The 72,089-nt window shown below is 34.2% G+C and overlaps 4 protein-coding genes and 2 long non-coding RNA genes across 23 annotated transcripts; 1 reads left to right on the forward strand and 5 right to left on the reverse strand.

Annotated features, from left to right (window-relative positions):
• Positions 1-18,417: 18,417 nt before the first annotated feature.
• LOC147394104 (uncharacterized) lies at positions 18,418-20,587 on the reverse strand. 5 transcript variants are annotated; one of them, XR_015181880.1, is made up of 5 exons: positions 20,485-20,506; positions 20,269-20,387; positions 20,053-20,172; positions 18,870-19,930; positions 18,418-18,736 (listed from the first exon to the last, which is right to left on the reverse strand). It is a non-coding gene; the product is annotated as an uncharacterized LOC147394104 (long non-coding RNA). The 5 variants fall into 5 exon arrangements; XR_015181881.1 differs by having other exon boundaries at positions 18,420-18,736; positions 20,338-20,387; positions 20,485-20,499; XR_015181879.1 differs by having other exon boundaries at positions 20,053-20,387; positions 20,485-20,502.
• Positions 20,588-21,654: 1,067 nt separating this feature from the next.
• Positions 21,655-24,885, reverse strand: LOC147394105 (uncharacterized). Of its 4 annotated transcripts, XR_015181470.1 has the most exons (5): positions 24,102-24,885; positions 23,910-24,028; positions 23,637-23,745; positions 22,059-22,153; positions 21,655-21,876 (listed from the first exon to the last, which is right to left on the reverse strand). It is a non-coding gene; the product is annotated as an uncharacterized LOC147394105 (long non-coding RNA). The 4 variants fall into 4 exon arrangements; XR_015181471.1 differs by lacking the exons at positions 23,637-23,745; positions 23,910-24,028 and having other exon boundaries at positions 24,102-24,235; positions 24,661-24,885; XR_015181472.1 differs by lacking the exon at positions 23,910-24,028.
• Positions 24,886-26,188: 1,303 nt separating this feature from the next.
• LOC147394106 (dolichol-phosphate mannosyltransferase subunit 1-like) lies at positions 26,189-31,249 on the forward strand. 9 transcript variants are annotated; one of them, XR_015181690.1, is made up of 7 exons: positions 26,189-26,537; positions 27,511-27,653; positions 27,744-27,777; positions 27,863-27,942; positions 29,123-29,245; positions 29,358-29,755; positions 30,975-31,249. XR_015181690.1 is itself a non-coding variant. In XM_086454571.1 (6 exons), exons 2-6 carry the CDS (start codon positions 27,534-27,536, stop codon positions 31,004-31,006), a joined length of 336 nt encoding a protein of 111 aa, XP_086310697.1. In that variant the 5' UTR covers positions 26,211-26,537; positions 27,511-27,533; the 3' UTR covers positions 31,007-31,249. The 9 variants fall into 9 exon arrangements, 1 of the variants encoding a protein (XP_086310697.1); XR_015181683.1 differs by having other exon boundaries at positions 26,214-26,537; positions 29,358-29,685; XR_015181687.1 differs by having other exon boundaries at positions 26,214-26,537; positions 29,567-29,755.
• Positions 31,250-34,143: 2,894 nt separating this feature from the next.
• Positions 34,144-36,904, reverse strand: LOC147394107 (protein C2-DOMAIN ABA-RELATED 4-like). The gene is made up of 3 exons (XM_086453874.1): positions 36,687-36,904; positions 35,316-35,411; positions 34,144-34,655 (listed from the first exon to the last, which is right to left on the reverse strand). The coding sequence occupies exons 1-3, from the start codon at positions 36,795-36,797 to the stop codon at positions 34,362-34,364; spliced, it is 501 nt and encodes a 166-aa protein (XP_086310000.1). The 5' UTR covers positions 36,798-36,904; the 3' UTR covers positions 34,144-34,361.
• Positions 36,905-50,238: 13,334 nt separating this feature from the next.
• LOC147394108 (protein C2-DOMAIN ABA-RELATED 4-like) lies at positions 50,239-52,436 on the reverse strand. Of its 3 annotated transcripts, none has more exons than XM_086454097.1 (3): positions 52,300-52,436; positions 51,284-51,383; positions 50,239-50,601 (listed from the first exon to the last, which is right to left on the reverse strand). In XM_086454097.1, exons 1-3 carry the CDS (start codon positions 52,404-52,406, stop codon positions 50,311-50,313), a joined length of 498 nt encoding a protein of 165 aa, XP_086310223.1. In that variant the 5' UTR covers positions 52,407-52,436; the 3' UTR covers positions 50,239-50,310. The 3 variants fall into 3 exon arrangements, with proteins under 3 accessions (XP_086310223.1, XP_086310222.1, XP_086310221.1); XM_086454096.1 differs by having other exon boundaries at positions 50,239-50,597; positions 51,280-51,383; positions 52,300-52,406; XM_086454095.1 differs by having other exon boundaries at positions 51,284-51,396; positions 52,283-52,406.
• Positions 52,437-54,887: 2,451 nt separating this feature from the next.
• Positions 54,888-57,450, reverse strand: LOC147394109 (protein C2-DOMAIN ABA-RELATED 4-like). Its single transcript, XM_086454203.1, has 3 exons — positions 57,273-57,450; positions 55,993-56,088; positions 54,888-55,182 (listed from the first exon to the last, which is right to left on the reverse strand). Exons 1-3 carry the CDS (start codon positions 57,381-57,383, stop codon positions 54,904-54,906), a joined length of 486 nt encoding a protein of 161 aa, XP_086310329.1. The 5' UTR covers positions 57,384-57,450; the 3' UTR covers positions 54,888-54,903.
• Positions 57,451-72,089: the final 14,639 nt, after the last annotated feature.

Here is a 72,089-nt window from a genome sequence, read left to right on the forward strand (position 1 = left end):
CGTATTGTGAACGAGTAAATATTACGAATGATTCAAATTGACTATTTCATGACCCCGCCGCCGCGTCTAGGATTGGGATAACACAATGGCCGTGCTCCAGGAGTTTGATAACCTTATTGAACTCCTGATTTTCTATTGGGTTCTGAAATTGTCCATCTCATTAAGACGAGTAGGATGCCTATGACATTAATTGGTCCAAGATCCAAGATGACTTGCTCAATACCAAGTCAACAGGTTTGTTGGTTTTTGATGTAAGATAATTAATTTTTAATATAATCTTGTCTAGATTTGTCTAAGGTCAATTTTTTTAAATTTTTTTTAATACGTGAAATGTGAGCAATATGAAGTAAGATTTTGTGATTAATAGAAAAATAAGAATTATTTACACCGTGGGATCATGTATGTTTTCATGAAGTGAGATTGGTGAGGGCCTGCTGTAAATCTATTGGCAATGATATGATTAAACAACATGGCAGAATTTCAAGGATGGGTAGCGCTATAGACACTCCAATTATTACCAAGGGCAACACATACCATAGTCAAATTGTTTTGTCTTATATCAGTTAAAATTTTGATTTTTATTGAGGATGATCTATTTGGTGAAGAGATTATCCACACAAATATGCACCTCATTCCAAAACTCTTAACACCATCAAAACAAGTTGAAGAACCATAAATTATTCACTGTTTTTAAAATCACTTTTGATGGGATTATAAATTTCGGAATATGTTGATTTTTTTGTGAGGATTATCTCCTCACCATAGAGACCATTCTCGATAAAACTCTACCATTCCAAAATTTTAATCCATGTAACACAGAACAATTGGCTAGGGTTTGGGAGTGCCTTTGGTAATAATTAGGGTGTCTATAACCCTACCCTTCAAGGATATATTATTGAAAGGCCTAACCTTAATTCCTTTTGGAGATTAAAAACTTTTTGAGTGACAAAACTTAACATTAGTAGTGGAAGTTATTATAAACAATACATGGCCAAAACTCTGAAGAATAAAGAAAAATAGGCAAGAAAAAATTAGCAATTACACGAGACAAAAAATTTTGTGGTTCAATAAGATTGCCTATATCCATGGGATAGAACAGTGATGCTTTCTTCCACACTAAGACAGGAAAATGCAATGCGGGTGTTTATAATATACCCCACACTCAATCTCTTACCAGCTTCCCAAAATTTGGTTACCCAAGAATTGACTTAATACAGAGTATAAACCCAATACCCAAATATATAAGGGGAAGACTCAAGATCAACTAGGATTCATATTAGATGTGTAGTGAAGTTCTAAACCCAATAAGATAGTGGTTGGTTACCACTATCCTAATAAAACAAGAAAATTACTTCCACAAAAAAAATCCAATCCCAATTATAATAAGAGTTGTGGACACCTAAATTTGACCAGGCCCTCGAGACAAAATGCCCCAAAAATTGGAACAATTGTAAAGGGCCCACGACTTCTCACGTGACTCACGGACCAAAAACCCACATTTCCACTCCTCAATTCATCTTAAACCAAACCTAAACCCACTCAACTCAACCCTAAACCCATTCTCAGTCTACCAATTACCCAAGTCCATTCAACTCAACCCAAATCCATTCCTATTTAACCCACAACCTAAGCCCAACCCAACACTCTACCCAAACCAAAATCATTCAACCCACAATCCAACTCAATTCAACCCAACATCACAACTAATCACCACAATCATCAAGGTGGGACATATGTCACCACCTCAACTCACCTCCCTCATCCCCAACCTATCCCATCACCTTTTTTTTAAATATCTACCCACACCTCTAACCTACACCTCCCTCTTAACCTACCCTATCCATTCTTTCAAATTAAACACTTACAACCTATACCCCTCTAACCTACCCTATCCATTCTCTCAAATCAAACCTTTACAACCTACACCTCCCCTTAATCTACCTTCATCATTACCTACAAAACCCACATCTACAATATAAACCCACACCCCTCATTTCAAATCAAACACTCATCATCTCCCATCAACTCATCTCAACCCTTCATTTCCACTCATTTTAACATATGACATCATCTCCCATACCCTCCCAACATATCATCAACCACCCTCTTACGCCCCACATTTTCTTAAATCAAAACACCACTCCCCAAACACTCAACCCATCCATCACGCTCTTATACCCCATCTTCATCATTTATTATCCTTCACCTAATACTCAACCCAAATGGGTTGAAAGATCCAACCCATTTGGATTGTAAAACAGCCCATTTAACCTTCTTACACAAATACCCTCCAATCCCTTCTAATTTACCCCTACCTTTCTCTTAAATCTCTTACCATTTTACTATTTCTCCTAATTTCACCCAACTTTACCCTTAAAAACAACTCTCAAATCCTATAAAAGCCCCCTCATTCTCCACTCACAACCCCTAATGAAAAATCTAAGGTTTAAACCCTCAAGAGATTAAAATCACTCTCTCAAACCACCACTCAACACCCTACTCTCAACTCACCCTACTACCTTCACCCTTCTCCTCTCAACTCACCTTCATTTCCTTCAACTCTTAACTATCAACTTCTTCTCACACAAATTCAAGAAGGTCAAAGGGACTTATCAAAAAAAGTCAAAAAAAGTCAACAAAGAACAAGGTGGGTTTGGACTAAAGAACACCCCCTCCAACTCTCATTTTCTACTCATCCTTCTCTCTACACTTTTGCACACACCACAATGGTTTAAATCATCAAAGGACCCCCATTTTTCAATAAGGGTACCCTCAATGGTTTGAACCAATATTAAAGTCCCTCATGCTCGAAGGCATATATCAGATTTTTTGATTTTTTTTTTCATTTCATTTTATTTTATTTTACTTTCAAGAAGTGACTGAATCCGAGGTTACCACCAAACAGTGGATGGAATAGAGTGCCTAACACCTTCCCTACTCCATAAAATGGACTCCCTTACCTAGAGTCAAAGGTTGGACCATGTACCTTATCCATACAAGAGTCATCAAATGTCAAAACGACATATTTTTTGAAAAATGCAACCTGGGTGACCATTCACACCCTTTTATCAAAATTGAATGTTGGCGACAACAAAACTCCTCAAAGTGGATGATATATTCAAAAAATGAATAAATCACATGTCCATAGGAGTAATATAATTCTCATTATCACTGTACAACATTCTCCCACTTGAAGACTAGTTTCTTCTTTGTGAGAAAAACACTCCCATTGAATAGTGTTGCCCACTATCCCCAATGATCAAGTAACAATAAGCTTGAGAGAATTTTTAGACCATACAAATTTTTCCCCTAGAATATGCATAGTCAACATATCTACTATATTATCGCCGGTGTAAATTTTCTGCAAAATGATTCTTCCATCTTCGACTACATCATGAACAAAATGATATTGAACTTCGATGTGCTTAGTTCGTGCATGGTAAACAAGATTTCTTACTAAATACAATGCACTTTGATTGTCATAATGGATGACTATTTACTTTCGCTTGAAATCCAAGTTTTCTCGCAATCCCTTCAACCATATACATTCTTTAAATGCATATGTAACTAATATGTATTATGCTTCTGTAGTAGACAAGGCTGCCACAAATTATAATTTTGATTGCCAACTTACTACACCACCAGCTCAAGGGAAAACATAACCCTTGGTCGATCTCCTTTTATGTGGCGCCCCGCCGAACGCTAACACAAATCCCAATGCCAAATCTCAAGGTAGTAGGTGGCACCTTGAAATTTCAGCATGGCCTCCTCTGTATATGTTAGAATTCAACGGAACACAACACCTGATAAACAAAGTTATAACAAAACTTGTATATAAAGATGTAAATACAGGAATAACAGCGGAATACTAAATTACATCTAACATGTAAATAGATCAGAGTGCGGAAGTTTAGCGACATACATGCTTACCAAAAATTTAACCTCACTCTAACACAACCCTAACACTCAACTTCAAAATATGTATACATCTGGATGAAACTGACTACACAAAAAGGGTATGGCCCTAGTGCTCATTGGGTAACAAATTCTGACCATCGATCTGATCGACCAGGTACTCCTCACTTACCGACTCTGCGTCTACCTCCGTAGCTGCAAGTGCTGAAGTTAAAAAAAATAGGAAAGAAAGGGTGAGTAACAATGGTTACCCAGTAGGTCTACGAGTAATTCCTACTAATAATCCTCCCTAAACATGATCGAATAAAGCATACTGAACATTTTAACACATACAAGATTTTACAGAATAAAATACGATCAACTGGTACATATAACCAGGGATGAGCAACTAAACAGTTTTAAAGTTTCACATAGCATCAATCATCCATACTCATTATACATTTTCCATTTTATGCAAATACAATTGTTGACAACATTGAAATAATAGACATGCTTTTCAGTTTATAATTCGAAATATAATAATAGATACATCATACAAGTGGTGGAGTATTAGAATTAAAGAGTTGGAATTCACGACTGGATCGCTCCCAGTCGGGACATGATATTCCTCAATAACATTGTAGTTCCTAATTTTGTGGCTGGTCGTGTCTACCACGCTTGCGGGATAATTTATCCGGCTCAAGCTGGCCGTTTGACATGACCCTAAGCAATGGGTCTCTTTTCGATGTGTCAGAACGTTCGACTACTACTAGATTGTTAGTGATCACTGACCAATCATCTTCGTCTATGCCTATCAGGCGTGCATGTGATTTCCAAAATGACACTGCACTCGTATACGACCACTTTTACAATACATTTTCATTAGTAAAGATAAGAAAGAAATGAACCCGGATTCCAGTTGTGACTCCACTCTCATACGCGTCCCATACCACGTATGAATTTGGTAGTCCCTACCGTACATCCCAGGATAATGCACCCCTCTAGATGATGTGACGCACTATCCCTTCAAGCATTCACAAACACTTTAACAGTTTACACAATAGCTACATATATATATATATATATATATATATATATATATATATGATTTTTCGTTTAAACAAAAGAGAAATTAACAAAACAGGGTTGAGAATGGATATCCAGTTCCTACCATGCAACCGTGACCTTTCGACCTAAAAATAAATAACAGTACTCAGCGCACGCGCTAACATAATCGTAAATAAACATGCAACCCTTTCATTAATAACCTGGATATCCTTTCACCAACCTACTGTAGACACCCCATTTTTGCATCCGCCTGATTAATCAACTCGTCAACTTGATCGCAAGGATTCCCAATGATGGATGTGTATTCCATTGCTTTACTTTGTTACCAGATTTGTTTCAGAAATCCAGATGAGGTATCTCGAATTGATAAAACCTTAGAAACCACGCTACGCTAGGAAAATACGACCCCAGAAACATAGAAATTATCATCTTGCTGACCAAAAAGAAACTTCACGATAAAAATCACTAAAAATGACCAAATTACCAAAATACCCCTAACCTCAAAACAATCCTAGAGCCTACGTTATGATTAGGAAAATCCATTCAAACACATAAAATAACAAATCGGAACCAAATAAATCATTTCACCAATTTTAACAGAATTTGACAAAATTACGAAAATGCCCCTCATAAAGTTCACAATCATTTCACACAAAAAATTTCATAAATGACACAAACCAACATTCTCATTAAATTTCTTACGAAAAACGGATTCTAAAACATCCTGGAACATTAAAAACCGACTTAAAACGTGAAAAGTCCTCTCCGGGGGCAAAACGGTAATTTCACAATTTTCATAATTAAAAAATTCGAAATTAATAAATAAAATATTAAATAATTAAATTTAAACATTAATGAAATTAATTTAAAATTTTGAACCTAAAAAATCGATTAATCGGACTCTCAGGCAAAATTGTTGAGGGTTCGTGGGATATTTCTTTAAGGACCCCTCCATTTGGGGGTCCAAAGAATTAAAGATATAATAGAAGGGGGTTCTCCAAAAATCAAAGTAAATCAAGCAAGACTAAAGTCAAGATATTAAAAGTCAATCAAGTGAGACTGAAGTCAAAATTAAAGTCAATTAAGCAAGACTGAAGTCAAGATATTAAAAGTCAATCAATTAAGACTAAAGTCAAAACATTAAAAGTCAATCAAATAAGACCAAAAGTCATAATAGAGATCTAATTAAATAATAACTCTATCTAATAGAGTTCTAACTTAAAAACAATTTGAATTAAAACACAATTCTACCTAAAAAACAATTCTAATTAAAACACAATTCTACCTAAAACAAGTCAAATTAAAACACAACTCTAATTAAAAGATCTCTAATTAAACACTAACTCTATCCAAATCAACCCCTAAAAACATCTATAAATAGAGGTGCTCACACCCTATTTCGTATCAAATCATAAACCCTAAGAGAAGTAGGTCTAGAAGCTCCCCTAGCCCCCATAAACCCTAGTTTTGGAGTCCCAACTCCTTACCTAACATCCCCCCTTCAATTTTAATCTAGAAAACACCCAAAAGCCTTCTAAAAACACCCCCAAATCCGCAACGAACTTGAAGAGTTCAGATTCAAAAAAATAAGGAGATACCTTGCCTCGGAGATCCGAAGCCAAATTCGAAAACAGAACGAAGCAAGGGAGCACGGTACAAGGAGTTCTTTTTGTCAGATCTGAGGGAACCAAGTCCTTGCCATCGGAAAGGGAAACCTTTTATTTTTATTTATTTATTTTTTATCTAGGTTTTAGCAATGTAATTTACTTGGGAATTTAGTAGAGACCGGCTTTGGCCGGGCGGGGTTGGTGCCTGACACCTTCCAACCCCGTAACTTGATCCCCGAATTCAGTTTTTTTGGTTTTAGATTAGTTTTTATCCGTTTAGAGTCATTGATCGGTTCCTAGACCGTAATAACTAGGTGGCGACTCCCAAACCTCAAGGGTCAAAAGCGGATCCGCGCACCCCGCGGATAGAGGGCGTTTTCACCTACATACAACATACAATGTAAAATGTAGACATCACCCCTCGGGTGATTCTGACATTTTACCGTTCATTCCCTTTTCCCATTCTCTCGATATTCTCACTTTTCATTTTTTCAACTCAACCATCAATTTCTAATCTTTCAAAGTCATTCTTTTGGTCTTTTCATTGAAAACCATAAACGTTTATTAAAAAATAAGATCCCGGCGATGCACGAGACCAAAGCTATTAAAATTAAGAAAAATTGGTGAAAATTTGGCTAAGTGTCAGAAACTCAATTTTTCAAAGTTCTCGAAATTGAAAATGGATTTTTTGAAATGAAAGTCTCGATCATAAGATTCAATACCATATAATTTTTGAAATCTAATTCAAAGTAATACGAAAGTTATTACATTTTGAAAACTTGCCAAAAATGTCGAAATCTACGTTTTATTCTTGAAACCAAAATTTGGATTTTGATCCTTTGAGATTCGGATCTCGAAACCATTCCCATTGTTCCGAAATGGGGGGTAAAACCTTAATTTCATTAAAGAACTTAAAGTAAATGGACATTTACTTAATTGTTTTTAATGAAATAAAGGGTGAGAAATAGTGTATAGGCAATGGGGAAGTCAAGCCAAGAGTCAGAACACAATTCTGAAGAGAACTATTTCTATCGGTGGCTGAACCATAGTTCTGTCGGTGGAACCGACTAAACACTCATCGACAGGTGTCGGTGGGACCGATGGCATCCACTGACAAAATAAAATTTTCTCATGGTTCTAGGTTTCATCGGTGGTAGAAACCTCGTTCTGTCGGTGGGACCAACAGAATGCTTTCGGTAGGTGCTGGTGGCACCGACCCTTCCCGCCTACAGCCTAAACCTCACTCGCGATTTTTGGATTTTGTGATCTTTCTTTGGATCTTTGTTCCGTTCTTCAAACCCCTCAACCCACCCACGAATTCAACATTTAAAACATAAATAAAACACATCAAATTCTTATTTTCTAGCATGAATTTCAATTCAAACAAAAATTTCTACGATTTAAAACAAACATTAAGTTTTGTTAAATCAACCTAAATGCACATTTTCAAAAATCTAAAGTTACCAATAGGAATTGAAAGTCCCCTACCGTTGTGAACGCCAAGGGTATACGCTAGCACTACAAATCAAAGTTGGATTGCTCGAGAGTTGAGGTTGGGTTGACTTGGATGTAAGATGAACGAGGGTTTGCAAGGTATCCAACAACGACGTTCTCCATCTCCTCTATAACGAAAGGTAGACCTCACTCCTAACTCGATGAAGCCCTCGGATGGAATGTGTTGAGGTTTACTCGAACTACCCGACTGGTTTTGATGGAGGATGGGAAAAACGAACGAGAATGGACAACCAAAGATGGTGAAGTTGTAGCTCTCATCGTGGTCGACAACTTTGCCTTCTTCGTCGAGGTTCAACTCGGCTTCGTTTGAATTAGAACTTGACGAAAATGGGTCGAAACCCTTGGGTTGAAAGTGGCTGTCATTTTGGTTCTTTAGAGAAGATGAGTAATGAATGAAATAAAAGAAATCAGATTTCTTTCATAATAAATCTGAGGGCATACTTGTAATTTTCCCATCATTTCTAGTTTCGATCGTAACTTAACTATTCGGACTCGGAAATTGACAAGTGAGTATACCATTTCGAATAATTTTTCGTTATGGACCTAGCGGTGTCATCAAATCTTTTCGATTCTCTCTCTAATGAAATTTCACTATTTTGAATCCCACTTAATGTGAAATTCGAGGATTTTATAATTTTTTCATCCGAACTCGAATTCGAACTTGCTTACAGACTAATGTATATATTCCAATCTTTTTGAATCTAATGACGAAGTCGATTTTCTTTGAAATTGATCATAACAATATTCAAGTATTTTGCTTTAAATCTCTCCTTCGATATTTTCCTCCAAATCTCACCATTAAATTTTCTCGAGATATGAGTTGAAAATCCGGGGTGTTACATTTTATCTCGGTTGCCAACATTATCTAAATCGACAAAACTAACCAAGTTGAATTTTTTTACTTTCACCATAGGAAATCGAGGTTTCAACTATACCCTTCAAGTAAAGAAAGATCAATTTCATAGCATTCCAATGCTCTCTTCCCAGATTGACCATATAGCCACTAACAACTCCCATTACTTATGCAACATCGGGTCTAGTCATGGGTAGACCAAGATACTTTCACTTGTATGAGGATGAAATTGGAAAATTACAAATAATGAGAGGATTTTAGAAGATCAATTTCTATAAAAAAAATAAGAGGATTTAAAAGAATAATCTTTTGAAAAAAGAAGAAAGAATGATTCATTGGCTCCTTGCAACTCAAAACCCTCAGAGTGAAGAAGTAGATAAGATAAATTAAATACAAACCTTAACAATTAATCTCATTCCATTTCAATAAAAATAAAATTTAATTTGAAAAAACCCTCGAATTTTTTGAGTAAAGCCATCTTGACTTGATAAGTTTTAAAATTAAGATTTGTTGAAGCTCACAACAAAATAGTTAAAGAATGAAATTATTTTTCTTTTCCAATATTTTATATGTAAAAGATTAAGTATAGCCTTACTAATTAATTTAGTAAGATTTCAACTTGTAACATCCTAAAATATGATCTGATGCCACTATAGGACAAAATTTCATGAGCTTTAAAAAAACTTAAAAAAATGTTATTTTTTTCCATTAAATTTTAATTTTAAATTTGGGAGTTAAGTAGTCGTCAATTTTTAAAATCTTGAATCAAACCCCTTAATAAATATATATATATATATATATTTTTTTTTTTTTTTTTTTTTAATTGAGTTTTTTTTTTGGATCGATGCCATCCCTTTAGAGGGAGGACTTTTGAGATGGAACTCAAAGGTTGTGAATAAACCCATGAGTTCTTCAAGTGTCATTGTTTCTACATCTCGGTATTCCTCGATTGAGATGACTTTAGATGTGAACTTCTTGCATAGGGATCTAAGAATTTTAGTATAAATTCTACCCTGTGGGACAAACTCTCCTACACAAAACCGTGCATAAAATTCTTGGACAATTTCACTTTCCTACATCTTAATGTTTTCAAATTGAATTATGAGGAGTTGGAGTTTTGACTTTTTAACAATACTAATTCCTTCGTATGCGACCTCTAAGATTTTTCAAACTTGTTTGTCCGACATATACGTGGATATCCTTTGATATTTATCATCGAAGGTAACATTAGTTATAACATTAAGTGCTTTGAAGTTATAGCTACGATCAATCTTATCTTGTTCGGACCAATTCTATGATGGTTTAGGAACAATAATGGAGATACCATTAACTTATATGGTGTCAATAAGAGGTTCCCAACCTTCTTCTATCATGTTCCACACGTTTCTACTTAAGAAGTTGATTTATATCATCATTTAATTTTTTTAGAAGGCGTATTTAACACCATCGAACATGAGAGGTCAAGTAGAGTTCCATTTATCAGATTTAGATATGATTCAAAGTCAATAGGATCAACTCAAGGTTGTTAGACCTTTTTAGAGTAACCTATTTTGATACCAATTGAAATTACGGGCTTTGTACCGTGTCCAAACCTAAAAGGGGTTGAATGAGTAAAATAAAATTTATGTTTTAAACCACCCTAGGAAGTTAAATAAGGTTTCGATTATGCTACAAAGATGGAGATGCACAAGAGTAATTTAATTGGTGTTATAGCATAGCATACAACACATATTCATAAAGTAGACAATTTATCTAATGCTTGATGTGTATGCCATGGTATTCATGTAAAATCAGGCATAATGTATAATCGTAAAGAATACACGAGATTTATAATGGTTTGACAACTTGCCTACATCTACTATCAAGTACCCTACTCTTGGGTCTTAGGTTCCACTATCAAATAGAAGTTTATGATTCACCTTGAAATCTTACACGAAATTTTTTATACCTAGGACAAATTCTAAACCTTAAGTTCGAGATAACGACATTCTCTCACAATGAAAATTTTCTGTTGGTTGAATCTCTAATCCATTTTGTTCAAATAAGGTAGCACCTCATTCAAACTCTAAATTTTATTATTTAGAAAACTTAAAATCTTGTTCTCTTGGGTAGGGCCCTTAACTCTTCTCAAAAGCTTGATTTTAGGATAGAAGTAAGAACCTCTATCTTTTAAAGAAGGACAAATTAACAAAACAAATACTCACAAGGACTAGACTCAATAAATCAATTTATCAAAAATAGCGCTTGAGTTCACATCTTGAAGGAGTTATCTTCATCTCGATATGTTCCTTGCTTCAAATGGATGCTCTAAGCTTATTGGGATTCACCAATGTGTGCATAAGCAATGATGTTGGATGAAGTGGTTCAACATTGAAAAGGCTTGGGTTGAATGACTTTCAACTAAATGTAAAGTCTATTCAAATTAGAGAAAACATAGAGGGAATGGAAGAAGAGTGGGTTTTCTCTAAAGATGGAATCTCATCAGAAATGAGTCAAAGAACTCATTTTAAAGGTCATTTTTGAGTTCTCAACGGCTATATCAGTGAACCTGATTTTTAAAACCTTACTACCGGTTCTATTTGGTAGTTTCTGCCGGTGTTACCGATTTTAGTGAACAGTGCCACTGGATTAATTACAAAAATGCCATTGGGGGGTATTTTGGTTATAATTTTCAAATAGTGGCTTCGTTTTACATGCTATTTGGGGAATTGATAGATCTTACTATGTAGAGTATCTCCAAACTTTTGTCAAGGGGTGGTCCATGATAAAAATGGGTGAAATAACCAAAATACCCTTTTTTCCTTTTTTGGTCAAATCGAGTTTTTAGGACGTTCAATGTCAAAACGGTTCAAAAGTGTGCTAGATTTTATCCATATAATATCACCAAAAAATCACCCAAGGACAGAAGATGGTCTTAGGGTAGTCAAATCTCTAATGTCCTCTCTATAACCATTTTCAATTTCCTAAAAATTCGATGAGAAAATGGGTCAAGGAAAAAGTTTTCTTAATCACTACGGGTCGACCTATCAATCATCTAAGTATTGGAAAATGATCTTAAGTGGTCTTATTACCTTTTAGGCTTTGTGTACACACATTAAAGCTTTTTGTTAAAACACGTACGGTTGAGCAGTTTTACTGGAGTCTTCATATGTTTTCAATGGTAAATTGATCCGGTACTCAATATATGTCTCGGGATTGAGAAAATATGGAATTAGGATGTGGCATTAGAATGCCAATTTAGTAATCCATTTGTATTGACTTAGCTTTAGTAAGATTTGAAATGTTATTAAGTTAGGAAAATATGTTTCTCTATAAAAATATAAGAAGTTTATAGAGTAGACTTCTCTATTGTATTTATAAAAAAAAAACTTGCCACTTTATTAAATTTATTACACATCAAACCTTAAGAGTGGGACCCACATAATGGTAAATGTTTAAGTGCCTATATTACCCTAAGTTTAATGTATTCTCTATAAAAACATGATCGGGATATAATAGTATTTAATAAAAAAAATTAAGGGTATTATAATAGCGTCATCCTAAAACCCAATCAAAACGTCAAGTATAGTAATATTTATTAGGTAGTTATTACATTCAAATCAAATAAACTATTCTAAATTTGAATCCAAAGACATTAAACAACCAAATAATAACTAAACAAAATTATGCCTTCTGAATATTCTATATATCTAGTGTCTGTAAAATCCCGAATTTTCAATTTGTATCTCGAAGAAAAATATATAGTGGGATTTTGAGAAAATCTTGAAAGTAGGACTTAGGGGCAAAACTTTAGAATGTTTCTGATCATTTTTAATGAAATCCAACCTTATTATTGGATTCAAAATGAACAAAAAATATATTTTAACTTGTAAGCACGCTCAAATGCGAGTCCAAACATAAAAGTTACAAAATCTTCGATTATCGAGTTGGACCAGACTAAAATAGTGATTTTTTACTAGAGCAAGAATTATTAAGATTTGATTATACCATTGGATTCGTAATGAAAAATTATTGAACATGGACTAGTTATTTATTATTATTGGAGCACAAGAAGTTTAATTATCATCAAAAATGAAAATGACGTCAATTTTAGGGGTCACTTCAAGCTAAAAATGTAAAATTTTGTTAGAAATAGAATTTGTAGAAATTGATTACACCATTAGATCCAGAATGAAAAATTAGACGAAATAAAATATTCATTTATCACTTTTGGAATCAGGATGGTTAAGCTATCGTCGATCAAAATAATATACAAAATACCAATTTCATCCCAAGATATATATATAAATAATTTTTTTTAATTTTTTCACTATTCACCTTTGTTTTAAACAACCCAAAATTAGCCAACCCATTTTTTTTTTTTTAAATTAAATTTTTTCTTCGATTTTCAACCTCAAATTCGTTTAAAACCGCCAGTCGTTGACGACCGACGCAGAAGGGAAAAATGTCTATAGCCTCGACATTTATAAACCTACCCAAGATCTCGTCGTTTCATCTTCTCTTTTGTCCTGTATCATCAAAAATCAATCGTATTCATATACGGGGATTTCGAAACTTCGACCTCGGATTTCATCTGTTTCGGGGTCAAACCGTCTTCCGTCGTAAAAGTGAGAAAGGACGACGGAGTTGAAATCTTTAAAAACATCGAACAAGAAAATTAGTCACCTCGAATTTTGATCTGTCTCGATTTTCACTCCAACTGCCTTGATTTTCATGCACGTGTTTCAATTTCGTCGTCTATAGATTGTAAAGAACTCTCAATTTCTATTAGTAATCGTAGATTATGAAAATTGCATTTATGATTTTATTAAAATTTTGTGGTGAGTTTTCAAAAATATAGAATTCAATTGATTATTTCAAATTTACGCCAGAACTTGTATATTTGATATGTTTAATTGTATTTTATAACAAATTATACGTGGATAGGATATTTCAAAGGATTATTTCCTTCAGTTGGATCTTGTGCACCGCTCAGACCCCGTTTTGATATAAGTTTTGTACTTTTTCAATGTTATTGATAAAAATGAATTTCATAATTAGAAAAATGTGTAATAATCAATTAACTCAAATTGAGTTGATGAATATCAGAAAGTAGATATTTTGTTTGAAAGATTGAACATGGTAAAAATTGAAAAAAATGGAAAAATGGTATGAAACGGTAAAATATCAGAGTCACACCCGAGGGTGATGCATGCATTTTACATTGTTGTGTTATGTATAAGTTTGTAAACGGATATCGAGGGATAATGTTACTGGTTGCATGTTTATTTACTTTCTGTTAACGCGATGCACTGTTTACTTTTCCATTCTGTTATTTATTTTAGACTGGGTGACCACACTTGCATAGTAGGAAATTGGATATCCATTCTCAATCTTGTATTGTTAATTTCACTTTTATTTTTTAAATGAAAATAATATATATATATATAGGGAAATGTTCAGCAACAAACATTTTGACAAACATTTTGGCAAAACATTTTTCAAAACATGAGTTAGAGGTTTTGGAATGGGCTGATTTTTGGTGAGGATGATCTATACAGTAAGGAGATCATCATCTCCAAAAATCAGCTCATTCCAAAACTTCTAACCTCATCAAAAATGATTTACAAAAAATGGACGGTCAACGATTTTTCAACTTGTAAACTGGGGCTAGAAGTTTTGGAATGGGCTGATTTTTGGTGAGGATGATCTCCTCACCGTAGAGATCATCCTCACCAAAAATTAGCCCATTCCAACACCTCTAACCCCATGTTTAGAAAAAAGTTTTGCCAAAATGTTTGTCAAAATGTTTGTTGCTGAACGGGACCCATATATATATATATATATTGTGAGTTGTTAAAGAGTTAATGAATGCTTATATATATATATTATGAGTTGTTAAAGAGTTAATGAATGCCTGAAGGGATAGTGCGTCATATCATCTAGAGTGGTGTACTATCTTGGGATGTATGGTAGGAACCACCAAGCTCATACGTGGTATGGGACACGTATGAGAGTGGAGTTACAACTGGAATTCGGATTTATTCCTCTCTATATTTACTAGTAAACTTGTAATGTAAAGGTTGTCGTATACAAATGGTTTGTATATTTGGAAATCATATGTATACCTGATAAGCATAAACGAAGATGATTAGTTTGTGATCACTAACAATCTATAATAGTCGAATATTCTGACACATCGAAAAGTGACTCATTGCTTACGGTCATGTCAAACGGTCAGCCTAAGCAGGATAAATGATTCCACAAGTGTGGTAAACAACGACCAGCCACAAAATCAGGAACTACTACTTTATTATGAAACATCATGTCCTGATTGGGAGCGATCTAGTCGTGAATCCCAACACTCTAATTCTAATACTCCATCATTCTGTATTATGTATCTGTTGTCTTATTTTGATATATAAAATGAAATGCATGTTTAATGTTTTCATTTGATCAATTAGATTTGTATAAAAAGATAATGTTATAGTGAGTAATGATGATTGATGTAATGTAAGTTTTAAAATGTTTAGTTGCTCATCCCTGGCTATATGTACTAGTTAATCGTAGTTTCTTCTGTAAAACTTTGATATTTTAAAATAATTCAGTATGTTTATTCCAAAATGCGGAACCTTCTTCAAAGGTTTTCGAGTCTTTCACCCAAGACTTTAAGTCTTGAGTTGTTTAATTTATCATTTCAAAATATGTTCACGATTATACAGTTTCACATTTATCTTCTAAAAAAACATTCCATTCAGTTTCAACATAAATATTATAATGACAATTAAAGATTTATCACTAAAATTTATCAGGCATGTATATATTACATTATTCATCAATAGACACATAAGAAATATATAATCATGTTATATACTTAATTTTTATTTACTGTGTATATATAAATAAAAATGTCGTGAGAACCTACCTTAATTAATGTTGAAATCCATAAATGAAATCCAATTTCTTCTTCGTTTTATGTAACTTCTCAATTTTCTACGCCAAATAATTATATAGATACAAATTACATGACTACTAATGTCTCTCATCTCAAAGAACTTATTTTCTTTAAAAAAAAATACAAACATAAAACAATGCAACATTCAAGAACAAGAAAAAAAAAACTAACATGAGAGTGTTGCATTGCAAACTAACTTCATTGAATGCTAAATTTCACTTAAATTTTTTGATATTTTTCATGTAAAAGGAACTTCCATATCTTTTAAACGATATATTAATTTTCTCAAACGGACAATTAACGAAGCTTCAAAAAAATTTACAAGTCAGCAATATTATGTTGTCTCGAAAAATGAAAATATGCGAAATAGACATGCATTGCAATACTATTTCTCTACATTAAAATATTTTATTATATTTTTTTGATACTTTTACTATAAATATGACTTCTTAATCTTTCAAATGATATGTAGGTCATAAAAAATGGATAAGTAAAGAGTCTTTGATAGATTTTACAAATTAACTTCACAAATCTACCTTGAGTGATGAGAACATAGATTCTTCAAAATGATGGTTTTTTATCTTTTTTTTTACAATAAAAGAATAGATTTTTGGTTTAAAACTCAAATGCATAAAAATCTACGACTATTAAGAAGATCTAGATGCAAAGAAAACTATGACTAGAAAGGTCTAAAAGTTTCCTACCTCAGATCGAAGGCTAAAAACTCCACAAAGAATGCGAGAGGTCGAGTTGGGTCGAAGGTATTGTATCGTATGTTGTCAAAAATCTTAACCTTTTTTTCTCCTCGAAGGTTCCAATTTTTTTATCATTTTTCTCTTCTATGCTGATGTCTAGCGGATACTCAAAATAAATTAAACTTATGTTGAAGATGAATGAAAGTTTGGATTTTTCTAGGGTTTTGTTTTAGAAGAATAGAATGTGGGGAGTAGAGCATTAATTCTGAAATTTTGGTGGATTTTAGCATTTATAGTATTAAAAAGACATAATGGTTATTATTTAATTTAATTTATTTTAATTAAAAAGTCTATGTCCCGAACTCCAATTTTTGCGATCTTATAGTTTATTTCAATTAATTGTTGTATGGATCTAATGGTTTAATCGGTTTCAACTTAAAAAAAAAAAAAAAAAATTCTATTTGTTGACCTACTAATTTTCTCGAGATATGTGTTTAAAAATCTAGGGTGTTACACGTAGAACAACTCCCACGCATCTTCCAAATACTACAGTAAAATAGGGCTATAGCGACGGCCGTGACCGTCGCTATAGGGGAAAATACCGTCGCAAAACACATGTAGCGACGGCCAGGGAGGCCGTCGTTAGTCGTCGCTAATAGTCCCATCGCTATATGTTATATCGATGGCCAACTATTCACAAACGTCGTTATATACATGACTTATACCGACAGCCGCTATTGGCCGTCGCTATAGGGTATCGTTTTTAAAAAAAAATTTACTCTTTAGCTGCACTTTTGGCCGTCGCTGTAGAGGTTTCTGAAGAAAAATTTTTTTTAATTACACCAGCCCCCTCGTGTATTGTAGAATATTGGAGATAGCCTTACGTTTTGAAATTCATGACCATGACCCCAATTATCAATATGAAAAGACCCAAATGCGCACTCTACTAGAGCTCATTGTGTTATTATTACACAGATTATGATACAAGCTGAGCTACTAATTTTACTTTTATATTATAAAAATGAATGGACATGGAGTAATTATAACTAATTAGTTGCCTTTGCTGAGGTCTTGATAGGATATGAAGCATCCGTGGCTATACCACATATTCCCTCTTCATCGACTATGCCGCGCTGCATTCTTATGTAACCGTCCCCATGAGTTCTTCACTATCCAATACTTGATCGTCACCCCATGATCTAGTTCTTTGCCACAATCTCCCATGAATACGCCATGTGATCATAGTCTAGTCAATTCATGCATATAAATTAAATTCAAAAGATTGAGGCCATACCCTCTTGAGCTAAATTTTTAGGCTGTTTAGATAAATGGGCCAAGATTGGTCTTTAGAATTAACAACAAAAAGGTCAGACTCTGACCCTTATTGGATGGGCTAGAGTGGCCTTACATCTAGTCCAAACCTTGGCCCATTAACACCCTTAGATAGGCTAAAATGATACAAATCAAACCAATATACCAAGACATTAATGCTATAATGGTGTAGAAATTACACCACTGTGATAATTTTATAGATAGTTAAAGAGAGCTTCTATTGCCACACAACTTTTGCTAACACCACCCTAAATATGTGTTAGTCATTGGTGATTTACACATGAATGATTATTTGTGACGTTAAAACGCCTTAAGCCATTTGAGTTGGCTGAGTTTCTAATGGGTCTGACCTGTTAATCACTTCCTGTTGATTCCTAAGGAAATTCACATCGGCTAGAGTCAATGGACTCAAAGGGATATTCACACGCTTCAACCACCAATTGATGTCCCAATGATCACAAACATGAAAAAAAAAATGCAAATACTGACAAAACCATAACTATAGAACTACAAAAACCCTTGAAGAAGTTTTCAAATTTTAAAACCCACTCCCCTTCCTTGGTTTGAAGATACATGTAAGTGTAATAAAGATGATTAAATCTAGGTATGGCAAAACAAAACAATAATAAAAGAAAAACATAGAGAATAGATCTCATCACACTATCAAACAAATAAATAATTAATAATTAAAAAAATTCTCTCTTATCAGTACGTACTATCAGACAGTAATACCTTATAATCATATTTCGAAAATGACTGATGAGGCCATAACTGCAAATGTATGTTGTATGTAATGGTATGGGAACCATTATAGGGGTTGAACACACATGCTTAACACCTGCACACACACAAAGCTTTGGATCATGTTCATATTTATTAAGCATGTTAGTCATACCAGTGAAATTCTAAGTTTGCTTCTATTATTCCACGTAAATAAATGAATACGAAAAAGGTTTGGCCAGAATAACAACCTCAATGACACAATGAACAATTGGAATGGGACGTCCCTGAAACAAAATAAGTTGAAGAAAAGATATGTTAGCAATTTTTCACATTTTCAACTTGTTAGATACCGTAGACAAGGATCTTCCCTACTTCATACTTGTTATCATTACTAGCACAGCCATCCACATACATCTACCTCAAATACAATTTTTCAAATGTATTACGCATGCACATGTATTGGAAGGGATATGTAATTGAAAGATTCAAGAGAGAGAAACAAAAGGAAGTGAGAAGTGTTTTTAGCAACATGTGGCAACAAAGCTGTGAAACACGACATGAACCTGCGGTGGCATATATTGGTAGTTCACCCAGCCAACTGGAGGCCAAAACTGCAATTACACCACATTAGTTTAAGTATGTCTACTATTTAGTTATTTTTTATCTGATTTTTTTTTGTTGACAAATTGCATTAATTTCTTTTCAATATAAGACATATATTGGCAGTCTTATTAAACTTTATTCCCAACTAAATGACCTTTCTACATGACCAAAGTTTATTGATATTAAGAAGCACGACTTGCAACTAAAAGAGTATAATATGTATAAAACAGTCCTATTTCCTCCATAATAACACATAAAATTATTATTATTATAGGTAGCAAGGAACTTCAAGTACTTTACCTCTACAGGCAGACTGGCTGGGAATAGATTAATGGGACGTAACATATATAAGCAACTAATTGAATACAGATCTTCGATTTTAATACAGAAGTAAAAGTTGTGTGATGAGTTCAAAATAAGTAGAAATGTCTTTATTGTTTCAGAGTATGGCAAAAATGGCCAAGCAATAAATGAAACACTAGAATGGTTTTTGGCACCAAAGGAGTTAGATACAGAATGCCAATGCTTGTATGCTTATTCTTGGGTTTGAAACTTGTTGATTGGAAAACATAAAAAATTTGTAGCGTAAGGAGCCATAAGAGGCGGAACAATACCTGCGAGACAGTACCAGCTGTCACACATATGGATTGAAGAACTCCTCAGGATGATTTTCTTGCTCATATGTGAACCGTAATTGAGTAAACATCTGCTCGGATTCAATATTTCCAAAATACAAGTTAAAGGCACGTTATTTTTCATGAAAATAATTTTTCCCAAAAAATAATTGAACTACAATTTCTAATGCCAAATAGACCAATAACATTTTACCTTCATCCTTTCACCTCGCCAAGATCGGCGATTGATGATTATGATTTGGAGGACTTCCTCCACAGACCATTCAACATCCATTATCTAGGCATCCATGCGGCTATTGAAAAAATCTAATACCTAAAAAGAAGGAAGGTCATAAAACTATGTTCCCCTCGAGAACATGGTAGAACAGAGACATCAAGCACTTGTACTCAGCTTAGGAAAACTATTAACCTGTAGTTTCTTTCTATGGAAGGTAATAACAATTCAAAAGGCAAAGAAAACTAAGCACTCGAAGCGTACATTGTAGATTTTCCTTACGATCTAGCAAATGGGGACCCCACCTTTCTTCCCTTTCAGTGAAAATAGGGCATAAATTAAAAAAAAAAAAAAAAAAAAAAAAAAAAAAAAAGAAAAAAAGAAGATGAAAGTTTTGGGCAGAAGATTTACCTATAAATATAATTTACCATGATACCTCTGCTTTGACGAAGGCCTTTTTTTGATTTATCAGCCATCCAATTTAATCTCTCAATCATCTATTTCATGATCAGAAAAAAGTAAGTGTTAGAAGATGAGTTCAACTTGACAAGTTTAATTCAAGAAAAGCACAAAAGATCTTCCGACGTCCTAAATGCAACAGCTTGGGAAACGAAAAAGACCTAGTACATTATTGACCTCATCATATAGAAGAAGAATCACATATATGTGTTAATTGGAATTTAATGGTTTTCAAGAAAGAACATGAGAATTGCTCAAATGTAAAGGTTTCAAATCAATAACTAGTAATAACTATTACCACACATGGTTTTTGACAAAAGATTGGCCATAATAATTTTTTACCTCGCATGTTCTGCATAAAAATGCGAATACAACTGGAAAACATGCAGGAATAAATATTCTTTCAAATGAGAAAAAATAAATATTATAACATTTTTTTATAAGACAGAGTATACATTTTGAATTTTCAAACGTTAAATAGATTCATATTTTCAAATATTAGACAAATCACATTAAGAATAGGGATACTTGAGCAAAAGAAGCTGAAAAACTTGTTGTCAAGTACATATGCTATGGGGACAATTCCTAGAAAGGTGAGGAAAGCCAAGATTCTATGAATCCATCAGATTTAAAGAACTGAATGCAGATCATCTGTGGCTTGTTGACACAATATATGAGCTAGGGTCCAAAGCATGTGAGGCTAGATGTGTTCTCAAGTGACTACATTTCTATAGCGGTGGAGAAACAGAAAACGAAAGAGCGCCAAACTCTTATGATTTTGAACATAATGCGAGAATTATGAGTTCATTGAATGAATAAACACCCCAGATAATTCCCCAAGCCATGGACCATACATATTGTGTTTCTACACAAAGACCTTGAATGATCATGATTAATTATCATGTAAAAGATAAAAATAAAAACTTAGACAAATAACACTAAAGTACTGAACGATTAACAATTAATCCCAAATCTACCATGTGACCTTCACCAGCAACAACACAACACTATGATCATAGAATATTAGTGACAATATGTAACTGACCTTAACATAATGTCTCAATCAGCCTTAAAACAAACAATAGGACCACTTAATGGTAAAAGAACATAAAATATTATTAACCATGCTAAGTGGTTTTGTTACTAGAAAGCTAAGTGCAAAGTGAAATAGATTTAAAGGAAACTCAATTCATTTCCTTCGATAGCTGGAACTAATATTATAGGAACTTCTTAGATCAAATATACAAGGACAATTAGAATAGAAAGAGTCATCAAATAGACATACCTTTGAAGGATCAAATCCAAATCAACTCATTTGCATCATCTGTTGTGTATTATCAGTGGCTGCATTAGCAAATGCATATGAGAATCTATAACATCCAAAGATTGTGATAAAAAAAATTTAATATAAAAAAAGATAAATGCAAAGATACTATATAACATAGTTGCAAAGCCCAGTTCACACATCTATGCTCATGTCTTATAGTTTGTGAAAAAATAACATTATAATAATTTCCAATACTCACGATGGCGTATACATGGGTTTTCCAGCCTCAAGACGTACCATAACACAATTCTCCATAGAAGTGAGAAGCGGCATACTCTTTATTTCAGAATAGCCCTGCACAACCCACAGTAAGTTTGGTAACCCAATCCATTATGAGATTAAATAAATTGCAAACTTGCACATAGCAAAGCATTAAAGGGACTTACAGCTGCCTTAGTAAGAAAAATATTCCAATGACAAAAATAGAAAAGCATAGTGGGGGCACTTGCCCCCACAAGAATTTTCAAAGTATATCGATTAGTGAACCATTGCAACAGATTTTAGCGGGGGTTAAAAAAACTTGCCACTATTGCCCCCACAAATTTTTTTTCCACTCTTAGTTGCCCCCACAACTATTTTTTTTCACTCTTAGTTGTCCCCCATAAAAAAATTTTACCCTTGGTTGCTCGCACATGAGCAAAATCCTGGCTCTGCCCCTGATAAGGTGCATTTACCTTGAATTCAATAGTATTGGGAAGTTGAATAACCTTAGCAGCCAATTTTTTTGTTCTAAAGGACACAAATGCATAGACTTTGTTCTCTCTTAAGTCTTTTCCTTTCATTATCTTGACCTATAATTTGAAACATATGAACAGAATCCCTTTTTACATAGGAGACACAAACAACGTATTATCAGAAAGTCATATAACTTAACTCGGTCTCAATAGTTGCAAGGGATTACCAATCACAATAGTTTCAAGACATCAATCTAGCAATGACCTTAAGATGGCATCCATATTGAGTTCCAAAAATAGAGTGTATAAATACAATTGTTATTCTACTATAAAAAAAATTAAATTAGTGTCATCTATTTAAGAGCTTGTAGACCTTGATGTGCTCACAATGATAGATGAGAAATTCTATTAGAAATGATGCAATTTTTTAACAGAATAGAATTAGCTCCCAAACCATCAGAGTTTCCTAGATTAAGGTTCAACTAAACTGAAAATTTCCCTAGATTATATGGGCATAAAAGGAAGCTAAACATGAAGCAGTTAAGAAAAATAACATCATAGCTACCTTAACCTTTTCAAGTTGACAATGGATCTTGAGAATATTGAAAGACAAAACACTACAAATGAATGCTTAGAGTTAAACTGATTTAAACACAAAAAGGTGAATGCATCATGAATAAAGTGCCTTTTTCTCTTACTACTACTGAGTCTATCATTGGGTCCACATCAGAAATTGAATCCCAATCTCATATGTAACAAAATAACCAGGCATTTCTCTAGAAGGAATAAATGTCAACATTTAGTGGCAGTTAAATTGTTATAGATGCGTAGGGGTTTTTTTTTCTTGTTGAATACATGTTGGCAATATGCTAGTAAGTGTCAAAACATAGCTCAATTGGTTGACATATTGCCAATAAACAAATTTTGATTCCTATTGAGTTGTTGTTGCTAGTTTCTAGTTGCTACTATCCCCACCCACCATAGTTGCTGCTGCTGCAACTATCTTGAAAAGCCTAGTGCCTACCCATGTCACTTGCATATATAATTTTAGGTCCCACCCATTGATCAAAGAATGGAAAAATGAGCAAATCAAATGGATATACCTTTGATTCATCATTCAAGTTCTGAGCTTAGGTTGTGCTACTTCTATTCTAGCCCATTACAGAAGGGATAATCAAAACCATATTGACTTTAATTGGAGGGGAAATTGAACTGTCAAAACAGACAGATTAACATTTATTAAATAGCATTAACAAATGGTACAAATCAAAACCATATTCAAAAAATGGATAAGAAAATGATCATAATGGTACCAAAGCTCACTGTTTATCTCTCGATCAGCGATTTCAAAGGTAATTTTTTTTTTTTTTACTTACTTGGTTAATCCAATTGGAGATTTTCACAGAAGACTCAATCAAGAGAGAGAGAGAGAGAGAGGCAAGCAAGAGTCCAGACCGATTGAAATAAATGATTATACCGAAATCAAGGTTTAATTCTTAAAAAAAAAAAAAATCAAAGTGAATCCATAAATCTAAGTATTTTAAACTGAAATTAAACCATAAACTCACCTGAAATCTGATTTCGCCCAAAATGTGATTGAGACCAGAGTTGAAGTACCAAAATATCAAGCAATAAAAGCTTTAAAAACTTGATTGTCGATGCGGAAACTCAACTGAGTTGATCTCCTCTTGATATTAAAAACCTAGAAAATGAAATCTAGGGTTTAGGGATCGATTGCTACACCGTAATCAAAAGTACCAGTTTCTTTGATTAAAATCTTAGCTATAAAACAAGAAATTAGGGTTTTGGTTTGAAAATGAACTAAAAATAGAATCAAAACTATAGAAATTAGGATTTTGGTTTGGAATCGAACCAAAAATTGAACCAACACTAAAGAAATAAGGATTTTGATCTGAAATTGAACCAAAACTAGACCATCGAACCTGATTAAAGTTTCGATATCAGATTGAAAACTTATTACCAAAGCCACTGAAGATTATACAGAAAGATAAAATTTGAGAGCTCAAACTCACAGATCTGAAGAAATTAAGAAAAAAATCAAAATTACTGAGTGAGACCGATAGCTCAAACCCTAGAATAGTTCAAGAGTGGAAAAACAAAACAAACCTAACGAACGACGCTATGGATCCAGCATGAACATGTTGAGTCGAGAGAGAGAAAGAGAGAGCTTGTTTATTTAATGAAAGATGAATACAAAGGGAATTCGAGAAACATAACAGATCGAAGAGAGAGAGAGAGAGGACTAGAAGAGGGTTTGCTGACCCGTGAGGAGAGTGAGGCTGAGAGAGAGAGAGAGAGAGAGAGAGAGAGAGAGAGAGAGAGAGAGAGAGAGAGAGCTATTGGGAGTGGGAGTGGGAGTGACAGGGTATTTCAATAACGACTTAAGTTTTGGGTGCAAGTAAATGGTTTATAGCCACAGATTCTAATTAACCGTCGTTACAAGTCGTTGCTATAGATCATTTTTCCTGTAGTGAAAATCTCTTCAATTTCCTTCAATTATTGTTTTGGAGTGCAGAATCCACTAAAGGGGTCTCCAACGTAATCTTCCAAAGCTTCTTCCATCTTGAAATTTCAAGTTTTCAAACACCAGAATGGAAGATATGTACAACTACTCCGTTTTTTGGCTCCAATTTTTTTCAAACTGTTGGGTAGGATTTTCAACCTTTGAATTTTATCATGGATCATGCTTAAAAGAGATTTTTTTTATATTATACTTTTCTGAATCTGAGTTTATACAGAAATTTAGAAGCATGTGGTATTGGATTTGCAAATATGATAATCCATGTGGGCCAACAAACTTAATAAGATTAGAAATCTTACTAAGTCAGGCTAGTAAGTTTTATAAGTTAAGGTTGGTTAAATAACAAACTTGAGAAATTGCAACAGATAGGTCTATTCGATAATCTCTCTAAAAATGTTTTTGGGGGGCCACACATGTCTACATATAGCTCAGCCTACAAGTGTGTTGAAGAGTTTTTTATCCAATTATTTTGTATATAAAATATTTTTGTGGGGGCTACACACCACCTACACCTAATTAAGTCGCTTTAGCCTTTGTTTGTCAAATGGTGTTAAGTATATAGAAAATATTTTTTGAAAATTTTGGGAGGGCCATGGTCCCACCTTGTCTCCATGTATTTTTGCCCCTGGGTCTAGTACATAACATAACAAACATTAGGCTTACTACCGTAGAAAAATATGGCATTGTAGACTTCTCAGTCTTCTCTGCTCCTATGCTAGGACATTGTTCAAAAGAAAATTTTAAACCAACAAGAAGAGGAATACTAACTGATTTGGCATTCTTCATATTGAAGCGGCGCAGAATCCATTCAACATAGCTCATATGAGTTTTCCAGATCTTCTTGGTCTTTCTATCTCTAAGTACAACCATCTCAAGTACCTAATTATCATCGGATCCTTCATGTCAAATTCTAGCCAACTAAACTTTCAATGCTGCAATGTCACTTTTGCCAGTGCCTGCAACTAACATGTCATTGACATACAATAACAAGATAATAAAGCCACCATTATTATTAGTATGCTAATAAGTACATTAATCAGCTTCATATCCACTACAAGAAAATGTTTATTTTGGAACATGAGGGTGAAACGGACTTTACCCGTTTGTAATAAAAAACGGGTTGAAACCGTTTTTTATATTAGAAACCGTTTCTCAATCGTAAGTCACTCATTTTAACCCTCACCAAACCGAAGAGGTCATTCTCTGGTTCTTGTAAGAACGAAGGACGGAAAGAGTTCGAGAGAAAGGGAAACTTGCTCGAAAAGGACGGAAAGAGTTCGAGAGAAAGGAAAAATTGCTCGAAAAGCTACGAAAATCCAGTCGTTTCCCGACGAACTTAGGATTGATGAAGATTTATCAATTTCTGAGAGAAAATCCATTTCGTTACTCAATGTCGATCGATTCTTTGTCTAAGATCTGTGCAACCTAAGGCTGGGATTGTCGAAATCCCTTCGTCTCCCATGTAAGATATTGTTTTCTTTCAATTTTCTCTTCGATCTATCATTTTCTATGATTTTGGAACCCTATTACGCGATTTTTAGTTAGATCTGATTTGATTTATCATTGATTTACATGTGTTCTTTCCAACAATGTTTTTGGCTTCGAAATTTGTTCAAAAAATCAGTTTGTGTCTACGAATCGAGTTTTCTTTGACGTCTATGGTGGATTTCGTTCAAGGATTGGTTAGGGTTTCGTTTTTTTATATTTTTAACTTAAATGTGCAATTCGAATGAAGATTTAGTGCTTTTAGTTTGGATTTTTTTTTTTCTGATTTTTAATTCATGCTGTGGAGTTCTTCAATTTGCAATGATCGATATGAGACACTAAAATGTTGAAATGAAATATCCCTTGTATTTTTAGTTAGGAAAAATCTTTTTTGACCTTTCAATTGTAGGGATGTTGCCAATGACAATGACTTTGAAGGAATGTTTGTTCTTTAATGTCTGTTATTAAGTTTTGTTTTAGGATACTATCAAAAAATTTTTGTAGAGTTTATGCTTGATACAAACCCAACCAATACACTAAACATACCTAGATGTTAATGGTGTGATAAGTTAAGCTCTTTTTGAAAACATATGGGATTTGATGATAATAACTTGATTTTATGAATTTTCATTATATATATATATATATATATATATTTATTAACTTTTAGTATATTTTTTTATCTTTTATTTTTCTTGTTTTTTCCTGTTTTCAACGTTTTTTTTTCCGAAGTTTACCCTTGCCGTTTTAAACCCGTACTCCGACTTTGTAATTTATCTTTCGATATTATTTCTAAACTTGTTTCAAATGATTGACAGGTAGGTTTAGCCGAACCATCTATTTTTGTAATTAATCTTGAAATAATGGGAACTTATTTATTGTTGATTGCTTTGTTGAGTCTCTACAGTCAATCTTGCACCTCCTTTCATTGTCATTGTTCTATGTTCTAGGTTGGGATCATTGCATTGAAACAATGTTTTGCGAGTTTACTAATCCTTGGTTCACTGAGGATGCTGGCGAGCTACATTGCAAGTGTTCATATGATCAAGAAGTTGTAAAACAGTTACATCAACTGTATGGAGAAGATCGCATAGTAAGTGTTATACTTGGGCCTTCAATTTTGTTGGGCTGGTTTATTCAGGCTTTGTGATAACCACCCATGGTTTTGCTCTCGATAATGCAGCTATTAAGAGTTAGACCAAAGAAGCTCGGCTTAGGTATGTCTATCCTCTTTTTTTTTTTTTTTTTTCCTGTTTAACCTAAACAATTAGGGACTAATATGCAATCCCAAATTTATTTTAGGCACCGCTTACTCTCATGGGCTGAAGCGTGCATCCGGAAATTTTATTCTTATCATGGATATTGCTGATCCATCCCACCATGTAAGTGTATTTGATGGGATTTAGGATCATTACATGGTTTTGTTCTGGTAGCATACTAGGAACTGTACAGTAGTAGATATAACCTATGATACCTTGATGCTGGTACACGTGTCAAATCATGTATCAAAAAGGATGTAATGCAGAAAATGGAAGAAAATCTTAAATTTAAATTGTTGTCTAGACTTATTTACAAGACATCAATGTGACTATAACGATGTCTAGTTAGAAATGTTACAATGAAATATTCATGATTTTCAATTGTTTAAATTCCATGCCCTTGGCCTTCTAACTTCTTCATATGGTAATGGCAGACCTTTGGAGTAAATGTATTTTCTTTTACTTCTTCTAACATTGTACATCCCTTTGAAGTTTCTTTAGATGATTAAAACAAGGTTCATCACCAGTATGTTTATTGCTAATAATTCAGTATGGTCATCTGTTTGAGTAAATGGCATCAAAGGTTTTTGTGTTTTCAATTTTAGCTTGCCCTCAAAAGGCTTATAGAAGTTCCACAATAATGGTGAACTCTTTTGCGTCGAAGTATATGCAGATGTATTCCATTTAATTTTATTATTTTTGTGTTAACATAATTATTTATTATGCGTTATTTATGTCAAAGTACTTTGCTCTAAACGCTATTGATTTGCTATAAGCTTTATATATTTATGTCAAAGTATATAATTTTTAAATTTTTATTTAAAAATTTTCTATAAGCTTTAAAATACTATTTGATCTATATATTCTTGTATAGGTGTTGCAGGGTGGCAAGCGTTGGCCACTTGCTGCAAAAGCCTAGTTGAATTAGACCTTAAGTGATGTTACAACATCAGGCCTTTCACAAATTTATCAATAGCCCCATTCGCATTGGATCTCTTGATCTGCTATATCACCTCCCATTCACAAGAAAAATAAAAACAAATTTGCATCCCAACTACAAGGATTTGAGGTCAGTAAAGGGGGGCAATAGAGGGTTTGGATTGCTATTATACTTTTGTTTTGACATTATGGACAATGTTTACCTGGATTATAGCTTTTAATCAGAAATAAACTTGAAGGCCATGCATAAGACTAGTAAACAAACATCTAAATTGAATGAGACAAAAATCTAGTATTAAAAAGTACAAAAACTACACTGAAATGGAACAAACCAACCTTCCTGACAACCTTTTGTTGCTACTAGGAGATGATGCTTCAGGTGCTAGAGCAGGTGCTGCTGTCCCAATAGATTGTTGCACCAGGGCAGTAGCAGGTGCCACCTGTACAGTCTTAGTAGGTACATTGTCAGTATCTCCTCTGCATCATGGTTAGTGAGACATGCAACTCAATCTGCCACTATGGGTGCATCCATAATATCTAAGAGTATAACAAAACATTTATTGATAAAAATACTAAGAGACTAGAATTTGGCAAGGTAGCAATATCAAAGACAAGAGCAAGAGTAGCTAATATAAAGATAAAGTTGTATCCCTCTCCATATACCAAACTTGGAAATTTTTTCAGATTTAACATCTATCTTTGAATTGGAAGGCGAGTATTTGAAGTTTTTCTTACTAGTGTTCTCTGATTTATGGTTTGTAAGAGGTTGCGTAGTTGATGATTTGGAAAGCTTGGTCTAACTTTGTAGGACTAAAGAGCTCTACTCAACCAGAAATTGAGTCTACCTGCTGATTTATACAACCATCAGAACTTGAGGAAGCTGCTATGTGGAGTAACTTTATTCAACAAATTGTTGTAATTTGGCAGGTAAATTTCCAAAGATTTCGTCTAAGATATTTTCCTTTTGCAATCCGGAAGTCAATGGTATGGACAACATGTAAGTTGAAGTAAAATTTTGAAGAAAATATCCATCTTTAGATTCTTTTGCTTGATGATTGAGTCTTTGTGACTGGTTTTTCATATTAGTTTTACTGCCACCATCGCATCTTTATATGAGCTTATTGCAGTAATACTATGCAGGCTGGTTATTTTATTTGCTCTGTTTTCTATGAGTGCGGATATGATTGGTTTGGTTAGAATAGCTGATGTGTTTCTCTGGTGTTTCTTACTTATAAGGTTTGATCTTCTCAAGATGAAGATGTTGAGCAGATTTTATTTATTTATTTATATTGCATTACATTAGTGTGGGGGTGAAATTCATGTGGTTGGGTTGGAGCTCCTGTGGTTAGTTCTTCTTTTGTAAGTTTGATTATACTCAACCTATGACATAGTGTCATCTCATTTTCCAAATATTTAGCTTGACATGTATACTAGTACAATGTTTCATTCTAGAACTTAACTTGTCAAATTGGTTATGAAGCTGAGTAAATCATATATTATAAAATCACTTGAATCCCCTGAAGCTCGTCTTTTAAAAGCTTGAGTTGTAGAGGCTCTACAAGTACTCAAATATGTAATTCAATGTACCGAAGCTCATTGGTGTCCTTCAAATAGTGGAGTGAGTTTTCTCTGTTTTGAAGAAACCAAAACTCAAACAGAAGAATTTACTTGCCTGTTTTTGGAGTTTTAACACTTTAACTACAACCATACTTCAATAACTTACTTAATATGATGTTTTTCTTATTATTTTTATTAGCTAAGCCACTTATAAGTTCCATCTTCATGATAATAGCAGATAAAGGATTCGTTGAAAGTGTGGGGTCTTTAGATGAAGGTCCATACTGTCAATAGTGCATAAAGGAGTTATGCAGTGGCTTAGCCTGACTATTTTTGAATTTCTATGAACATGATTTTTTATTCTATTTACAAGCTGTTGCAGATTCGATATGAAGTAGCAACTACCTTGTCCTTTTATTCATGAAATTTGAGTAGTCCTTTAATTTCTAGAGGTTTTGTTACATATTTTAGTGTGATTTTGGTAATAATGGAGATTTCTAACATGCAAGCTAATTTTATAGTGGAAAACATCTGTCATTGAATGGTCTTGTTAGTTATACTTACAGATCTTGATAAGTGGCATTGGTTTCATAGTTACTGCAATTTCATTGTGTTTTAGATTTCCTTCTGACATTGTTGTCGTGCTTTCTTTTCTTAAGGTTTCCAAACCCAAACGTTTCCCAATGAGTAGATCTGGTTATGGGCGTAAAGGACAAGCAATTCTATTGCTAACCAATGGTGAAGTACTTGGGAATGGCAACCTTAGTGGCAGTGAATCTCTAAATGAGGGACAATTGCGGTTTATTTGTAGTATTATACGACATTTTGTAATTTTGATGGTGAAGTATTTAATAATTTTGTAAATCATGACTAATTGTAACTCTTTTTATCTATAAATGATGTGATAGAGAACCTCAATGTTCTCTATTTGTGTTAGTTTTGACTGCAGTTAATAGGTACGTAGAAAAAAAAAATTTAAAAATTGAATTTTTGAAAAAACGTTTAGATATCGGTTTGTAATCGATGTGTAAAGTCTTAAATTTAGAACATCAGTCTTATAGACATCGGATTTTTAATCGATGTCTAAGGTCATTTTTTTGTGATAGTGTTTTCAGATTCGGAACGGTTATAAGCCGTTCCAAATTCTAATATATGGAACGGTTTTTAACCGTTCCAAATCCTCAAATCCGTTTAAACTCATTAACGACGCCTCGATTAGAGACGGTCCGTAAACCGTTTCATACTTGCTTAGGAACGGTTATAAACCGTTCCTAATTTCCATATTTGTTGTAGTGATCTACAAAATTCCAAGTTCAAAATAAAGGAATCAAATCTCTTATACCAACACCTTGGCTCTTGTTTTAGATCGTACAATGATTAAATTAGCCGAAATTAGATTCTTCTTATTTTCATCTACAAAACCTTCAGGTTGAGTCATATAAATTTCTTCATTAAGATTATCATGCAAAAAGGCAGCTCTAACATCTAACTGCTCCAACTCTAAATCAAGTACTGTCACAATGCTTAATACAACGCAAATAGTATCTAAATGAAAAATTGGAGAAAATATCTCGTTAAATCAGTACCTGAAATTTGAGCATATCCTTTGGATACTAACCAGGCCTTACACATTTTAATATTCCCATTAGCATCACTTTTCAGTTTGTATACACATTTGCAACCATTAGCTTTTCTCCTCTTAGGTTGCTGAACTAATTCCCAGTTTTATTTTTATGCAAAGGTTCCATTTCTTCCTCCATAGACACTCTCCAGTGGTTAGCATCCATAGAATCGCATGCCTCTTGATACAAGATAGGTTCACATTCTTCATTGACACAAACATAAGCTATCACATAATCCCTGAGATAAGTTGGAGATTTTCTCTCTTTGTGATCAGCTTTGATTTCCTTGAGTCTCGATACCAAATTGCTCATCATCAATCATATCTTCAAATTCCTAATTTTCTAGAATATTTTGAATATTATCTAAAAATTCAATTTCAAAATTCTCCTTTGTTTCTGAGTTTTGATGCGCGCACCTTTTCTGCAACGAATCATCATTAAAAACATATTGGCCTATTAAAATCTTGTAGGCTGTAGGATCAACCAATTTGCATCCCTTCACTCCATTTGCATAACCAAGAAAAATACACTTTTTGGACCTGGCGTCCAATTTATTCCTCTGCTATTATGGAATCAATGCATACGTATCACAACCAAAGGTACGTAGGCAAGAATAATTAATAGTTCTTTCTAACCATACCTCCTTTGGAATTTTGCATTCATGCACCGCATTAGGAGAATGATTAACCAAATAAGAAGTAATATGAACTGCGTCAACCCATCCATCCTAGTTGAAACTAACCTACGTCAAGCACAATCCATAAGCAAACGATTCATATGTTCCGCCACTACTTTGTTGTGGTGTATCAATAACTCTATATTGCTTATAAATCATAGGCTTACTACAATAGTCCTTGAGTTCATTCAAGGAATATTCTGTTCCATTATCAGTTCTCGAATACTAAATCTTTTTCCCTTTCTGATTTTCAATCAATACTTTAAATTTTTTGAAATATGGCATTCTTCCTTTTGAACATAAACACCCACACTTTTCTAGAGATATCATCAATAAAAAAAAGACAAAATATGAAGCACCTCCAATAAATTCAGTAGGAGCTTCCCAAGTATCAGAATGTACTAATTCAAACACATCCTTGCTTCTAGCAATAGAAGAGGGAAAACTAGCTCGATGATGTTTTCCATATAAGCAATCTTCACAAAAATCTAAATTAATAGATTTTAAACTTGGAAATAAATTTCGACCAAGAAGTACCTTTAATCCTTGCTTACTCATGTGGCCCAAGCACCTATGCCAAGTCATAACTAAATTGATCACCACAAAAGAGATATTGTACACTCTGACCAGGATATTAAAAGAAGCTAACCATAATAGATATTGAAACTAGAAATAACTGACATGACAAGCTCTAGTCTACCTGCATAAGAAGGCAATCTTGATTTCTAGCCTTCTATCCTTTTATAAATTCGATCAATACAAGGTTGGCAAAAAGAATAGTTTAAACGGGAAGAAAAAAGGGGAAGGCCAAGATATTTAATTGGAAGACTACTCTGATTAAATCCAAACAAGCTCAAAGATCTTTTCTTATTGAAATGAGATTCACTAAAAAACACCAAACTCTTTTCATCATTAACTTGAAGATTCGACAAGTTAAAAAAGATCTCTCAAATCTTCCAAATAGAAATAATAGAAAAATCAACATTTTTGGACAAGGAGCGAAACATCATCTGCAAAACTAAGATGAGAAATCCCATTACCATCATGAATATTTGGAACAACAGTCTCCCTAAAATCAACTTTTTCTTGCAAGATACATGAAAAACCTTCCATAACTTAAGTGAACAAATAAGGTGACAAAGGATCACCTTGCCTCAACCCTCTCTGACTCTGAAATTACCCGTGGGATGAACAATATGATTGAAAACCAAGGGGTGGAAACACATTCAAGAAAAGTCTAATCTAGAAATCTGGAAATCTTAATTGGGACAAGATAGAGTCCAAAAAATTCCAAGTGACACGATCATAGGCTTTCCTAATGCTAATTTTAACACAAATAGAATGAGGGGAATTTTTAAGATGATAGTTATGTACCATTTGATGAGCAGGGATAATAGTATCCCAAATTCTTCTACCCATAATAAAAGTAGATTGATGACAATTAACAATGGGGAGAAGAGACCAGGATACCTTGTTTACCAAAATTTTGGAGATAATTTTATAAAGGAAATTGTATAGTGCAATTGGTCTAAATTTCTCCAATTTCTTCGCATTCTCTTCCTTTGGGATGAGACAAAGTAAAGTGGCATTCACTTGTTTTCTCTAGTTAATTATAGACATTTACAAAATTTCATTTTATGTAAAATAAAATTCATGATAGGATTACATTTGTGTTAACGAACAAACCAATATATGAAAGAAGTATGTACATCATACAGGACTACAAAAAAGATACAACAAATCCGTGGCTAGTATAGACCCATAGGACTATGAATGTCAATCCATTGTAGTTGGAGTTCCACTTCCCCACATTCCACATTTCTCAGTCTAAGAAAAGAATCTTGAACAACCTTGCCATCCTTCCAAATAATACGACTCTCTTCAGATAAGCAATTCTTTCTACTTGGTGACACCTTTCTGATTATTGTACCACTTGGAAGACCTTCCAAGTTCATCTTTACCGCTTCTATATACGGCCTAATGTCGAACTCTGCATTTCCCATTTTTTCATTGAAGGTGAATGTATTCTTGTCAAAAACTGCCTACAACCACATAAAAGAAAGAACGAGTTAGTATTGTTACCTAAAGTTAGTAAGTGTTAAGTCTAATGTCAAACTCTGCATCTCCCATTACTCTAGTTTTGTTTAGGGAAGTAGCTAATGTTGGCATATTTTGTGTCAAAGTATCTTACAGCCCAACATATAACTATGTGGTTTTTTAATTAAACGGTTGGACTATGGATTATCTAAATCAATGAGGGTCAAACTGAATTCCATTAGTGTAATTTGATATGGGATTCCAATATCAAAATTTGACGGATTAGTAATTATCCTATGGCCATCTAGACACTAATTCTCAATATGATGGGTTAAAACCTAGAGATTCCATCCCCCCAAGCTATACTCTGTGCCTATTATTCATTCTCTAAAAAGAAAGATTTCTATTAGCATTATGTTGGAGAGCTGGATAGAAAAAAGTGAATTTTGTGTTGTGCTCTTTTTATTTAGTTTGTACTCTATTTTGATTGTTATTGTTGATTCTCGGACTATTTTTTGACAAAACCACTTAAAAAGAGATTGTTCTAATTTGATCCTTTTACCTACTTAAACTCAAAGTAGAAACTTGAGATTTCTATCCCGCCTATTCGACTTCTTTCACCCATATTGGAATGCAATACCCAACATGTAGAGAAAAATACTTACAAGCTTTACTGGGAGATTAGGATCTGCAACACCAAGTGTTAACTCTTCATTCCACTCAGGATTGACATCCTTTTTCTTCACACTGGTCTTCAATTTCTGCATCAAATTTATACAATATCAGAATAGTAGTATTTATAACACTAGAGAGAGAAGATATGAACATACTGCAATTAATATAATAAACATGACTTTAGATAGAAAAATGGAGGAACATGATTAAAAAACAACTGAATTTCAAGATAGAGCGAGGAAATGGAAGACTAACATTTTGTGTAAAATACTAAGTGCGGGAATTACGATAATCAAAATAAATCACTAATCACTTTCACTATTTCTTTGAAAACCAGGCTTCCAATGTCTCAATCGTTATGAAAAACTGATATCTCCTTCAGAGAAGTCCTAAAACAAGTTGCTTATAAATTTATAAGAGATATTTAGTGATCAACATTTGACAAATTTACGATTCAGGATCACTGTTCATATTAATCACCAAAACATGAACAATAACGAATTCGGAGGTTTTTAAAAGTGACTATTTTGCAGGTTTGAAGTGACAATTTTTTCACTTTTTAGTAATTAAAATAAAAAGTGTCCGGAATCGTAAATAATTCATTTTCATCAGGTCACGAAATAGTAATTCACCCAATTTTTGATCCTTATAAATATGAAAAATGCTTATCGACTAGGCACATACCCATGAAATTCCGGCATCCAAGTGATTTAGTTGGATGTCGGAAATTCATTATATGCAATCCGTCACGTCACATTAGGAGCCAAGCCCTTATCTATCTCAGCACCACTCTAGAACATTGAGAAATTGTCAAAACCTAGAACTAATCTAGAGCTAAAACATATATTTCTTTTAATTGGGAACAAAAATATTCCATTGGGGGGTCTGCCTCAACCCCAGATTACTCTCCAAAAAAAAAAAAAAAAAAAAATTCCATTGGCCTTGGGTGCTACTGTGATCCCCAAAAAAAGAAAAAAAAAAAAGATGAAACACATTAACAAGGGCATGTCACATAGAATGTCGGATTCTAAATTCATAGATTTTGGAGTCCGTTTAAAGAACTATTGATATGGGTTTTGTATTATTTTTTTCAAATGGAAAATTAACCACATAGTCAGCAGCAACATCAACAACAATGGAAAATAATTATAGTTTTTTTTCAGTGACAAGAACCACACATCGAGCCATAGTTCAATCAGATCCAATATATTAAGAAACACACCGCATGTCATTGAACCATAAATAAAAAGATAAAGTATGGATAAACAGAAACCAATTAAGTAGGACAACAGACAAGAGATTGAAACTATCAGACACGCTAAACAAAATAGTGATTAAGTGGGTTTTCTTTCCAATATTACCTGTTTGCCCATCTTAATCACGACGTAAGGATCACTACTACAAAGATCACGAATAGCCAGATTAATTCCCCGATGAACCCGAATTCTAAGAAGACCCAAGAAATTCTCCATTTAAAAAGGAAGTAGAAGCAAATGAAGAAGAAGAAATATTGGGACTTTCAATTTGAGCCTCCTTTAAACAAAACAAGTCCCCCCTCTATTTATTGAGAAAAATGCTTCACTCCTGCGTTAGACATTGGCTCTAACACTGAGTAGTTGACCTGACAGTATATAGAGAACGGTTGATTTTCTAATTTGTTTCTCGAGGAAATAAATGTATGGTTATCTGTGCACTACTAGGTCAACTAAGTGTTGGAACCAGTCCAAGACAGGTACTGTAGCACGACTCATTTATTTTAAATGAGTCAAACTATTTCAATAGACGTAAAATTATTTATTAATGTATATTTATATTTAAATTCTGTTACTATTTTTAATTATAAGGTGGATTAATAGAACCTTAATTACAAAATAATATTTTATATATAATAAATACTTAAATCATCAAAATTAATTATATTTTATCAAAAAAACCAAAAAATAAGTAACAGATCACTCAGCTGACATTTTGTGGCCAAAGGAGTCATCTTGTGTACCGTGAAGGACTAAATATTATGAATGAGTCAAATTAGACTATTTCATGATCCTGCCGCTGCGTCTAGGATTGGGATAACACAATGGCCGTGCTCCAGGAGTTTGATAACTTTAATGAACTCCTGATTTTCTATTGGATTTGGAAATTGTCTATGCAATTAAGGCGACTAGGATGCCTATCACGTTAATTGACCTAAGATCCAAGATGACTTGTCCAATTCTTTTGTAGGTATCAACTGAGTCAACAGGTTTTGTCTAAATTTGTCTATATGTGAAGTGTTAAGTGAGCAATATGAGTTAAGATTTTTTTACTAAACTATTTTTCATGAAGTGAGTGAGGGCCTGTAGTAAATCAAGGATGGGTAGTGTTATAAGCACCCCAATTATTACCAAGGACAACCCACACCATAGTCAAATTGTTGTCTTATTTCGGTTAAAAATTTTATTTTTGGTGAGGATGATCTCTCTAGTGAAGAAATCATCCTCATAAAAAATCATCAATTCCAATACTCTTAACACCATCACAACAAGTTGAAGAACCGTAAATCGTTCACTATTTTTGTAAACTGCTTTTGATGGGATTAGAAAATTTGGAATAGGCTGATTTTTGGTGAGGATTATCTCTTCACAATAGAGATCATTCTAAAAAACACTCTGCCTATCCTGAAATTTTAATCAATATAACAAAAAAAAATTGGCTAGGGTTTGGGGGTACCCTTGGTAATAATTGGGGTGCTTATAATCCTACCCTTCAAGGATATATTATTGAAAGGCCTAACCTTAATCCTTTTGGAGATTAAAAACATTTTGATTGAGTCAAACTTAAAATTAATAGTGGGAGCTATTGGGAAAAATACATTGCCAAAGATATGAAGAATAAAGAAAAACAGGAAAGAAAAAGAGAACAATCACAAAGGACAAAAACCTTCGTGGTTCAACAAGATTGCCCACGGGACAGAACAACGAAGCTTTCTTTTTCACTAAGACAAGGAAAAACAATGCACATGAGTGTTTATAATGTACCCCACACTCAATCTCTCACCAGTTTCTTAAAATTTGATTACCCAAGAATTAACTTAATAAAACGTACAGTCCAATACCCAAATATATAAGGGGAAGACTCAAGATCAACTAGGATTCATATTAGAAGTGGAGTGAAGTTCAAAACCCGATGAGCTAGTGGTTGGTTACCAATATCCTAATATAACAAGAAAACCACTTCCACAAAAAAACAAAAAAAACAAAAAAAATTCCTATTTACAATAGGAGTAATATAACTCTCACTCCCACCATACAACATTCTCCCACTTGACGACTAGTTTCTTCTTTTGCAAAAAACACTCGCACTGAACAGTTGCTCACTATCTCCAATGATCAACATAACTGCCACATTATCTCTACTATGAAACTTTTGCAAAATGATTCATCCATCTTCCACTAAGTCATGAACAAAATGATACTGAACTTCAACGTTCTTAGTTCGGGCATGCTAAACAGGATTTCTTGTCAAATGCAATGCACTTTGACTATCACAAGGAATGACTATTAAATTTTGCTCGAAATCCAATTTATCTTGCAATCTCTTCAACCATATACCTTCTTTAAATGCATGTGTAGCTAACATGTATTTTTCTGCTGTAATAGATAAGGCTACCACAAATTGTAAATTTGATTGTCAACTTACTACAACACAAACTCAAGGGAAAACATAACTATTGGTTGATCTCTTTTTATCTCGATCACCAGCATTATTTGAATCAACAAAACCAACCAAGTCTAAATTTTTTACTTTCACCATAGCAAATAGAGTTTTCAACAATACCCTTCAAGTGAAGAAGGATCCACTTCATAGCATTCCAATGCTCTCTCCCTGATTCCCATATACCCATTAATAACTCCCACTACTTATGCAATATCGGGTCTACTACATACCAAAACAAACATTAAGTTTACTAACGCAGACAAATATGATATTGTAGATATGTCATTCTTCTATGCTTTTGTGCTAGGATATTGCTCATAAGACATATTTAAACAAACAAGAAGAGGAATATTAACTGGTTTGGCATTCTTCATTGAAGAGGCGAAGAATCCTTTAACATAACTTTTTTGAGTTATCTAGATCTTCTTGCTCTTTCTATCTCTAAGTACAACCATCCCAAGTATCTAATTAACTGCTCCCAAATCCTGTATGTCAAACTCTAGCTAACTGAGTTTTCAATGTTTCAGTGTCGCTTTTGCTAGTGCCTACAACTAACATGTCATTGACATATAATAACTAGAAAATAAAGCCACCATTATTATCAGTACGATAATAAATACATTAATAGTTTCATATCTAAAAAATTTCAAGCTCAAAATAAAGGAATCAAACCTCTTACACTAATACCTTGGCACTTGTTTTAGACCGTACAATAATTTAGTTAGGCGAGATCAGATTCTTCTTATTTTCATCTACAAAGCCTTTGGGTTGAGTCATAGAAATTTCTTAATTATGATTACCATGCAAGAAGGTAGTTCTAACATCTAGCTACTCCAACTCTAAATCAAGTACTACCGCAATGCTTAATATAGAATGCGAATGGTATCTAAATGAAAAATTAGAAAATAATATCTTGTTAAAATCAGTACCTAATTTTTGAGCATATCCTTTGGATACTAACCAGACCTTATACCTTTCAATATTGCCATTAGCATCCTTTTTGCTTGTATACACATTTACAACCAGTAGTTTTTCTTCCTTTAGGTTGCTGAACTAACTCCCAAGTTTTATTTTTATGCAAAATTTCCATCTCTTCCTCCATAGACACTCTCCAGTGGCTAGCATCCCTAGAATCACATGCCTCCTGATACAAACTAGGTTCACATTCTTCAGTGATACAAGCATAAGCTATCACATAATACTGGAGAGAACTTGGAGATTTTCTCTCTCTTTGTGGTCAGCTTTGATTTTCTTGAGTCTTGATACTAGATTGTTCATCATTAACCATATCTTACAATTCTTGATTTTCTAGAAGATTTTGAATATTATCTAAAACTTTAATTCCAAAATTCTCCATTGTTTTTGGGTTGTTATGCACATACCTTTCTGCAACGAATCTTCATTAAAAACATCTTGGCTTATAAAAATCTTGCGGGCTGTAGGATCTGACAATTTGTATCCCTTTACTCTATCTGCATAACCAAGAAAAATACACATTTTGGACTTGACGTCCAATTTAGTCCTCTTCTCTTTAGGAATCAATGCATAAGTATCACAACCAATGGTGCGTAGGTAGGAATAGTTAATAGGTTTTTCAAACCATACCTCATTTGGAATTTTGCAATCACGCGCCGCATTAGGGAAATGATTAACCAAATAAGAAGCAATATGAACAACTTCAGCCCAAAAACACTGATCCATCCCAGTTGAAACTAACACACATCAAGTACAATCCATACACATATGATTCATATGTTTTGCCTGTCAGATTTTAAAAATTCGTAACAAAAACCCATGGTCTATATCACGATCCAAAACCCAGGGGTGAGGAAATTTTTTGAGATCTACTATTATAGTTTGATGGTAATTCTAGATACTCAATTTATAACTTCTCATTTTAAAAATGCAAAACAAAAAAATTTTCTCAGCTTGACCTTTGGTCACTCTAAAATCCATAACTTAAAATTTAAATATCGAACTATCTTGATTATTTTTCCTATATGTTTTTTACTCGATTAACTAACAATAAAAAATGCAGAAAACTCTTATAATTTTTAATTTCTAATTTACACATATCTTTAAATCAATATTTACAAACCCAAATTTCTATTTTAGAATATGTAACTGTAAGTTTGTGGATTTTTAAAATAATCAATTCGTAGTGAAAGTTTATGTGGCTTATATGTTTAGAAAGCCCAAGAAGTTAGGTTTTTACGAAAAATACAGAAGAGAAATATTTCTAAACATTTTTTTAAAATAAATTCACAACCCAAGTATGGTACAAAATCAGTTTCTACTGTCCTACTCTTACGTTCTTGACAAAAAATTCAATTTTTAAAGAAAGTCGACTCAAAAAAATTCAATATAGACTATAGAAACTCAGAAAATTCAAAGAATTGCTTGGTTAAAGTTCTACACAAAAATGTTTTTTGCTACAATTTCGGCAACAATTTTCTTTGAAAACAATTCTCAAAATAAATATTTAAATTGCTTTGTTTGTTTTGAAAATAATATCGTAAAAACTCATGGAGGTCAGTGAAACATCAAAATTGATCTTGTCAGTTTTACATTTTTATAGATTTTTCTACAATTTATTCAATCCAACTGGTTCTAATCCAACATATTTATCATATTCCACCAAATTCAAGCAACAAACAATAATAAGTGGGTTTTGATATATTTTCATAACATTAATTGAAAGCTTAAAGAGAACAATTCAAAAAGAAAATCTTAAAAATGATCATAACAACTAAATGAACAAATGTTGTCTCTAAATTTATTAATACTACCCAACTATGAATCTAAACATATTCCTTCCAGTACAAATAAAGTTTAAACTTATCACGTAAGTTCTTAAACTTATCAAAATCAAATAGTTCCAAGAGAACTAAATGAAAATAAAAAGATCTACATTTGAAACTAGGAAAAGAGATTCCTTCTAATAGTCTTCTTGCCTGTCATCGCCACTTATCTCAATTTAAATTTTTTTTGGTAAACAACCATGAGTCCTAAAACTCCATAGGATCTTTTTTTATTTCCAAAGATTATAAAAATAATAAGAAAACATGGCTTGCTTCATAACACATACAACGCATTCAATAAAATAAATTCATTGGAACATCAACATGCAAATATTTATCACATCTATTTCTTTATAAAAATAAATATAATGAAATGCATAAGGCTCGATTTTCGTATCAATTCGGCCAACCTTTCTTCGCTGATTTTTATACTAGTTCAGTCAGACACTCAATCTCAAAACACAAGATCTTTCTCGAGGATATTTTCTTTTATCTAAGAACATTTCATTCAACTTATTCTTTTTAGAGAACATTTCTTTCCTAAGATCCCCAACCTCATAAATAATCAAATACATTTGCAAATCACACAGAAAATATATAAAAATTAAAACTAAGAATATTCTCATTTCTTTAAGAAAATAAGAGAAAATCTTAAATTATATTGTTTGATTCACACCCATCTCATACTAAAATCTTAATTAATTTTTAAAGAGAAAGAAACCACCAACTTGATTTTATTCTTGATTTTGAAGTCTTTTGATCCTTAGGCTCCAACTTCCTTTGCTAGGTCTTCTAGTGCATTTGATTCCTAATTTTTCCTTTATCTTAAATGGAGTATTTTATGAGAAGATAATTTAAGAAGAGAGAGAAAATATGTAAATGTAATGTGCAAGAAAGATATGACATCAAGAAGGCTTCCAAGGACTCCTTCCTACTTTTAGGTTCTATTTCCTACTTTTAGGTTTTCACCCTATATTCTCATCCTTTAATAAACTCTAGGTTACATAGGTATTTTCAGACAGTGAGACCTAGTCTACTCCCTAAACTCCAAATCTCAAAATCCTAAATACCTGATTTTGACTTGCAAAGAAAATTATTCTAGGCCCTTGATTTCCATCTATAGCTACTGGTAAGACATGTGTTTGCTTTCTATTTTTACTTTGAAATCTAAACCCCAACCGTACGTGAGATTCAAAGATTGAGTATCCATCTCAACTTAAATGGCAACCACCCATTATGCCACATGGCTAAGTATCCCATACAATCTTCTAACCACCAACTATTTTAAAGGCTAAAATCACCCTTTCTTCAAATAACCCTTACATATGTGTACTAATTACTTCTTCATGACATGCTCAAATTTTAATTTGTTCTTTTCTAGATTTGTAACATTAATGACCTCTAAGTAACTAAACAGCCATCTAAATTAAGATTTGGTTGTCCACCACTATTAATATTCAAATACATTTCTTAAAATATTAATTATAAAATAGACCTTAAAATCCCTAAAAATGATTCACTTTAATTAGTTTTTCTTTACAACCATGATTTTGGCCGAGCACTGCACCACAACTCCAGTTTCTTGTGGTGTACCAATAACTTTGTACTGCTTATAATTTATATGCTTACTACAACAGTCCTTGAATTCATTCAAGATATATTCCATTCCATTATCAATACTTATATACTTAAATCTTTTTCCCTTTCTGATTTTCAACCAATGCTTTAAATTTTTTGTAATGTCATTCTTTCTTTTGAACATATACACCCACACTTTTCTAGATATATCATCAATAAAAAATCAAAATATTGAAGCACCTTCAATAAATTCAGTAGGAGCTTCCCAAGTATTAGAATGCATTAAATCAAATGCATCCTTGCTTCTAGCAACAGAAAAGGGAAAACTAGCTCTATGATGTTTTCCATACAAGAAATCTTCACAAAAATCTAAATTAATAGATTTTAAACCCGGAAGTAAATTTCGATCAAAAAGTACCTTTAGTCCTTGCTAACTCATGTGGCCCAAATGCCTATGCCAAGTCATGACTAAACGATCACTGCATAAGAGATATTGAAAACACTGACCGAGATATTAAAACAAGCTAACCATAATATATAGATATCGAAACTAGAAAGAATTGACTTGACAAGCTCTAGCCTACCCGCATAAGAAAGCAATCTTGATTTCCAACTATCGTTTTAAATCAACACAAGTTTGGCAAAGAGAATATTTTAAACGGGAAGAAGGGGAAGGCCAAGATACTTATTTTGAAGACTACCTTGATTAAATCCAACAAACTCAAAGATCTTTTCATGTTGAAACAAGATTCACAAAAAAAACACCAAACTCTTTTCATCATTAACTTGAAGATCCGACAAATTAAAATAGATATCTCACACTGATACCGCATAGAATAGCGATTATTCTGCAGGCTAGTTTCAACAGGAAATTCAAAAAAAAAGAAACACAAGAGAATCACCCAAAAACACAAAGAAACACCTCTGATGCTCCATTCAAAATTCTGCAATCCAAATCATCCCAAAATCAGCCCACAAGCCGAACTGTATAGCTGAAAAATCGTTATTATCAGAATCTTACCAAAATTAGAAAAACAATCCTTCTAATCATGTCAAAATGAAATACATAAATAAAGAAATAATCTGCCAGAAATCTGGCCTAAATCGGATTTAGAATCAATTCCTAAATTAGGCAAAGATTACGACTACTTGCCATCTTTGCGCTGATCTATCAACTCAAGGTATCTTAGAGCCAGCAACGTGTCATCTGACAACTCAGCATCATCATTATCTGATTCAGATCCTCCTGCATCAGTCTCTCCGGGTTGGAATGAACTCGTCCTCGAGTTCACAGTGGCTTTATCGGAATCCACAAAACAAGGACTTAGGTGTTTCACATTAAAGACATCAGAAGTCCTCAAATGATTGGGGAGGCGCAGTCTGTAGGCGTTATCATTGATCTTCTGTAGGATTTCTCAGGGTCCAATCTTTCGCTCCTTAAGCTTATTATACTCTCCAACAGGAAAGCGATCACAAGTTAATACCGCCCAAACAAAATCACCAACATCAAAAAGTACCTGACGACGGTGACTGTCAGCCTGAACCTTGTACTTGGCACTACTCTTGTGAATGGCCAGCTTTACCTGCTTATGGATACCCCTAAGATGTTCTGCCATCTCATCTGCCTTGTGATTCAAACGACCCACATGTGGAATAGGGGCTAAGTCAAGCATCCCCGATGGATTCTGACCGTAGACAATCTTAAATGGGCTCATTCCTGTGGTTTTGTTTTTTGACCTGTTATAGGAAAATTCTACTTGAGGTAACGCCAAATCCCACTGCCTTGGTCTAGTTCTCGCCAAACTCTGTAAAAGGTTTCCCAAACTTCGGTTCACTACTTCGGTTTGACCATCTGTCTAAGGGTGGTAGGCGTTGCTAAAATTCAACTTCGTCCCCAGTTTCTCCCATAAACTCTTCCAGAAATAACTCATGAACTTGGTGTCACGATCTAAAGTAATGGATCGGGGAACACCATGTAAACGCACAATCTCCTTGAAGTAAAGATGGGCGATCTGGGTAGCATCCATTGTTTTCCTGCAAGCTACAAAATGGGCCATCTTGGAAAACCTGTCAACTACAAGCAAATAGAATCCACGGACGGTTGGGTACGAAGTAAGCCCAACACAAAATCCATACTGACATCAAACCAAAGGGCTTCAGGTACAGGTAAAGGTGTTTACAGGCCCGCATTAGTGAAAACTCCTTGGATCGTTGACACACATAACAACGCTGCACATAATGAGCCACGTCACTGGTCAATTTGGGCCAGTAATAGTTAGAAGATATCAAAGCCAACGTCTTATCTCGCCCAAAGTGACCCTCGTTATGAAGTTCACTAATAATCTGCTGCCTTAGTGAATAATCTGGAATGCACAACTGTAATCTACGAAACAGATATCCATTTTGTAAAATAAAGTCATGTCGTTGACCATCAATCACCTCCTGAATTATCCTCCCGAATGAAGGATCTGCCACATACATATCAGAGAAAACCTCAAATCCTGCAACTCTAGTGCTCATGGTGGTGAGGAGTAATGTACGACGGCTCAATGCATCTACGACACAATTCAGACTCCCTACTTGGTGTCTCAGCACAAACGTGAACTCTTGCAAGTATGCCACCCACTTGGCATGCCGTCTACTCAGCTTGTGTTGGCCATTGATGTACTTTAGGGCCTTATGATCAGTGATAAGAATGAATTTCCTCTGTATTAAATAGTGACGCCAATGCTTCAAGGACTGAACTATGGCATAAAACTCTAGATCATAAGTGGAATAATTCTTTTTTGATCCTGATAGCTTCTCACTGAAAAAAGCTATTGGGCGCCCTTCCTGACTTAGAACACCACCAATGCCAACTCCAGATGCATCACAGTTTACTTCAAACACCTTTTCAAAATCAGGAAGTACCAAACTGGTGCTTCTGTCATCTTCTGCTTGACTAGCTAAAAACTGACCTTCGTTTCCTCGAACCATTGGAAATCACGTCTCTTGAGACACTCTATTATAAAAGCAATCAGAGTGTTGAAGTTTCTGATGAACCGACGGTAGAAGGACGCCAATCCATGGAAACTTCTGACATCGTGCAAGGTCTTTGGATTGGGCCACTCTAAGACCACATTTATCTTTGACTGATCTGCATGAACACCCTCAGTAGACACAACAAACCCAAGAAAAGTTACAGAAGTAGTGAAGAAAGAATACTTCTTTTGATTAACGAACAGGCGCTCCGTCCTCAGCATATCAAAAACAGCATGGATGTGATCCAAGTGTGACGCCCATGTCGAACTATAAATGAGGATGTCGTCGAAGTAAACTACAACGAATTTCCCCATAAAAAGCCGTAAAACCTTATGCATAAGTCACATAAATGTGCTAGGCGCATTGGACAACCAAAAAGGCATGACCATCCACTCATACAACCCATGTTGCGTTTTAAATGCTGTCTTCCACTCATCTCCAAGCTTTATTCTGATCTGGTGGTATCCGCTTTTAAGGTCAATTTTTGAGAAGACCTTAGAACCGGACAACTGGTCTAACATATCATCTAGACGGGGAATTGGAAACTGGTATTTCACTGTAATCTTGTTGATTGCTCTGCTATCAACATACATACGCCAAGAGCCATCTTTCTTCGGCACCAACAGGGCAGGAACTGTACATGGGCTCATACTCTCACAGATATAACCCTTCTCCAACAACTCTACCACTTGTCGCTGTAACTCTTCAGATTCCTTGGGACTTAGGCGATACGCTGGTCGATTTGGCAAACTGGACCCCGAAACAAGGTCGATCTGATGTTGAATATTCCTCATAAGCAATAATCCGGAAGGGAGATCCTCTGGCATCAGGCCAAAAAACTCTACTAGCAGCTGTTGCACCTCTACTGGTAAATCTTGATTCATGTTTGGTGCACTATTCCCACAAGGTAGTAGAACATAGACCACGTCTCCACGCTCAATTTCAACTAAAAACCTAGACATAGAAAGCATGTTAGTATTATTGGCTACCGGGGTAGAATTGGTTCCTTCCCGACGAGGTGCCAACACAATCTTCTTCCCTTTGATGCTAAGGGAATATGTATTTTTCCACCCATCATGAATAACACTACGATCATACTGCCAAGGTCTGCCTAATAATACATGACAAGCATCCATAGACACAACATCATACCAAGCATTATCAAAATATTTCTCGCCAATCAAAAAAGACACTAGGCATCGCCTATCTACTGTTACCTCACTGCTTTTATTCAGCCATGACAATTTGTACAACTTGGGGTGACGATCAATCTTCAACTACAATTTCTGGACAACCTCCTCAGACATTATGTTCTCACAACTACCACTACAAATGATCATCTTGCAGGCTATATCCGCGACAGTGTAGGTCATGTGAAAAATATTGGTTTTCAACCAATCGTCCTCTGAATTGTCCTTGGGAGTCAGTAGACTCTTATGAACGACTAGGGTCTTATGGCCATCTCCATATAGCACATCTCCATTTTTTTCATCGTCATACACAGGCTCTCCAATCTCGTTAGTTTCGTCTACTTCATCTTCCTCAATCAGGAGAATTTTACCCTTCTGACTAACAAGCTTTCTACATTCATCCGCTCTATATCCCTCTTCACCACATCTGAAACATCTAGCATTTGAGTTAGAATTACCGTGTGGTGGATGATGAGCATGGCGGGATTCTTGAGGGCGAACTGGCTGAATATTTTGCTAGTTTTTGATCATTGGCCTCTTGTTCTGCTGTTTTTCCATAGCAAGTGCACGTTTGTATGCTTCAGAAACGGTCCACAACAAGTGAAGGCTGAGGACATCCTGCAGAGGCTGTCGTAATCCTCCTAAATATCTTGCCACCATCTGCTCTTCCATCTCAGATAAATCATTTCGGGCTATTAATTGATAGAACTCCTCTGCGTAATCATCAACCATTCTAATGCCTTGCCTCAACGAATGAAGTCGCTGAAAAGAGGTTTGAGTGTAACCAAAAGGAAGGAAGTGAACCTTCATCTTCTTCTTCATCCTCTCCCAATCAGTGGTCTTGGTCTTGCCTCAATGAATGAAGTCGCTGAAACAAGGTTTGAGTGTAACCAAAAGGAAGGAAGTGACCCTTCATCTTCTTCTTCATCTTCTCCCAATCAGTGATCTTGGCCTTGCCTTGCCTGTTTCTTGATCGCCTCAACTGCTCCCACCACGCAGATGCTCTGCCTTTGAGTTTTATGGCGACTAGTTTCACTTTCACACGATCTGGGATTTCTTTATACTAAAAAATACACTATACTTCATTCAACCAATCGATAAATCCTTCGGCCTGTAACGTACCATAAAACTCGGGCAGATCCACTCTAAAACCAAGGTCTCCATGACGATCCTCCCGACCACAGTACTCCCAGAATCGAGCATGATTGTGATACGAGTTTTCGAAATTGGAATCGGAATCGTGATCTTCCATCTCACAATCACCGAAATCCTGTACTGTTAGACGCCGGGTTAACTCTACAACTTGCCTCTATAAATCCTCAATCATCACATCTTGAACGTTACAATCACGGTATGGGACTTCTTCATTTTGAACTTGCCCGCGACGACCACGACCACGTCCACCAGCCATGGAAACTGACGAAATCTCAGCCTAGGAATGTGCTGATGCTCTGATACCAATTGATGCCGGACAAAATAGCAATTATTCTGCAGGCTAGTTTCAACAGGAAATTCACAAAAAAAGAAACACAAGAGAATCACCCAAAAACACAAAGAAATACCTCTGATGCTCCATTCAAAATTCTGCAATCCAATCATCCCAAAATCAGCCCACAAGCCGGACTGTATAGCTGAAAAATCGTTATTATCAGAATCTTACCAAAATTAGGAAAAAAATCCTTCTAATCATGCCAAAATGAAATACATAAATAAAGAAATAATCAGCCAGAAATCTGGCCTAAATCGGATTTAGAATCACTTCCTAAATTAGGCAAAGATCACGATTACTTGCCATCTTTGCGCTGATCTACCAACTCAATGTATCTTAGAGCCAGCAACGTGTCATCTGACAACTCAGCATCATCATCATCTGATTCGGATCCTCCTGCATCACACACCTTCGTAATAGAAAGAATAGAATAATCAACATTTTTAGAAAATATTAAAACATCATCAACAAAAATAAGATGAGAAATTCTATTAACACCATGAATATTTGGAATAACAATCTTCCCAGAATCAACTGTTTTTTGCAAGATACAAGAAAAAGCTTCTATAACTAGAATGCGTAGATAAGGTCACAAAGGATCACCTCTTATCAATCCTCTCTCACTCTAAAAAAAACCCATGGGATGAACCATTAGTAATGATTGAAAATCTAGGGGTTGAAACACATTCAAGAAAAGTCTAATCTAGAAATCTGGAAATCCTAATTGGGACAAGGTAGAGTCCAAACATTCCAACTGACACGGTCATAGGCTTTCCTAATGTCCATTTTAATAAAATAAAACTGAGGATAATTTTTAAGATGATAGTTATGTACATTTCCATGAGCAAGGATAATATTATCCTGAATTCTTTTACCCTTAATAAAAGTAGATTGATGACAATTAACAATGGAGGGAAAGCACCGGGATAACCTGTTTACTAAAATTTTGGAGACAATTTTATAAAAGAAATTGCATAATGCAATTTCTCTAAATTTCTCCAATTTCTTGGGATTCTCTTCCTTCAGGATGATACAAAGTAAAGTGGCATTCACTTGTTTTCTTCAATTAATTACACACTTTTACAAAATTTCATTTCAAGTAAAAAAAATTCATGATAAGATTGCGTTTGTGCCTACAAACAAACCATTATATGAAAGAAGTATGTACATCATTCAGGACTACAAAAAAATACAGCCAGATCCATGGTTACTATAGACCCATAGAACTATGAATGTCAATCCATTGTAGTTGGAGTTCCACTTCCCCACATTCCAAATTTCTCAGTCTAAGAAAAGAATCTTGAACAACCTTGCCATCCTTCCAAATAATACGACTCTCTTCAGATAAGCAATTCTTTCTACTTGGTGACATCTTTCTGATTATCGTACCACTTGGAAGACCTTCCAAGTTCATCTTTACCGCTTCTATATACGGCCTAATGTCGAACTCTGCATTTCCCATTTTTTCATCGAAGGTGAATGTATTTTTGTCAAAAACTGCCTACAACCACATAAAAGAAAGAATGAGTTAGTATTGTTACCTAAAGTTGGTAAGTGTTAAGTCTAATGTCAAACTCTGCATCTCCCATTACTCTAGTTTTGTTTAGAGAAGTAGCTAATGTTGGCATATTTTGTGTCAAAGTATCTTACGGCCCAACACATACATATGTGGTTTTTTAATTAAACGGTTGGGCTATGGAGTATCTAAATCAATGAGGGTCAAATTGAATTCCATTAGTGTAATTTGATATGGGATTCCAATATCAAAATTTGACGGATTTGTAATTATCCTATTGCTATTTAATTATGTAGTTTGGCCATCTAGACACTAATTCTCAATATGATGGGTTAAAACCTAGAGATTCCATCCCCCCAAGCTATACTCTGTGCCTATTATTCATTCTCTAAAAAGAAAGGCTTCTATTAGCATTATGTTGGAGAGTTGGATAGAAAAAAGTGAATTTTGTGTCGTGCTCTTTTTATTTTAGTTTGTATTCTATTTTGATTGTTATTGTTGATTCTCGCACTATTTTTTGACAAAACCACTTAAAAAGAGATTGTTCTAATTTGATCCTTTTACCTATTTAAACTCAAAGTAGAAACTTGAGATTTCTAACCTGCCTATTCGACTTCTTTCACCCATATTGGAAGGCAATAACCAACATGTAGAGAAAAATACTTACAAGCTTTAGTGGGAGATTAGGATCTGCAACACCAACTCTTAACTCTTCATTCCACTCAGGATTGACATTCTTTTTCTTCACACTGGTCTTCACTTTCTGCATCAAATTTATAGAATATCAGAATAATAGTGTTTATAACACTAGAGAGAAAAGATATGAGCATACTTGGATTCAAACATAGCTGAATTTCAAGATTGAGCTAGGAAATGAAAGATTAACATTTTGAGTAAAGTACTAAGCGTGAGAATTACAATAATCAAAATAAATCACTAATCACTTTTGCTATTTCCTTGCAAAACAAGGCTTACAATTTCTCAATCTCACTTTATGTAAAACTGAAATCTCCCTCATAGAAGCCCTAAAACAAGTTGCTTATAAATTTATAATCCTTATAAAGACAAAAAATGCTTATTGGCTAAACTTTACGAAATCGGACTCACGGTACACTACCAACAGAATAGAAGGCATATACCCATGAAATTCCGACATCTAAATGGTTTAGTTGGATGTCGGAATTTCATTATAAGCAATCCGTCACGACACGTTAGGAGCCAAGTCCTTATCTACCTCAGCACCACTCAAGAACATTAAGAAAATGTCTCAACACCTAGAACTAAAACATGCATTTTCTTTTAATTGGGAACGAAAATATTCCATCGGCCTTTGATGCTACTGTGATCCACACACACAAAAAAAAAAAAAAAAAGAAAAAGATGAAACACATTAAGAAGGGCATGTCACATAGAATATCGGAATTCTAAAGGCATAGATTTTGGAGTCATTTTAAAAAACTATTGATATGGGTTTTGTATTAATTCCCAAATGGAAATTAACCAAAATAAGTATGAAAAATCGTTTGATATATACAGCAACTACAACAACAATAGAAAATAATTATAGGGTTTTTTCAGTGATAAGAGCCACGCATCGAGATTAAAAAACACGCCGCATGTGATTGAAACTATAAGACAATCTAAATAAAATACTGATTAAATGGGTTCTCTAATATTATCTGTTTGCCCATCTTGATCACGACGTAAGGATCACTACTACAAAGATCACGAATAGCAAGATTAATGCCTCGATGAACCTGAATTATTAGAAGACCCAAGAAATTCTCCATTAAAAATGAAGTAGAAGCAAATGAAGAAAGAGAAATATTAGGATGGTTGGGACCTTCAGTTTGAGCCTCCTATTTATTACGGAAAATGCTTTAATGCCTCCGTTGGACACTACTTGGTCCAACACTGAGTTGAACTGCCAGTGAATAGAGAACCACAGATTTTTTTTAATTGTATCGCGAGGAAATAAATGTATGGTTATCTGTACCCTACCAAGTCAACCCAGTGTTGACGGACCCAGTCCATCTCAGGCAATGTAGGACGATTCATTTATTAAATGTAAGTATAAGATGTTACACACACTATTTTAAATGAGTCGAGCTATTTCAATTAGTGAATTTAAAATTATTTATTAATATTATATTTATCTTTAGATTTTGTTACATTTTTTTTTTTTTAATTATTGGAAGGATTAATAGACCGTTAATTACAAAATCATATTTTTATAGAAACTAAATACTTAAATCATAAAAATTAATTATATTTTATAAATAAATAAAAAGCATATGACTCAGCTGAGTGTTTGTAAATGGCCAAAGGAGTCATCTTGTAAATATTATGAATAAGGAAAATGCTGGAATGACACAGGGCATTTATTGCGATTCTCTTAAGTCTGACGTGGGATGTGTATATAATCATAGATGCATTTTCTCATGATACGGGTAAAATCTATTTACTGTTTTGTATGCATGTCCACGTCAGAAATGTGAGTCATAGTAAATTCTATGCCATCTCAATATGACTCTATGAATAATTCATATTTGACTATTTCTCATGGGTTTAGAAATTGTCCATGAAATTATGACGATTAGTATGCCTATCACATTAATGGGTTTGGTTAACGTGTGCCTTAAAATTATTAAATGCACACGTTAAAGTGCAATAAATATACTTAGAAAATTGGATTTTGTGTCAAAAAAATACTTTTAAAATTATTAATTTTTACTAAAATATCCTCAAATTCCAATATTCAAAGCGTATTTATTGCAATTTAACAAAACCCCGCATTAATTGGTCAAGATCCAAGATATTCTTTTGAAGGTCTCAACCGAGTCAACAGGTTTTGGTGTTTTTTTTATGTAAATAATTAAATTTTAATATAATCTTGTCTAGATTGTTCTAAGGTCAATTTCTTGTTTTTTTTTCTTTTTTTATTATGTGAAATGTTAAGCGAGAAATATGAGGTATGATTTTGTCATTAAACCATCAATTAATCCATTTTTTAATAGAACAATAATAATTATTTACACAACGCGAGGGTTTGCAGTAAATCTATTGGCAATAATATAACATGGCAGAATTTCAAGGATATGTCACTGAAAGGCCCAAGATTAATCCCTTTGGAGATTCAAAACTAGGTAGTGCTAAAGGCACCCCAATTATTATCAAGGGCACTGGATACCATAGCCAATGTTTTTTTATTTTATTTTTGTCTTGTATGAGTTAAAAAATTTGGATTGAGCTGATTTTTGGGAGGAAGATTCGTAAATCATTCAATATTTTTTTAAATCACTTTTGATAGGACTAGAAGTTTCAGAATAAGCTGATTTTTGGTGAGGATGATCTTTTTACTATAGAGATAATACTCACAAAAAATCAGTCCATTTCAAAATTTTTAACCTGTATAAGACAAAAAAAAAAAAAAATTTGGCTATGATATAGGGTGTCCTTGGTAATAATTGGGGTGCCTTTAACATTACACTTAACCTTTTGATTGAATCAGACTTAAAATTAGTAGTGCAAGCTCTCAAAAATCTAGGTGATTCCCCTTTGACCATGTATTACATTATTTACAAAAGTAAAAGAATCTTTGAAGGTATCAATTAGGACGGGTGACGTGTATAGAGAAGGAAATCTATCTCTCAAACTCTTATGTACAGAGGCATCCGTGATCAAGGCCTAGAAAGTTGTTTCTAGAGTCCTATTTATAGAGACTTTAAGGTTTAATAGTACTAAAATCTCTTAAATAGACATAATATGTTGATAGTCCATGTATATTATTATTTTTTAATAAATTGTGAATTTTTTGATTAATTCCAAATATATATTTATGATAGGTCAAAGTTACGAGATTCAAAAGGATCAGCCAAGACAATTAAAGAAGTACTTTACAATTCACAGACTCGGGGCACTGCCGACACATTTTGGAGCAACTTTAAGAATCACAAACTCGACTTGGATGCCCATGGAGTCAAGTTGATTTGACTTGTTAAGCGACGGAGCAGGTTAAAATATATTTAATTTGGTAAATATCTTAAACCATATTAATTTATACATTTGTTTGCTTGCCTGAGTAAACTCATCAGACGTTGAGTTGACTCAAATAGTGCACCTCATTACAGTGCATTCCATCTAATTAATACTTGTAGACTCTACTCCAGTGGGTGTTCCCAAAAAAAAAAAAAATTTATTAAAACAAAATTAATTTACATTTAATGTAACAAAACATCTATTCATATAAGAACACATCTGTGTCTATGAACAAACTATTCTATATAACTAGGAATTAATGTCAATCCATTGCAGTTGGAGTTCCACTTCACCACGTTCCACATTTCTCAGTCTCAAACATAAATCTTGAACAACCTTGCCATCCTTCAACATAATACAACTCTCTTCAGATAAGTAGTTCTTTCTGCTCGGTGACACTTTTCTGATTATTGTACCACTTGGACAACCTTCCAAGTTCATTTTTATAGCTTCTATATATGGCCTAATGTCGAACTCTGCATCTCCCATTTTGTCATCTAAGCTGAATGTATCCTTGTCGAAAACTACCTGCGCCACGTAAACGAAAGATTTAATTACCATTGTTACCAAAAATTGGTTCGTCTTATGTGGTTTTCTTTAAGCCTAGGATGAGGTTGCTTCTGGTTTTTTTTTTTTTTTTTTTTGTAGGGGTTCTCATTTTCACATTGAAATTTCATCAATGGCCTACTTTTGTTTAGAGAAGTATTTTGTGTCAAAATATCTTATGTCGCCCAACACATATATGTTTTCTTAATTGAAAGGCTTGATTTTAAACTGGATAAAATCTCAATTCATATGCTTAATTTGATATGGGATCCTAGCATATATATCAAAATCTGATGGATTAGTGGTTATCCTATTTCCTTTTAATTATGTAGTATGGTCACCTCCTAAACGCTAGGTTGCCATAAGTACCAGAAATCTAGTGCTCCCTCTATTTATAGGTGGTGCGCCCCCTCGTCACCATGTACTTTACCTATTATTCATATACTCTAGAGAGAAAGGTTTCCATCACCGTAGCGCACAAGAGTTGTAGAGCAAAGTAAATTCAGCTATGTCGTGCTCTTCCTATTTTAATTTTCATTTTATTTTGATTGTTATTGTTAATTCTCAGACTATTTTTTTAATCTAAAATCTAATAAAATAAAGATTATTCTAACTTGATCCTTTAAACTTGAAATTTGTAATCAGTCTCGAAATTCTAAACGACAATGTAATTTGTCATTGTTCAACCCTTACTTTGTATAAACACAACTATCATTGTTCTTTAGGCAACTTCGACTTCATACACCTATAATGTTGGAAGGCGATAACCAACGTGTAGAGAAGAATACTTACAAGCTTTATTGGAAGATTAGGATCTTCAACGCCAAGTGTTAACTCATCGTTCCACTCAGGATTGACGGTGTTCTTCATCACACTAGTCTTCAATTTCTGCATCAAATTTACACAATATCAGAATGAAAGTATTAACAATAGTGAGAGAAGATATGAACATACTTGCATTAATATAATGAGTTTAGATAGAATTAAATAGGAACATGATTCAAACACAACTGAATTTCAAAATAGAGAAAGAAAATGAAAGATTAATTTTTAATCTATAAAATAATAAGCGTGAAAATCATTATAACTATCAAAATAAAACACTAATCACTTTTGCTATTTCCTTGAAAACTAAGCTTACAATCTCTCAATCTCACTTCCTTGATGTAAAACTGAAATCTCCCTCATAGAAGTCCTAAAACAAGTTGCTTATAAGTTTATAATCCTAATAAAAGATGAAAAAAATGCCTATTCGCTAAATTTTACGATATTGGGGACTCGCTAATTCTCACTTGCCATGTTCAACTCAATTGAATTGATTATGTCAGATTCTATGAAGGATTAGGACATTTTTTGTTTGAAACATAACTGAAAATGATCCATATATCCTCAAGTCCATTGCATGAAATTTTATACACTTATGAGCTTTGTATATGAAATTTATCCACTACGGCCAAAGTGCTATCCAAGTGGTTTAGTTGGATGTTGAAATGTCTTTATATGCAATCGATCACAACACGTTATGAGCCAAGTTCTTATCTACCTCAGCACCAACTTAGCACATAAAGAAAATGTCAAAACCTAAGACCTAGTCTAGAACTAAAACATGTATTTTTGGCAACGAAAATATTCCGACGGCCTTGAGTGCTGCTGTGATTCACACAAAGAAAATAATAAACTAAGAAACACATTAAGAAGGGCGTGGCGCATAGAATGTTGGAATTCTAAATTCATAGATTTTGGAGTTATTTAAGCTACTACAAGGGTTTTGCATTAATTCACAAATGGAAAATTAACCAAAGTATGAAAATTCCTTTCGATACAGCAACACCAACAATAGAAAAGAAATATGGTTTTTTTTTTTTTTAATGACAAGAGCCATGCATCGATCCATACCTCAATCAGATCCAAACAAAAAATAAAAAATTGTAGAAACACGTGGCATGTTTCTCAACCATAAACAAGATAAAATATGGATCAACAGAAACCAATTTAGTAGGACAACATACAAGAGATTGAAACTAACAGACATTCTAAACAAAATAGTGATTCAGTAGGTTTTCTAAGATTACCTGTTTGCCCATCGTGATCACGACGTAAGGATCACTAGTACAAAAATCACGGATAGCCAGATTAATGCCTCGATGAACCCGAATTCTAAGAAGACCCAAGAATTTCTCCATCAAATAAAATGAATTTGAAGCAAATGAAGAAGAAGAAACAAAATGATGTTGAAGCAAATGAAGAAGAATAAATCTTAGTATGGTTGAAAATTAAAGTTTGAGACTTGGCTCCTTTGAAAAACACAAGTCCCCTCTCCATTTAAATATAAGTATAAGATGCCGTTGCCTGGAATCTCTCTTCTTCACACACGCGCTCGCGCCAACAAGAACTGCCATTTTATTAATCTATATTTATATTTATTATATTTAAATTTTGTTACATTGATGTTTTAATTATAAGGTGGATTAGTAGACTTACTCAATCCACTCAAGTCTGGGAACAGTAGATCAAAAAGTGTAGTATCCCGAGCATTCCTGATCTACGGTTCCTGGAGTCTATTGAGTTTGCCACTTGGCGAGTCATATTATCAGGACTCAAATCGTAAGTTTATTGATAATAAATACTGAAAAGAGAGCAACTATTGCCACATCAATTTTTATTAATACCACACTAATTCCTATGTAAATCATCAAAAAATAGCACACAGTTGGTGTGGCAATAGCAACTCTCATACCTAAATTATAAAGATTGATTATATTTTATCAAAAAATACAGTAAACAGGTGGCTAAGTTGAGTTTTTGTAAATGGTCAAAGGAGCCATCTTGGATTCTGGAAGAGTAAATGGTAAATAGATGCTTCACCTTGAATATTTCACCCGTCCGCGTCTAGGATTTGGGATGACACCATTGACCGAGGAGTCAAGGAGTTTGATAATCTTAATGAACTCCTTATTTTCTATTGGGTTTAGATATTGTCCACGCGATTAAGACGACTCTAATGCCCATCACAGTATAATTAATCGGTCCAAGATCCTAGATCACTTGACCAATACTTTTGAAGGTACTGACTGAGTCACCAGGTTTTGGTGTTTTTTTATATATAAAATTATTAAATTTTAATATAATCTTGTCTAGATCTAGATTTGTCTAAGGTCAATTTACTCCAGTTTTTGTTTTTGTTTTTTTATTTTTATTTTTTATTATCACTTTTTAAAAATAATTTAAATATTAAATGAGCAATATGAGGTAAGATTTTCTGATTAAACCATCTATTAATCAATTTTATAATAGAACAATAATAATTATGTATGCTTTCATAATGACAACCTTAATCCCTTCGGCGGGTAAAAACCTTTTGATCGAATTAGACTCAAAATTAGTAGTGGAAGCCTTAAAAAATTCGTGATTACCCTTGACCATAGATCATGTTATTTACAAAAGTAGAAGAATTCTCAAAGGTATCACTAAGACGTGCAGAAAGTGCATAGAGAAGGAAATTTTATTGCAAATGGTCTAAGCTAAGAATAACGATGAATGCACGCGGTTGGGTACGCGATTGATGTGGCAAGGGCATAGAACCACCCATTTTTTTCCTTGTATCCCGATGAAAACGATTTATGGTTATGTACCCTTGCCACATCAGCCGTGTACCCAAATACATGCACAATGTGAAAAAAGTCCAAGTTTGACAGCCCTAGGCCAACAAATTTCATAAATACAACATGCCAAGTGGTCGAATTTTTCATTGTCAAAATTTTTTTTTTTCGACAGGTTGAAATTATCAAATTAATGAAGGACGGGAGAAATTCGACAGCTCTAAGTTGTCAAAACTGGGAACATCAAGAATTTTGACGGTCCTAAATCGTCAAAATTCATTTTCTAAAATTCGTGGGCCTTTGTCCATCAATTTTTTCTGTCGAATTTTCCTGTTTTTATGTAGTGCCGCATGCATTCATCACGACTCCTTAACTAATTACATAATCGAAAATAAATTATTTTTTTCATGAGTATTTTTCCAATGTCAGTCACTAAAACATGACCCATTATACATGGAGATATTATCAAAACGTGATCAACTTTTGATGAATTTACCATTCCGGCTCACTGTTCAATTTAATTACTAAAATGTGAATGGTAACAAATTCGGAGGGTTTAAAGTGACTATCTCGCAGGTTTCATTATTTTAAGCGAGATGATGACTTTAAACAAATTCCATATCGTTCACATTTTGGTAATTAAAATGAACAGTGAGTTGGAATGGTAAATTTGTCAAATTCAGCTCACAAAATGGTAATTCACTCTTACGTATCAACAAATTTAAACGGATTTTGACTAAACCAAAATATAATTCAGATGAATTGCCTGAGTCTCTGACCAACCAAGATGTTGGATTCGAAAAACATGTATTTCTTAGCCTCTATTAATTTGAACCACTGGCCCATGAATGCTTCTTTTTTGTTTTAATATTCATAAGGGTTGACTTGAGATTAATTGATTGAGTAGTCAACTCAAATTTTATTTCCAAGTGATATAGTACTAAAACTCATTCGAACCAAATTAGCCAAATAGACTCAGAAATTCATCAAAGTCAACTCAAGAAGTTCACTAGTACATGAATGTTTTATTTAATCTAGTCATGTTTATACATATATGGTCGGGATCCCTTGGCTCATGAATAATGAATCATGAAAAAAAACACGTCCTTTGAAGATTTTTTATTCAGATGGGAGTTGGTTTCTCATGTGTGGTGTGTCTGAGTGAGCAGTTTCATGTCATTTTTTGCCTTCTTTCTGTTTTATTTTGCTTTGTATTTTGGTAGGTCTCCTCAACCTCCATCCTCGGCCTCTTCCTCTCGTTTTATAGGATCTCTTTGTTGAAAATTAAAGAGAAGATTGGAGAGAATATTTTTGGATGGAAGAGGTTTTTTTATATTATTATTGAACTCAAGTTTTTCTTTTTGGTTGATCGAAAATGGTGGGAGAACATCTCTATTTATAGGATTTCATAGACACTTTAGATACACCATTAAATGACTTAGATTATTCTAGATAACTCCTATATACCAATTAATAAATGCGTGTTTTAGAAAATACAAGAGTATTTTAAGAGACTCTAGTAAATATATGACGATTCTAAAAATTCTAATAATACAAGAAAATTCTAGAGACAACCTATAAATCAAGTTTATTATTTCAACACCCCCTTTAAACTTGATTTGTGACTTTAAGAATGCTTTGTAACTTGGTAAAAACTTCACTCTTGAGTGACTTGGTAAAGATATCGACTACTTGATTTTGAGACTTCACGAACTCCAATCTTACCTCCTTTCTTCCAATGCATTCTAGTATGAAATGATTACGAGTGTTAATATGTTTACTTTTTTCATGAAAGATGGGATTCTTTGCTAGTGTGAGTGCTGATTTGCTGTCAATACGAATCTTGATAGGCTTTTCTTGTGGTAAATTCAAAATTTTCGACAAATTTCTTAGCCAAATAGCATGACAAACACATGAAGTTGCAGCAACATATTCAACTTCACAAGTTGATAGTGTGACGATTGGTTGTTTCTTTGACATCCAAGTGAAAGCATGTTGCCCATAAAGAACACAAATCCGGTGGTGCTCTGTCTATTATCCAAGTTTCTATTCCAATCGCTATCATTATATCTAACTATCTCATAATCTTTAAAAGATGAATAAAACAAGCCATAATTGGTTGTACCTTTGATGTACCATAGTATTCTCTTTGCAGTCTTGAAATTGGTTGTTGTTGGAGCTTTCAAATAAGGACTAACGATTCCAACGGTAGGAGAATATCCGGCCTAGTACAAGTTAGGTAGCGCAAACTTCCAACAAGGCTTTTGTAGAGAGTTGGGTCCACCTTTTCTCCTTCATTATACTTTGACAACTTGATTCCACATTCCATCGACGTGCCAACTAGATTAAAATCATCCATCTTGAACTTCTTAAGCACTTCTTTAGCATAGCCTTCTTGAGTAATGAAGATGCCTTTGTCTTCTTGTTTTACTTTAATGCTGAGGTAGTAAGACATGAGCCCAAGGTCTGTCATTTCAAACTCTTTCGCAATTTCTTTCTTGAACTCCTTAAACATACTCGGGTTGCTACTCGTGAAGATCAAGTCATCCACATACAAGTATACAATCAAAATATCTCCATTTTTAACTTTGATATAAAGTGCATGCTCATATGGACATTTATTGAAATTCTTGTCTTGAAAGTACTTGTCAATTCGGGTATTCCAAGTTCTCGATGCTTGCTTTAGGCCATATAAAGCTTTCTTCAACTTCAAAATTTTATCTTCATGCCCTTTTATTTTATAGCCCAATGGTTGCTCAATGTAGACTTCTTTTTTAAGGAAACCATTTAAGAAAGTAGACTTTACATCCATTTGGTAGATCTTCCATCTATTTTGGGCTACCAAAGAAATTATTAATCTAACGGTTTTAAGACGAGTAAAAGGAGTGAATACCTCATCATAGTCAATAACTTCCCTTTGACTATAGCCTTTTGCCACCAATCTTGCTTTATATCTCTCCATGTCTCCTTTAACAATCTTCTTTGTTTTGTATACCCATTTTACTTCGATTGCCTTATGTCCTTGTGGAAGTGTAGTTAGCTCCCATGTGTTGTTCTTTGTGATTGAATTGATTTCTTTATCGATGACGTCTCTCCATTTCTTGCTTTCTGTCGTTTCTTGGTAGCTTAGAGGTTCAAAATCACCAAAGAGACACAAAAGAGTGATGTCATTTTGATTTTCGATTACCTCATAAAGTTTTTGTAAGCTTCTTAAGCATAACATCTTCTCATTCAAACTTTCACTTGATGACGAATCTTCATGCAGGTTTCCAATTAGTGAGATTGGTGGAGTATTAGGCTCTCGAGGTTCTTGTCTTGTCTCTTCCATTCTTGTTTGCTTTATTTCTTCTTCTTCAAAGTAAGGAAGAAAATCATACTCGTCTTCTTGTTTGTTTTAATCCCAAGAATCTTCTTCATTGTACTATACATCACGACTAATGAGAATCTTACCGATAATTAGGTTGTACAACTTATAGCTTTTGGATCTTAAGTCATAGTCGATGAATATGTACTTCTCACTCTTGTTGTCAAGCTTGATTATCTTTTCATCAGGCATATGAGCATAAGCAACATATCCAAAGACTTTGAAGTGAGAAATTATGGGCTTTCTTCCACTCCATGCTTCTTGTGGTGTCTTTTCATACGTACTTCTTGTTGGAGAGCGATTTGCCAAGTAGACCGCACAAGCCACTATTTTGGTCAAAAACTGCTTATGTATTATTTTGCTCTTGAACATGCTGCGAGCCATATTGAGTATGGTTTGATTATTCCTCTCCACTACTCCATTTTATTGGGGGATCTTTGCACCGTTAAGAGATGACGAATTCCATGATTTTCGTAGTACTTTTGGAACTCGTTTGATGTGAATTCTCCTCCTTGATCAGATCTCATGGCCTTAATAGCAAGATCGCTTTCTTTCTCAACAAGGGCTTTGAATTTCTTGAAATTTTAGAACACCTCCGACTTCTCCTTTAGGAAATAAGCTTACGTTTTCCTTGAAAAATCATCAATAAAAAGGAGAAAGTATTTACTCTTACCAAAAGAATTTGGTTTAATCGGTCCACAAACATCAATGTATATGAGCTTGAGCGGCTTTGTGGCTCTTCATTATGACTCCTTCAGAAAGCTTCTCCGGTATTGCTTTCCAAACAAATATCCTTTGCAAAGTTGATCGGGTTGGTTGATACATGGTAGACCTCTCATCATCTCTTTCTTCTCCAAAAGTTTAAGTCCACCAAAATTGAGATGTCCAAAGCGTAGATGCCATAACCATGATGAGGTCATTATAACAAGCCTTTAGACACATTGGAACATCGTATTGAATATTTAAGAAGAACATTTTATTCTTTGACATGGGCACCTTGGCAATCAAATTACTTTAATTGTCTCTTAAGAAAATGTTATTTTCTTTTAAGTGAATGTCATACCCTTTCTCTAGCAATCGACCCAAACTCAAAATATTATTCTTCATGTTGGGCACAAAGTAGACATTTGAGATGAATTGATGGCTTCCATTTTTAAAGTGTATGAGAATTTTACCTCTGCCTTCCACAAGTATTTTTGATTCATCTCCAAAGGAGACATTCCCTCTTACCGCTTCATTGAGCTTCATGAACATTTTTCTTTGTCCACACGTGTGATTGCTAGCGTTGATGTCAAGATACTGTCTATTTTTTTGGCCTTCATCTTTGTCTTTGCAAGCTAGCAGTAACGTACTTTCTTCTCCACTTTTATCTTCGACGGAATTGGTTTTTCTTCAACCTTGCTTGGTGATCTACATTCGGAGGCATAGTGATCGAACTTATTGCAATTGCAGCATTTGATGTGAGATTTGTCGTTCCTTGACCATGAGTTGCCTCTTCCATGCCCTCTTGTTGCTTATGGATTCGGACTTCTTTATCCGTTGTTGAAGTTGTTAGAGTTGTTGGAATTGTTAAAGTTGTTGTTGAAGCCACCCCTTCATTCTCTTCCTTATCTACGTCTATGTCCACGCCCTTGGCCACATCCTCTTCCTCTTTGATTTCTATTATTTCCAAAATTTTCTTCCTTCAAGTTGAGTTGTAGTAGTTGCTCCATAGTCTCTTTTTGCTTATTTTTCATTTTTTACTTTTGCTCATAGGTTTGAAAAGAATCCATGAGTTTCTCAACGGCCATGGTTTCTAAATTTTTATTTTCTTCAATGTTTGTAGCAATGAACTCAAAACTTGGATTCAAAGTATGAAGAATTTTCTCCATAACTTTTACTTCACTAATATCTTCACCATTTCTTCTTAATTGATTAATAATGGCTAATACTCTAACAAAATAATCAGAAATTGATTCAGATTCCTCTATGAATAAAAGTTCAAACTCACCTCTGAGAGTTTGAAGACAAATCTTTTTAACTTGCTCGACTCCTTTGTTGCAAGTTTGAAGCTTTTCCCACACTTTTTTGGCCGTAATTGCATTTGAAATCTTCTCGAATGCATCTTTGTCTACTATTTGATAGATGAGGTAGAGAACTTTTTTGTCTCTCTTTCTTGAATCCTTCAAGGCTTCCCGTTGGGTTTGGGAAAGAGCAACATCGTCTTGCTCCTTATGGCCTTTCTCGACAACCTCCTACACATTTTGAGCTCCTAGTAACGCCTTCATCTTGATACTCCAATTGTCATAGTTGCTCTTGGTGAGCATTGAAACTTGGAAGGGGACCATTCCTCCACTTGCCATTTTTCTTCATGAACCTATCACTCTGATACCACTATGTTGAAAATTAAAGAGAAGATTGGAGAGAATATTTTTGGTTGGAAGAGGTTTTTTTTAAATATTATTGAAGTCAACTTATTCTTTTTGGTTGATCCAAAATGGTGGGAGAACATCATTATTTATAGGATTCCATAGACAATTCTAGATGCACCATTAAATGACTTAGATTATTCTAGATAACTCCTATATACCAATTAATAAATGAGTGTTCTAGAAAATACAAGAGTATTTTAAGAGACTCTAGTAAATATATGAAGATTCTAGAAACTCTAACAATTACAAGACAATTCTAGAGACAACCTATAAATCAAGTTTATTATTTCTACACTCTTTTATCTATAAACAAAATGCAACTGAAGAACTAGTGGTCAACTTGATCCTCCACTTCCTCAAGCTATAAGTTCTAACATTGCAAGGGGATTGTTCGAAAACATGACCCTTGACAAAGTGGAATGGAGGAACATGATTCATGCAGCTAGCCCCATATAAGGTTTTCCTTTGTTTGATTGAACATTTTTCGATAAGTCATTCTTGAAAGGATAGCATGTGTAGTCTTTCAATTTGCATTTAGAGGTCAATATTTTTTCAGGGTACTACTAGCCATCTCCTTGGAGCAGCTAGAGTCATAGAAGCAATCTTCGCAGTTTTAGCCATATACCATGTAAGGATATTTCAGTGGTGCTCATATAACTGAATATAAACTTCTTATTTATTGTACTTCTCAAAAATCCCCTTTGCTTCATTATAAACAGTTATCTATCTAGTTTACATGTTTGAAACCACACTCGAATCCAATTCCTTATATTGCAGTCTTTGGTACTTGGCACCGAGGTTGAAAAATAAAATTGCCTATTTTTCATAATGGACATAATTCAAGTGGAAAGGTAAAAAGAACACATAACAAATAAGTCACTTTCTCTTGAAATTGTCTTATACAAATGAAATTTAGTATGTTTAATACAATGTATTGTTTAAGCATTTCTGTCAAATTGACAAAGTATAGGCTTCCCTAAATAGTGCATATAATTTTCTATGAAACAGGTATGTTCGTGACAACAATTTTAATTTTGTAAAACTATGTTAAACGACACAATTCTGTTTGATCTTTTATTGTTTTCCATTTTTAACTAACTAGGGGGGGGGGGTGAAATATTCTCCATTAATGTGACATGGTTGAGAGTAATATTTATTTAGTGTCACATGTTCGTAACTATATTTGTCGAAACTAGTGTAGTGAATGCAAGTTCTCCAAGAATACCGAAGAGGATGTGATGATACCTTGTTGCCTGCATAGCTTTTGTGAAAAATGTATGGTTTTTCATACAAAAATTATAATACTTTCCAAACAAGATTAGAGTACAAGTTCAAGTATACCCTAAGCCGACAATGTTTCGAGAAGTGTGGGTTGCATAATTTTATTTACATTTTTTAATATTTGTATTGAGTGGAACCTCAACTAGATTTGTTGTCCAACATATTGCATCTTAATTTTAGAAATGGCATTTGACTTTTTAGATGGAGTTGGATGTTTTACAACTACAAGTAGGCATAGAAAGGTAGCTACTTTTATCCTGAATCTGCATTATTATTTTTACTATCATTGTTGTTGTTGTTGTTAATGCTAGAAGTAATGAACATTGATTTTGTTGGTAGCAGTATTGAGTAGAGCATGATGCTTATAGTCATGACATACAAGATCAGAAGCTTTGATTCACTTCCCTATGAATCCTGAACTTGACCTCATGCCACCAACAATTTTGCAAATCACCCCTTCCTAAAGAGCATTACACATTTTATTCCTCTTTTCAAAAATCATCATAATGGAATTAGACTTCCTCAGCACCACATCCTCTAAACTGCAAGATATCATAAAACATTAAAGTTTAATTCCACATGAGGATACATATATTTTACACACGTGGAGAATGCATAATAAGAAATACACAACAAACTATAGTAGATTATTTCTCCCTAAAAAACAACAATTCTAAGTTATTACAACAAGATATACAGAACACATAGTCAAGAACAATTCTAGGTTGTTTACGGTCCAATGACCAGTCAAGATAAAAAAAAAAAAAAAAATAATAAGAAATGATGAAACAAAAAAAAAATTACTAGCAAGTATGCCTGTAGACCTTTTGCATCTATTCATTTATTTTTGTAAATCTACAACTTTCACTTCAAGGAGACGATCTTCAACTGCATAATACGCGTGTGCCCGCTGGTATTCAATAAAATGCCATTACGCTTTTTCATAGGATCCAAACACTTTATGGCATGCCCCTTTATATCAATTCATATACTTGTGACACGTCTCCCATTTTGTCACCTTTTTCATAAGATTTCCCTCTTAGACTGATACCTGTAAAGATCATAAATTAGTTTAATAAGACATGTAGCTATTAATGTGTTTCCTACAAAATTAGTTTTTAGAATTGATTTGATTTCATTCAGCAACTGATGTAAGGTTATATTCGAAAAAATGAATTGATTTATCAGACTTGGTTATAATCATGTCTTGGATGCTATTATTGCTTGTTGCATTGTGGTTTGCTATGATATCCATAGCCCTTTTTATATATCTGCATCTTCTAGCATTGTTGATGAACTTAAAAATTCTAACAATAAAAGTATGATATATAGATTGCAATCATTTTATGCATCCAACTATGAACATGACCCTGAATTGAAACTCTTTTCTTTCCTAGTTTACTTTCTCATATGCATGCTTTCTGCAATTTGTGCAATAGTTTTATTAGAAGCTTCAATGCAGTCCCTTGTTCTTAAGAAGGTGGAGTTTCGATGTGTTTAACATCTAATATATGTTTTTGGACTACGTCCCTTGTTCTAATTAGTGTGAATAGAGGGACTAAAATCATGATGGATGGGGTACTGTTGGGCTGCTAAAGAAGATGATGGTGGAGTATAAATGCCAAGAAGGACGTAAAAATGATAACAAAGATATGGACGTTGGGTAAAAAAGATGATAGTGAAGCATTAATGACAGGCTGAAGGGTAGTGAAGAAGAAGGTGTTGTGAGGGTGGTGAGAGATTGAAGGTGATAGAGATGTGGAGTCGTGGAGGGGTTGTTGCTGATAAAGATGGTAGATATAGTGGCTGTTAATGGTGAAGACGATGAGGAGAGAGGTTGTTAATGTTGGGTCGTTAGCTGGATTTGCACAAGACGTGGATTTACACGATCCCTGCTGTAGTGGGATTTTAGTTTTTTGAGATCCTATTTTTTAGGATCTGTTTTTACACGTATTTTAGTTACGTCTCTATCAATATGTTATGAGAAAAAAAAAGGAGCTCTCTGCTTTTTTTTTTTTTTTTAAGAAACAAGAGATGTACGTAGTTCTTTGAAGGAAGTGAACAAAATAAAAAAAAGGATTGATCCTTTTTGCCCGTGGAGTAGGCTATCGCCGAACCATGTAAATATGTTTATCTTTCTTGTGATTGGAGTGTTTTTTTTTCCTGCATATTTATTATTTGTTCATATGATTTAAAACAATCATTAATATTGTGTGTAAGAGTTTTCACAAGGCTTTTTGCACAACAAATTGGTATCAGAGCCTGGGTTGCGACCTATGCATTAGAGTTTTTCTTTGTGATTGGTGATTGTTTGTGGATTTGATATTTGGAGGAAAGATGTCAAATGAATCATCTTCTAAATCGGTATTAGCAGCAAAGACTAGGTCTCAAATGCTAAATTCAATGGAACAAATAACTTCGACATGTGGCAATGCGAAGTTTTGGATGTTTTAACTCAACAAGAGTTAGATATTGCTCTTGAGATAAACCTGCAGATATGGAAAATAATGTTTGGGAGAAGATCAATCGTCAAGCTTGTGGCACGATCAGGCTTTGCCTTGCTAAAGATCAGAAATATTTTGTTATGAAAGAGACTTCGGTTAAGGAGTTGTGGAAGAAACTAGAAGACAAGCACATGACCAAGAGCATGGAAAATCGTCTCTATCCGAAGAAGAAACTTTTCCGCTTCCAATACAGAGAAGGTATTTCAATGTCTGAGCGTTTGAATAATTATAATTAAATTCTTGCTGATTTATAGAATCTTGATGTTAAAATTAAAGATGAGGACAAAGCATTGTTACCGTTAAATTCATTACCTAATACTTATGAGCATTTGATTACCACTTTACTATATGGGAAAGATGAAATTAAATTTGATGATGTGTCTAATGCCTTGATAAATAATAAGTATCGGAAGAAGGACAAATAGGCCTATGGAGGCGCAACATCAGAAGCTTTAATTGTAAGGGGAAGATCAGAAAATAGGAAATCTAGTAGACGGGGTAAGCCTCGTTCCAAAACAAGAGGAGTTTCATCTGATAGAAAAATTCCCACAAAGGATGAGTGTGCCTATTGTCGAAAGAAGGGGCATTGGAAAAAGGATTGTCCACTTTAGCAAAATAAGGACAAGAAAAATTCAAATGTGAATGTTGCATGTGGTGATGAAGATGATTCTGAATTTGCACTAACTAGTTCATCATTGGTATGCCATTCAGATGAGTGGATTTTGGACTCGGGTTGCACTTATCATATGTGTCCCAATAGGGACTGGTTTTCCAGCTTTGAGGAGTTGGATGGTGGAGCAGCTTTTATGGGTAATGATAATGTTTGTAAAACAAAAGGAATAGGTAAAATCCGTTTGAAGTTGCATGATGGAACTGTTAGAATGTTGACAGATGTTCGGTATGTACCGGACTTGAGAAACAATCTCATCTCTTTGGGTGCTTTAGAATTAAAGGGTCTCAAGATTATTATGGAAGGTGGAACTCTAAAGGTTGTTTTGGGTGCACTTGTAGTAATGAAAGGTACTCGTCAGAGTAATTTGGATTTCTTACAGGGAAGTATAGTTATAGGTAGAGCAGCAACAATTATTGAAAGAATGGACAAAGTTGCTTCTGACGATACTAGATTGTGGCACATGCGCTTAGGGCATGCAGGGGAGAAGGCTATGCAAGGATTTGTGAAGCAAGGCCTGTTAAGAGGTATCAAGACCTGTAAAGTTGGATTTTGTGAACATTGCATTCTAGGCAAGTAGATTAGAGTTAAGTTTGGCACTGCTGTTCATCATACTCAAGGGACTCTTGATTATGTTCATATAGATGTATGGGGACCTACCAAAGTTGCATCTTTGGGAGGTAAGCATTGGTTTGTCACTTTTGTTGATGACTTCTCAAGGTGAGTTTGGGTGTACACTTTGCAACATAAAAAGGAAGTCCTTGATGTATTCCTAAAGTGGAAGAAAATGCTTGAGACTCAGACTGGCAGAAAGATCAAAAGGCTCAGGTTAGACAATGGTGTTGAGTATAAGTCAGATTGATTTTTACAAGTATGTCAGGATGAGGGGATAATTAGACATTTCATAGTAAAAGAGACGTTGTAATAGAAGGGGGTGGTAGAACGCATGAATCGTGCTTTACTAGAGAAGGTACAGTGTATGTTGTCCAATGCTGGATTGGGCAAAGTGTTTTGGGCTGAGGCAATGACATATGCATGCCATCTCATAAATAGGTTGCTTGCAATTGCGAATGAAGGGAAAACTCCCATAGAGGTATGGTCTGGAACTCCTGCTACAGATTATGATTCGTTGCATATATTTGGTTGTCCTACCTATTTTCATGTCAACGAAGGTAAATGGATCCTATAGCCAAGAAAGTTTTATTCTTAGGCTTTAGCACAGGTGTGAAAAGATGTAGGCTCTGGTGTCCCGAATTGAAGAAGGTTATACTTAGCAGGGATGTATCTTTTAATGAATCTATTATGTTTAGACAAAACACACAAAAGGGCTCTCAGGAAGATAGGACAACCAAAGGTGCTTCATAGAAGGTGGAGTTTGAGGCTCTAATGATTTCAGTGAAATCTGTTGAAATAGATGATATTCTCCTAGGGGATTTAGATGGTGAGGACTCTGGTACAAACGAGGTTGAAGCCCCAATTGTGGATTCTCCACTGCAGCCAGTAGACCAAGAAGAAAGAGTCAAAAACCTGCATGGTTTACTGACATGGTAGCATTTGCACTTCAAATTATTGATGATAATATTTCGACTACTTATTGAGAAGCTATGAGAAATTCAGAAAGCCTAGAATGGAAGAACGCAATGGATGAGGAGATGTAGTCTCTTCACAAGAATCAGACTTAGGAGTTGGTAAAATCTAAAATGGAAAAGAAAGCAATTGGTTGCAAGTGGGTATACACCAAGAAGGAAGGTTCTCCAGGGATGGATAGTGTGAGATTTAAGGCTAGGTTGGTAGCTAAAGGTTATGCACAAAAGGAAGGAATAGATTACAATGAGGCATTTTCGCTAGTTGTTAAGCACTCTTTAATTCACATTTTGCTAGCTTTGGTTGCACAATTTGATCTTGAGTTAGCAGAACTCGATGTTAAAACTGCTTTCTTGCAAGGTGATTTGGAAGAGGAGATATACATGTTACAGCTAAATTGGTTTAAGGTTGTTGGAAAAGAGAATTGGTTTTGCAAACTGAGAAAGTCCCTTTATGATTTGAAACAGTCTCCAAGGCAGTGGTACAAGCGATTTGATCGATTTATGATAGAAAAAAAGTACACAAGAAGCCATTTTGATCGTTGCGTTTATTTTCGTAAGCTATGTGATGGATCCTTTATATATTTGCTTTTATATGTAGATGACATGCTCATTGCATCTAAAAACAAGGTGGAGATAGACAAGTTGAAGACTCAGTTGAGAAATGAGTTCGAAATGAAAGATCTTGGGGAAGCGAAGAAAATACTTGGCATGAAAATTAAAAGAGATAGGGTGAAGGGTAGAGTTTGGTTATCACAGAAACAATATTTGGAGAAAGTGCTACAACGTTTTGATATGGATGAAAACACAAAACCCGTAAGTACACCTTTAGCTCCTCACTTCAAGCTTAGCGCTTTGATGTCTCTGTGTATAGATGCAGAACGTGAGTATAAAGATCAGGTTCCATATGCGAGCGTGGTTGGTAGCTTAATGTATGCCATGGTATGTACAAGACCTGACATTTCACGGGCTGTTAGTATGGTGAGCAGGTACATGCATGATCCTGGAAAAGGGCATTGGCAGGCAGCGGAATGGATCTTACGGTACATCCTGGGTACTACGGATACTGGTTTGATGTTTGAGGGGAATGATAGATTTGGTCAGTATGCGGTTGGATATGTGGATTCGGATTATGTCGGTGATTTGGGTAAACGCTGGTCTACTACAGGATATGTTTTTACACTTGCTGGGGGACCCGTTAATTGGAGGTCAACATTACAGTCGACCGTTGCATTGTCAACTATTGAGGCAGAGTATATGGCGGTAACAGAGGCTATTAAGGAGGCTATTTGGCTACGTGGGTTGATTGAGGCTTTGGGTATTATTCAGGAGCACGTTGTTGTCTACTGCGACAGTCAAAGTGCAATTCATTTAGCAAAGAACCAGGTTCATCATACTCGAACTAAACATATCGACGTCTGTTTCCATTTTGTACGAGAAATTGTGGAAGAGGGTGACATTCTCCTTCAGAAGATTG

The sequence above is a fragment of the Akebia trifoliata genome, chromosome 9 (genome assembly GCF_017979445.1).
Source record: "Akebia trifoliata isolate Shusen 1 chromosome 9, ASM1797944v1, whole genome shotgun sequence".
Classification (NCBI taxonomy): Eukaryota; Viridiplantae; Streptophyta; class Magnoliopsida; order Ranunculales; family Lardizabalaceae; genus Akebia; species Akebia trifoliata.

Coding starts and splice junctions, on each gene's coding strand:
- LOC147394107 (XM_086453874.1), bottom strand. CDS start 36,797: ATGGAGAATTTCTTGGGTCTTCTTAGAATTCGGGTTCATCGGGGAATT. Junction 35,412..36,686: donor TGATTAAGATGGGCAAACAG/GTAATATTGGAA, acceptor AATTTGATGCAG/AAATTGAAGACCAGTGTGAA. Junction 34,656..35,315: donor CTAATCTCCCAGTAAAGCTT/GTAAGTATTTTT, acceptor ATGTGGTTGTAG/GCAGTTTTTGACAAGAATAC.
- LOC147394106 (XM_086454571.1), top strand. CDS start 27,534: ATGTTTTGCGAGTTTACTAATCCTTGGTTCACTGAGGATGCTGGCGAG. Junction 27,778..27,862: donor ACCAAAGAAGCTCGGCTTAG/GTATGTCTATCC, acceptor AATTTATTTTAG/GCACCGCTTACTCTCATGGG. Junction 29,756..30,974: donor GTCAATGGTATGGACAACAT/GTAAGTTGAAGT, acceptor TCTTTTCTTAAG/GTTTCCAAACCCAAACGTTT.
- LOC147394109 (XM_086454203.1), bottom strand. CDS start 57,383: ATGGAGAAATTCTTGGGTCTTCTTAGAATTCGGGTTCATCGAGGCATT. Junction 56,089..57,272: donor TGATCACGATGGGCAAACAG/GTAATCTTAGAA, acceptor AATTTGATGCAG/AAATTGAAGACTAGTGTGAT. Junction 55,183..55,992: donor CTAATCTTCCAATAAAGCTT/GTAAGTATTCTT, acceptor TACGTGGCGCAG/GTAGTTTTCGACAAGGATAC.
- LOC147394108 (XM_086454095.1), bottom strand. CDS start 52,406: ATGGAGAATTTCTTGGGTCTTCTAATAATTCAGGTTCATCGAGGCATT. Junction 51,397..52,282: donor CAAACAGATAATATTAGAGA/ACCCATTTAATC, acceptor TATTCTGATATT/CTATAAATTTGATGCAGAAA. Junction 50,602..51,283: donor CTAATCTCCCACTAAAGCTT/GTAAGTATTTTT, acceptor ATGTGGTTGTAG/GCAGTTTTTGACAAAAATAC.